The sequence below is a fragment of the Crocuta crocuta genome, unplaced genomic scaffold (genome assembly GCF_008692635.1).
Source record: "Crocuta crocuta isolate KB4526 unplaced genomic scaffold, BGI_CrCroc_1.0 scaffold330, whole genome shotgun sequence".
Lineage (NCBI taxonomy): Eukaryota > Metazoa > Chordata > Mammalia > Carnivora > Hyaenidae > Crocuta > Crocuta crocuta.
The window spans coordinates 75,865-136,812 of NW_027530521.1; the positions used below are offsets into that span (position 1 = coordinate 75,865).

Below are 60,948 nucleotides of genomic sequence, written 5' to 3' on the forward strand. Positions count from 1 at the left end.
TGCTACTGGGAATGTAAATTGACACAGCCATTATGGAAAACATTATGAAGATTCGTCAAAAACATTGAAAAAGAACCGTTTTTTATGCAACAAACTCATTTCTGGGTATAGAACCAAAAGAATTGAAATCAGTAGCTTGAAGAGATATCTGAACCATGTATTTTGAAGCATTATTCATGATGGCCAAGAGATGGAAATAACCTATATGTTTCTTGATGGAGGAATGGATAAAGAAACTGTGATAGATAGATACACACACACACATACATGCACACACGCATGCACGCACACACAATGGATTATATAGTCTTTAAGAAGAAGGAAACTTGCCCCTTGACAACACAGATGAACCAGAAGAGCAATGTGCTAACTGAAATAAGCCAGAGACAGAAAGAGAAATACTACATGATCTAACTTATCCTAGAAATAGTAAAACTTACAGAAGCAGAGAGTAGAATGAGGGTTGCCAGAGGCTGAGGCAGTGGGAAATAGAGAGGTACTGACCAGGAGGAACAAAGTTTCAGTTACGCAAGATGGGTAATTGTACAGCAATATGACTGTAGCTAACAATGCTGTCGTATTGTATATTTGAAATTTCCCAAGAGGGTAGATCTTAAGCATTCACTCCACAAAATACACAAAAATAGTAATTGTGAGTGATAAATATGGTTGTGATAACTGTTTCACACTTATGTCAACATATAAAGCTATACATCTTTTTAAATTTTTATTTATTTTGAGAAAGAGAGAGAGTGGGAAGGGCAGAGAGAGAGGGAAAGAGAATTTCAAACAGACTCCATGCTGTCAGTGCACAGCCCAATGGGGAGCTCGAACCCTTGAAACATGAGATCATGACCTGAGCCAAAATCAAGAGTCAGATGCTTAACTGACCGAGCCTCCTGAGTGCCCCTCAAGTTATAAATCTTAAATACACACAATTTTATGAGTTGATGATATTTCAATAAATCAAAGAAAAACAGCTTTTAGAGCCAAGAACTTTAAAATGGCTTTATGCCCTCACTGCCCTAGCTCTCAAGCAATCAGTAGTGGTATTTCCAATATAGGTTTAATATTGATAAGAAAAGAGAAACTACTAGAGGAAAACTACATCACAGGTCCACTGGAACTATGGCACCTTACTATTCACATGGCATTCAGGTTTCTTAACAGCCCAGGAGAGGGAGAAGACTCGCAGGCTTGGGTTTACAATTTCCCAGGTAAGAATGCAATTGCCCACTTAAAAATGAATGTTTCTTAACATGTCTCCTTAGAATACCTGTTTCTAAGACAAAGCCTTTCCATCAAAGAAGATAATTAATTCCTGGGAGAGAAAGCAAGAGCCACAAGGCAAGGTCCCTGAACCTTGCTGGAAACCTCTTTAAATATCCATATGGGGCAAGGTGAAAATGACTTTTTTGGTGTCATTCACATCCCCAGACAAGATTCATCATGGGCAGAGGGTTCCACTTGATTGTGTTTTCTCCACAGTGTCTGCCTCTTGCCCTGCAGAACCAGAGCCATCTCTGGATCGTTTCTCCATAGTGTTTCAAGTGAGTCCATTCTAAATTCAAAACCAGAGAGCACATTGCAAACGATATTCCTTGAAAACGTTTTGAGGCTTTAGGCTAGATAAAAAGATTGAGACCCATAAGAATACTTTCTTTTATTTTAGTAGGCTCACTGAGGTATGAATGATATATCTCCCAAAATGGTACATGTTCAATTATATAATTTCTTAATGACTGTTGAGCTGAGTGTGAATTGTATGAATAGGCTTTTCCGAAGTGTGACATCTTTTTCATATTGAAAGTTACTTACGGGGCGCCTGGGTGGCTTAGTCGGTTGAGCGTCCGACTTTCGCTTAGGTCATGATCTCGCGATTCATGGGTTCGAGCCCCGCGTCGGGCTCTGTGCTGACTGCCAGCTCAGAGCCTGGAGCCTGTTTCAGTCTGTGACTCCCTCTCTCTCTGACCCTCCCCTGCTCACGCTGTCTCTCTCTCTCCTAGAAATAAATAAAAATTAAAAAAAAAAAAGAAAGTTACTTACTACAAGGGGAGATGAGTTTGAGGATGGAACTATTCCTGAACACCCCCAAATATCATTAAGATCACCTAACACAGATAAGGTAAGTTTTTTAATAGTGCTGATGCTTTATTAAAGATTGTTCCTTTCCACATATACTACTCATTATTTTTCAACCCTTTTAAGACATAGTAACAGATTAGTTTATCCTCATCCCAATGCTTCAAAAGATAATTCATGAATATCATTTGCTAAATTTACAGCTAAAAGATTTTAGTTTCATAGAGATTGAGCAAATGGTAGGACCCAGTTCTCTGACACCAGGCACTATGATTTGGCCATGACACACCTCCTAATGATGAAAAAAGTCATGAAAATGAAACGAAATTTTACTATATTTCAAACACACAACTATGAAAATTAAATGACATTGATCACCAGCTGCTTCATCCAAGCACGGACATGCTATGTTAACTCAGCTGCTACGCATGATGTGAGTCTCCGTTGCTTCTTTGAGAGTAAAATCAGTGATGATCCTTCCTAAGTTCATTATATGGTTAAATGTTTCTCTGTATTATTGCCCAAACTGTAAATTCTTTCTACCTCCTAGGGGTGGTCACCATCACAACATTAAATGAAAGTCCTGTGTGGTCCCAAACAGTGTGGTCAACGTCTCAAACAATTTCCATAATAACCTGTGAGGTGGATATTATTATTCTTGCTTTATAGATAATGAAACAAGGACATAAGGGACTAAAGTAATGTATCCCAGATAAAAATAAATTGCAAGTGGAAGAACAGGGATTCTACGCTGGTCTTTCTGATTTTCAAACCAAAACAATTAACCACTGCAATAATTATTTTCAATAATTTGCAGAAGAGTCTGGGGGTCCATTTTTTGGAAGGGAATACAGTAAGAACACTTAAGTTTAGGGGAGAGGCCAGTGTAAAAAGGGCATTCAATGAAAGCAGTACCACATTTTTCTTAACATTTGCAAGTTCCAATATGTCACTGTGTGCACTGTGTGTGTCTGTGTCTGCTGATGAAACTGCTCCACATAAGCTTTCCTCTAAAGTAGTATTGAAGTAATTATAGGTATCATGGTCATATCAAAAAGAGATTACTAGTTCAACATTGTTTATTATAAAGTAACAATATAGGGCATGGATTAAAAATTGGGGGGGGAACAATTAACAGGGGTAATCTGACCTAATCTTGGCTCCAGCCCTTATTAGCTAATCAGTCTTGGGCAATATCCTTAACTTCTCTATGATTCTATTCCCTAATGTGTAAAATAGGGATAAAAATTATACAAACCTCTTGTAGGTTTGTAGTGAGGATTAAAAACCAAATGTCTATAAAAACACTTAGAATATACTAAGTGTTCAGTAAGCTTTAGTTAATATCACCATCATTGAGATAATCATAAACATTAGTCTCTGAGATTGTTTCCTCATCTTCAGAGAGAATGAAAAATACCAGCCACGCTGGTTATCCTATGAATAGGGACCATGTAGACAAAGCATTTACTACAAACCATGGACATAGCGATCAATCATTCAAAAGTATATATTACTGGCAGGGCGCCTGGGTGGCTCAGTCAGTTAAGCGTCCGACTTTGGCTCAGGTCATAATTTCATAGTTGTGGGTTCGAGCCCACGTCGGGCTCTGTGCTGACAGCTAGCTCAGAGCCTGGAGGCTGTTTCGGACTCTGTGTCTCCCTCTCTCTTTGACCCTCCCTGTTCATGCTATGTCTCTCTCTCTCTCTCTCAGAAATAAATAAAACATTAAAAAATTTTTTAAAAAGTATATATTACTGGCTATGATAAAGTCATTGAACTTAGGAAACATGCATTGTGACTACTTTTAAGTAGCTCTTGTATCCAAATCTTGATATTCCCATAACCAATGCCCTGTTACTCTTTATTCAACTACTATGAGTAGTCTGCTATTGAGATTTTGCGTATTCCTTCTACCTCTTCGCTGAACCTCAGTCCATTTCACCCAAAGCACACAAACATCTTTATGAGAATAATATCCGACATCCCCCCTTCACATTCTTCTTCATCCTCCCACTCATATTCTCAATTACCTCCCATGATGCCCCATTTCCTAGAGATTGAAGGGAAAATTCCAAAGCTTTGCATTTGTAGACTACATCCATCTACTACCACTGTTTCAGGCTTGGCCACCACAATGTGTACAAGTTACTACTTCAACTTAGATTCTCAGTCATTTGGGATGATTAAGTGCGCACATGTGGTCTCCTGCCTGTGTGTTTACAAAATCTCCTCATGTCCACAATCTCAACAAAGACTTCAGCTGGGAGGCAATCTGAATTAATTTTCAGGAACTCCGAATTTTTATTTCCGACATGCATAACCTCAAAAGAACTCACAACTGAATAGAATCCAAAAAGTGTTTTATATTAGAATGAAAAGTTTAATAAATTCAAGGTTGCATTAATAAAAATAGTTTTCTTTTCAGGTAATGTGATTAACTGTCAGGTGAAACACATGGAGAATAGGAACAATGTGACAGAGTTTGTTCTACTGGGACTCACAGAGAATCCAAAGATGCAGAAAATTATATTTGTCGTGTTTTTTGTCATCTACACCATCACTGTGGTAGGTAATATGCTCATTGTGATCACTATCACTGCCAGCCCATTGTTGGGATCTCCCATGTACTTTTTCCTGGCCTATCTCTCCTTCATTGATGCCTGCTATTCCTCTGTTAATACTCCCAAACTGATCATAGATTCTCTTCATGAAAAGAAGACTGCCCCATACAATGGATGCATGACCCAAATATTTGGAGAGCATTTTTTTGGAGGTGCTGAAGGTATCCTGCTTACTGTGATGGCCTATGACCGCTACGTGGCCATCTGCAAGCCACTGCACTACATGACCATCATGAATCGGCGGGTGTGTGGCCTGTTAATGGGAGTGGTGTGGGTGGGAGGCTTTCTTCATGCAATGATACAGATCCTCTTCATCTTCCAATTACCCTTCTGTGGCCCTAACGTCATAGACCACTTTATGTGTGATCTGAACCCTTTGCTCAATCTTGCCTGCACTGATACCCACACTCTAGGGCTCTTCGTTGCTGCTAACAGTGGATTCATCTGTCTGTTAAACTTCCTTCTCTTAATGGTCTCCTATGTGGTCATTCTGCGCTCCCTAAGGAACCACAGCTTGGAGGCAAGGCGCAAAGCCCTCTCCACCTGTGTCTCCCACATCACAGTGGTCGTCTTATTCTTTGTGCCCTGCATATTTGTGTACATGAGACCCGCAGCTACTTTATCTATTGATAAAGCAGTGGCAGTGTTCTACACTATTATAACTCCCATGCTAAACCCCCTAATCTATACCTTGAGAAATGCCCAAATGAAAAATGCCGTTACGAAATTGTGCATCAGGAAAGCTATTTCAGGGGAGAAATAAATGTGCGTGGAGCTCAACAGTGATTCAATGGAAGCAAAGGTCAAATGGACATTTTGGATGACCTCGGCAAAGAATACCTAAGGGATGGAGAAATAAATTACCCACTATGAATCATAAAATCCGCATTGAGGGCAGCCAAAATGGATGCAAGGAAAGAGAGATAATGTAACCCAGGTCCACTTTGAATATTCAGAAAATTTTACCAAATTGGGGTTTAGTTTTACTAGCTTCAACCATATATATGGATTCATAGACTTTTCTTCTAATAATAACTTAAAGAAATAATAGTATTGTTATTGAGCAATAATCTCTATAATGGTCTAAGGAGGTAGGCTATTATCACCATTTTACAGGTAAGGAAACTAATAGAAAGGGGAAGGTACCAAAATGGATATATTGGAAAGCCAGTAATCAGAACTGACTGACTTCCCAGATCATGCCCTTAATTGCTGTTAACTGCCAGGCAATGATGATCAAAATATCAGATAAATATACTAGTTACCATTTACTGAACCAGAGACTATGCTGGACACAATGTATACATTAGATCATTATCTAGAGCACAAAACTAATTTTTAATTAGTAACTACTTATTTTTACATATTGCATGTTGCACATGTTGTCTGTAACATTACGGTATGTAACATTTAGGGCCAGAAAAGCATTGGCCAATTAACCTCTGAGGAGTAGGTAATGAAGATTAGACCATGTTTCCAAGTTTCCTTGTAAGCTTCAGAACAATTTTGTATTGCTCATAACACTCATCTTATACTAATACCCCATCAGAAAGAGCAATGACTTAAAGACCATGTTGATGTTAGAAAGAAATTTCTATTTATTAAATATACAGTCATATTCTATAATGTACTTGCCTACTATATACCAATAGTTTCTACAAGATAGCACAATGTCTAATGCACAACAAATATTGAATGAATGAATAAGAGTATAAAGGAAGATGAATAAATTCAAAAATAAAAAGAAAGTAGTACTAGAGGCTAGGGAATTCTTTCCTGGTTTATCTGATTCAACTCTAAGGAGAATTCTGCTAAACCTCTTGGGGAAACTTCAATTTGTTTTCACTCCTGCTTACACTAAGGATGGGAAAGAAATGGAAACTATAATTCTCAGCATATGAGCAAATAGTTTACTTTGATATTATCCTGCTTTCAGTGACATTTTATTATTTTCTGAATGTGGCCTTCTTATGTTATGTTTCTCTGTTAACCAGTATATTTTTTGGTACCATTTCATTTTTAAAAGCTGTTTTTTAAAATATGTGCCTCCTTCTGCACAAAAATCAATCTCAGGAAAAACATATTCCCTTCATTCTTTTGTCCTACTTCCATTAATCATCAAATATTTTTGAGCCCAAGAGATGTATCAGGCAAGTTGATAGTTGCTGGGACTTCAGTGGTGAATAAAAGGAGATCCAGGTTCCGCCTCCACAGAGCTTAACATCCAGTGAAAGACTCCCAGGAAGAAGCAGAAAATTACAAGTGTTATAAATGGTAAGATAGTGGAATCACCGGGTGCTATGAAACCACAAAGGAAAGACACACAACAAAGACCTTCAGGGTCAGGAGAAGGTTCCTAGATGAAAAAACATACAACTGGAACTCAATGGACAGAAAAGACATAAAACTAGAACCCAGCAGATGGAAAGAAGTCAGTTGATAGAGTGAATAGGCATGGGGTTGGCAGAGTGTCCTAGAAGATAGAATGCATAACAAAGGCCAGGACGTGAAAAAGAACACACAGGAAACCTGATCAATTCAATTGATCATGGCTAATCAATTCAAAAACATTGGAAGTTTTTTTGTAAGCTAGTGAGTGGTGCAGATAGATTTGAGTTTTAGAATAATAACTCTAGCTACAGTGTGAGAAATGGACTGAAGAAGATAAGCCTGGCAACACGAGAGCAGTTAGAGGTTACAGGGATGATTTGGTTATGAAAAGACAGAAGCCTGAACAATGGTGGGGCCAGTGAGGATAAAGATGGAGGACACTACTGTGTCCATCTCCACTCCCCTGCACTGGGCCTATTCACCCATGTCCCTGATGCTGTGTGGTGGGGTTGCTAACAGTTCACAGAGTCTCCATCCCAGGACCACAAGTGCATCCATTCTATTCCAATGAATGATAGGAACAAAGGTTAAAAAAAAAAAAAAAAAAAAAAAAAAAGCTGGTTTCTTTTGACTCAAGGTAATAAATTACAACAAATACCCCAGAGTTCCCATGGCTCCAGGATGAAGCCACGCTCCAGTTGGTACCACATTTTTTCTTTCCCTACTACAGTCAGTTTCCCTCAACCCTTCACCATATAAATCATTTTCATAAAAATCCCCATCTCAGAGTCTGCATCTAGGGAAACCAAACTAACACAGAGAGATAGAAAATGGTTCAAGAAATATTTAATACTATAAACAAAAGAACTTGATTTAGGATGAAGATTTAAGAGAGAAGTCATGGATGACACCCAGTTTCTAGTGTAGATTACCAGATGGATGGAACAGAGAAAAGATGACTGTTTTTTTAATGTGTTGAACGACATTTAGGTAACAATGTACAATTAAATACTATATATGTTTCTGATCCCCAGAGAGATGTATGCCACAGAAAAGTAGCCTACATTGAGCATACAAATGGCAATTAAAGTCATAAAAGTATTAGATATCATCTATGGTGAGTATGACTTGGTCAACTATGGGTGGTCTTCAGGATCTATCAAATAGCCATTTTGATATTCTTAGGAAGAAAACAAAAAAAAATTTGATCCTAAAATAGAACTAATAGTTCTATTAGTGACACTAATAGTGTCAATTGGTTTATAATTGGAAATCCAATAGGATACAAATCTATAAATTAAAAACAGGCTATCAAAGAAATAAAAAAATCAGACTGGCGTTAGAATTTTTGTCAGCAAAACTAGAAATTCAGAGTTAATGAAAAGAATCTTTAATGTTCTCAAAGGAAATAACTGTAACCACTAATTCTGTATCATGAAATATAGAATACAAATATAAAAATAAAAGAAGTGCATTCTCAGTCATGCAAAGACTCATAAATTTTATAGGTCAAGAATTATATCTCAGTAAAATGAATTCAACACATTCCTAAGATTATACACCATGACCAAATGGGATTAACTCCTGGGATGCAAGTTTAGTTTAAAATATGTAAATAAATCAAGGTGATACACCCATTGAAACCCCATGATCATCTCAATAGAGACACAAAATGTATTTATATTCAACATATCTGTCATTATCTTCAATAATCTTTCATGCTAAAAATTTTCAACAAAACAGATTTAGAAGGAAATTTCCTCAATACACACACACACAAAATGGACATTTACAAAAAGCCCACAGCTAATATGATAATCAATGGGGGGAAACTGACAGCTTTTCCTCTAAGCTCCAGTACAAGGCAAGAAAGCCCATGCCACTTCTATTCAACATAGAAGTACTAGCAAGAAGCATCAGACAAAAAAATAAAATAAATAAAATAAAATAAAATAAAAATAAAATAAAATAAAATAAAAGGCATCCAAATTTGAAAGAAAGTAAAATTATCTCTTTGTAAATGACATGATCATAGAGAAAACCTAAAACTTACACACACATACAACTGTTAAAACTAATAAGTGAATTCACTAAAGATGCAAGATACATACAAAAATTATTTATATTTCTTTACACTAACAATAAACTATACAAAAAGGAAATGAAGAAAATAATTCCATTTACAATAGCATCAAAAAGAATAAAATACTTAGGAATAAATGTAATTAATAAGTGAAAAATCTCCATACTGGAAACTATAAGATACTGATGAAAGAAATTGAAAAAGACAGAGGTAAATGGAAAGATATTCCATGTTCATGGATTGGAAAAGGGAACACTAAAATGTTTATTTACCCAAAGTCATCCATAGACTCAATAAATATGCCTATCAAAATTCACATGGCATTTTTCACAGAAACAGAAAAAAAACAATCCTAAAATATACCTGGAATCACCAAAGACCCTGAATAGCCAAAGCAATCCTGAGAAAGAAACAAAGCTAGAGGCATCACACTTCCACTTCCTGATTTCAAACTACTCTATTTCAAATCTGTAGTACTCTAAACAGTATAACACTGGAATAAAAACAGACACCTAGATAAATGGAATAGAATTGAGAACCCAGAAATAAACCCTTATATATATAGCCAACTAATATTTCACAAGGGTATCAAGACTACTCATTAAAGGAGTACCTGGGTGGCTCAGTCAGCTGAGCATCTGACTTTGACTCAGGTCATGACCTCATGGTTCATGATTTCTAGCTTCAGATCATGCTCTGTGCTGGCAGCTCAGAGCTTGGAGCCTACTTCAGATTCTGTGTGTGTCTCTCTCTGCCCCTCCCTGCACTAATGCTCTGTCTCTGTCTCTCAAAAATAAATAACGTTGAAAAAAATATTTTTAAAGACTACTCATTGGGGAAAGGATAGTCTCTTCAAACAATGGTACTAGGAGGGGTGCTTAGGAGGCTCAGTCAGTTAAGCATCCAGCTTCAGCTCAGGTCATGATCTCACAGTTGGTGGGTTCAAGCCCCACATCGGGCTTTGTGCTGATGGCACATAGCCTGCTTTGGCTCTCTGCCCCTCCCCCACTGTGCTCTATTTCAAAAATAAATAAACATTTTTAAAAAGTTTTTACTTTTTAAAGTAAAGTACTGGGAAAACTGGGTATTGACATGCCAAAGAATGAAATTGGGCCTTTATCTTGTACCATACACATAAACCAACTCAAAATGGATTAAAGACTTAAACATAAGACCTGAAACCACAAAACTGCTAGAAGAAGACATAGGGGAAAAGCTTATTGACATTGGTCTGGGTAATGAGTTCTTGGTTATGCTTCTCATCTCATCTTGCTCTGACTATATAGCTTCCAACTGTGTGTGGTTGGGGGAGAGAGCTGGAGAGACAGCTAGTGGTGCTGACACTGCCACCCCCATGGATAGAATCCAAATAAGTTTCGGTGGCACCTCTCCAGGCAGATTCCAGTGAATGTCATAGGCACCCCAGAGATAAGGTTCTCAACTCAGTTGATCTGCACCACAGTGGGGTGTTTTCCACCAGTCTTGGTCCACTTGTACTTTAGAGAGTTGTTTGTTGTTTCCTCCTTGCCAGTCCAGACCACTGTCCCTTGTTCACCTGCCTCAAGCCACATTCCCAGTGGGAGGCTCCAGCTTACTGGGCCCTTTTTCGCCTGTCAGTCTCCAGCTACAATGAACTAGCTCTGGCCCAAGGCAACCTAGTGAACTTCACTCTCCAATGGGGAACAACTAATCCTTCTCCAAAAGACTGGAATCCCAGCCTTGGGGAGGGATTCCACCTTCTAAATGTGTTCCTTCCTAGGATACTCATTTCTCAGTCCCAGGATATTCTTTAGTATACTCTCTAGCCTTTTCCAGCTAATGCCCTAATATAATGAATAATTGTACATAAACTTTCCCTGTTCAAATTACTGTGTGATCTGTCTCCTAATTGGACCCTGAGTGATATAATATGGAAAATACCTAATACAACGCCAGCTTTATAGGCATTTCATAAATAGTATCTCCTTGTACTGTGCAACCGAGATTTAATGAACATGAAAATTCACAAAAGAGTTTATATTGATGCCAAAGTCCAAAGTAAAGGAGTATCATTAAACTTCTTATTTGCAAAAATCAGTAGTAACCAATATCTCAATGTTACATCAGATTATTTTAATGCCAGTCCAATATTTTAGATTCATATCACTTAGCTACCACAGATATTTGAGATTTCCAAGTAATAGGTAAATATTTATGGATTAAGAAACAGTATGTCGTGACGACAAGAGTGTGGGATGGGAGACAGTAAGTCTGGATTCCAGGCCTAGCCTTAGCTCTGTGCTTAAGTGGCTATCTGCAAGTGTTATCCAATTCCTTACTAGAGTTGATGTCTTCATTTATATATCAAGAGGCTTGAATGAGGTTACCTCTATTAATTCTATATGTAATGCTCAAATGTTCTCTTTAATCATTATCTGAAGTCACTTTTTTTCTCCAGAGCTTCCTCATAGCATTTTTTACCTCAGCATTTCTGAGGGTATAGATTAAGGGATTTAACATCGGGACCACCATAGTATAAAAGATAGCAACAGCTTTATCAATAGGCAGAGTGGTCACTGGGCGCAGGTACACAAATACACAGGGCACAAAAAATAAGATAACTACTATAATGTGAGAGACACAGGTGGAAAGGGCTTTGCGCCTCCCTTCCAAGCTATAGTTCTTTAGGGAGCATAGAATGACCACATAGGAGACCACCAAGAGGAGGAAGTTTAAAAGGCAGATGAACCCACTGTTGACAGCAACAAAGAGACCAAGAGTATGAGTGTCCATGCAGATAAGTTTCAATAAAGGGTACAAATCACACATGAAATGATCTATGACATTGGGACCACAGAAGGGCAACCAGACTATAAAGAGTATCTGAATGGTTGCATGGAGAAATCCTCCAGTCCAGGCCACTCCCAGCAGGAGAATGCACAGCTTGTGGCTCATGACAGTCACATAGTGCAGAGGTTTGCAGATGGCCACATAGCGATCATAGGCCATCACCGTCAGCAGGATGATCTCAGTAGCACCAAAAATGTGTTCTGCATAGACTTGAGCCATACACCCATTAAAGGAGATAATTTTCTTCTCGTGAAGGGAGTCCACAATCAGCTTAGGAGCTGAAGAAGAAGAATAAATTGTGTCTATCAAGGAAAGATGAGTCAGGAAGAAATACATGGGGGAGTTCAGAGCTTGGCTGGTGGTAATGGTAACCACAATGAGTAGGTTGCCTGAGACTGTTACCATGTATAGAATCAAAAATCCCAGAAACACTATATTCTGCATCTTGGGGTTCTGTGTAAGACCTATTAAAATAAATTCAGTCACATTCCTTTTATTCTCCATCTATGTGGTGTGGGTGATAAAAACTCCAGGAAGAAATGCTTTACCTTTGGGCAAAAAAGAAAGAAAAGAGGAACCATAAAATCACAAGAATCCAAAACTGACTTTTAGCAGTACTCTGACAATCTCATAGATGATTTCTTCTTTCCAAAACTCTCTAGGAATAGGTACTTCAAAACTTCTTTTGGGGTGCCTGGGTGGCTCAATGGGTTAAACATCTGGGTCTTGATTTTGGCTCAAGTCATCACAGTTCATGAGATCAAGCCCTGTGTTGGGCTCTGCACCAACAGCACGGAGCCTGCTTGGGATTTTCTCTCTGCCTCCCTCTCTGCCTCTTTCTCTCTGCTTCTCTCTCTCTCCTCTCTCTCTTGTGCATGCACATACAGACACACAAACACACACACAATAAATAAATAAACTTAAAAAACTGCTCTCAGTGGACATTCAATTAAACTTCAATATAGTATTTAAAGCTAAGTTTTACTATTATTAATCCTCACTTATTCCTGGACCTGAGATTGCTTTATCCTTTGTATCCCAAAGTTTTCTTAAACCACAAAGGCAGTGAAGGGCAAGATACATTGTCCCTGTTACACACTGGGCAAGGTTCATAATAAGGTATATAGAAAGGACAGCTCTTCCCTCTGATCCCACAAATGCATTCACTAGCCTTAGAGTTCCAAGCCCCAAGATAGTAGTCTCCCTTCTCTGGAAGCCCAATGCACCACAGAATCCTTCCAGGGACAAGAACCCTTGAGAAGAAAGTTGAGTGTACTTCTAATTGCCAACTCTTCTCTAGAGGAGATGGCCTTTGGGAGAACCAAGAACTGACTAATATGGTTTGGTAACTTCCTGAAGGTCTAAGCCAAAAGTTGGGTTTTATGATCAAAATCAGACAGAAAACTCCAAATTTGACTCATTCATTATCATTATTTCACTTACTATTTGTTTCTTGCAAATCTTGAATTTGAGCGTATATTTTAAATGATTCCCTTTTACAATGTTCCTCTGCCCCTTTTTGGCCCATACCATATGGAAATAAATATGCAAACAAAACAACTTGGTTTATGTCAGAATTGACGTGTTTGATGTCCTTTATTAATTGACAGTCTCAAGCACAGGATCCGTTTCCTTTTATGTCCTAGTCCAAAGACCAACAGTATACCTATTTCCACCCAAACCCTCCTCTACCCATATCTTTGGATACATAAGAAATGGAGAGAAGTGTTGACCTAGCAGGATGACCCTGACCTTCCATAGAAGAACCCTCAGACTGCAATTGAAAGTGAGGACCTAAGCAGTCAAACTTCTTCCAAGCACAGAAATCTTTGTTACTTGTTTAAATTCCACATACTCATTCTTTTTTTAAAAAAATTTTTAAATGTTTTATTTCTAGGAGAGAGAGAGACAGCGTGAGCAGGGGAGGGTCAGAGAGAGAGGGAGTGACAGACTCTAAAACAGGCTCCAGGCTCTGAGCTGGCAGTCAGCACAGAGCCCGACGTGGGGCTCGAACCCACGAACCGCGAGATCGTGACCTAAGCGAAAGTCGGACGCTTAACCGACTAAGCCACCCGGGTGCCCCAGCACATACTCAAACATTCTTAAATGGAAACTTTTGTTATAGCTCTGTTCCCCCCCATTCTTAAAAGCATGCAGAGATTTACTTTTCCACTATATCGTTCCTACAATAATAATTTTTTTTTTTTGTGTTGATCATGTGCAGGCACTAAATACTTCACATTCATTATTTCACTTAATCTTCACAACAGTGCTATGACATAGGTACTCTATTATCCATAGTTTAAATAAAAACAAACTCTGCTTAAGGGGAGGTAAATGACTTGTTCAAAGTCATTTAAAAACAAACAAACAAACAAACAAACAGAGGAGACTGTAAACCCAGGATGTCTGTCTCTAGGTCTTTAGCACTAAGTACCTCTCCAGGAAAGATCTGATTTACCTCTGGAAATCAACCAATGTCAGAGTTTGGACAAATGGGTTGGTACCTAAAGTCACCACCTGTGACCTTATAAATTTCATGGCAGTTCTTCTGCTACACTATGAAATGTAGAGTCAGATGTTAATGAGTTCAGGGGTCCATTGGACAAGACCGTAGAATTGTTGTACACTAAAAATGCTCCAGTATCTTGTATTTTGTCAATATATAAAATGAGGGCTCTTTAAGGATGAGGGCACTGAGTCCCAAGAAAATAGCTAATTGATTAGTATCAGACATAAGAAAAAGTCTCCTAATGCCCAAGACAGTGATTTTTTTCCCCCACCATCATATCTTGCCTCCAGTAAGATGCCCTGAGATGAATTTATAAGGAAAAAATCACCATAAAGAGAATTAACTTTCATCTCTTTAGTAAAACCTGTCTTTGGATCTCTAAGAAAATGGGCTAAGTCTGAGTTAGGGATGCAAAAATTCTATCATATTGTTGGGATTACATCCATGATAGCAGAAATAAGGTCTTACTAAGTTAGAACAAAATCCAAGAAAGTTTAACAGAATCAGAAGAACAAGTACCCTTGAGCCTGGAGTTTAGTATAGTTTTCCAACCACAGCAGAAGGTACATCTTTCTTGCAGATCTTACATTATTAATGCATTCTCCATATGGTTCTCAGTTTTAGGGCTTAAGATTTTCTTCAAGAAAGAGAATCCCAATCTCTCTTCCATAGTGACCTATCCTGACCACCACAGTGAAAGTCACACACCCTATCTCAGCTTCACCTTACATCTGCCTTTTTCTTCTCAGTTGCCTCTCGTATCTGCTCCTATTACTACAAGATCCCCCCCGCCCTTTTATCCCTGGAAATTATTAAAATCAGAGCATTGCGTCAAGGAAATGAGTGACTGCACATAATCTCTGACCATCCAAACCACCACACCATGCGCCCTGCCCCTGAAGGAAACCCTCAATGACCATCCAGCTCCCACCTGCTGCCCTACTGTGCTGTCCCCATATTCAAAAGCCTACCAGCTGACTCAGGAATCCATGAAATGTAAATTTATCCCTGGTGTATTATAAATATATCCATATATAGTGAGAACAAATATTTCTGCAAAATATCCTAAAACATCTCAAAGTGATCCCCCACAAAATATCAGAAGGTAATGCTTCAATGATTTTAGATATACACCCTTCAAGAGAAAATGGAAATGTAAGAAATTGGATTAAAATTCAGCAATTCTAGTTAACTTACCGTAGTTTCCCTCTATAGGTAAGGAGAATGCCCAATGTAGTCAGGAAAAAGAAATAACCATTATACATAGCTGTTCAAACATCGTGTTATATAAATGTATATTTTTCAAGTCCCCACTGACTGGACAATGGCATTTGCAAAGCTCCAGTGCCTTAGAAATTCAATCAAAGAAAAATAAAATGCTACATCGAATTTGGAATCCAAAGTCCTTAGGTACTAAAGTGAATCTTCTGATCTTCAGCACCTAGCTCTATGGCTTTGGAATAAAAGACACAAATATTTCTAGCATTTAATATCCTCCTCTTATTCTGTCCTTAAAATAAGAAAACAGCTTCCTCTTGAATCATACTGTTTTGAGATGATGCTAAGAACATCAAAGGAACTCTATTTCCATCTAAGGCTTTGCTCTCTCAGGAATTAATTATCCCTGGTTTTTAAAGATTTCGCCTTAGAAATAGATATTTGGGAGAATTCATCTATGGACAACACATCTTTACTTGAATGGCTCTTTTCCCTGCACTTTAAATTTATGTAATAACAGCCTACATTCCTGGTCTAGAAAATTCTGTGATAAAGGACTCCTCCTCTAAGCCCTTGGGTATCACAAAGTGGAACATGGAGGATGCTAACTGCTGTAAAAATAACACAGGGTTTCATTTGGATTACACATCCCTGAGGAAATCTCCTCCTTGGCTGAGGTCACCACAGGAGGTTGAGATACTGAGTTAATCTCTCAACTGTACCATAAACAAACACATAAGGATATACTGTGTTTTTAAGAACCTTGGGACTTAATATATTTCCAGGCAGAGTGATATATAGAGTTGGAAACCAAATGGAGGTTACAATTATTGTCCAACTTGTCTGATGTAGAAATCTTAAAAAAAAGATTTGTATACCTTTTCAAAGACTTTTTCTAGAAATCTAGAAATTCTGCCAGCCATTTGATAAAAGAAGTCTTACCCAGGAAAACAGATATCTTTAAATTTTCATCACACATAGTATCCCCAGGACAGTGGAGATCGGAACAGCCAAATATATTCTTCCATCTTGCAAACACATACCATAGCAGGTATTCTGAAACCTGAAAGAAAGGGTATTGTTAAAATCACGTATGAGAATTGAAGCTGCCGCTATATTTAAACATACGGCTAAGCAGTAGATGGCAGACTGGGAAAAACAGTGATAGCAGCTGTCATTACTGAGCGCTATGTCCCCTCTTCCCTTACTTTAGTTGTATTACATTGATTGATTTTCATATATTGAACCAACCTGGTATTCCTGGGATAAATCTCCATTGTTCTTGGTATAATCCTTTTTATAGACTACTGGATTCAGTTTTAGTAGTATTTTTGTTGAGGATTTTTGTGTCTATTTACATAAGAGGTATTGGTTATACTTTTCTTGTAATATCATTGTCTAGTATTGATATTAGGGTAATACTAGTATTATAAAATGTGTTTTCTCTTCTCCAATTTTTAAAAAATATTTTTTAATGTTTTATTTATTTTTGAGAGAGAGAGAGACAGCATGAGCAGGGGAGGGTCAGAAAGAGAGGGAGAGACCGAATCTGAAGACAGAACCTGACGTGGGGCTCAAATCCATGAGCTGTGAGATCATGACCGGAGCCAAATTACAACGCTTAACCGACTGAGCCACCCAGGCGCTCCTCTTCTCCAATGTTTGGAAGTTTGTGAAGGACTGGTGTTAACTCTTCCCTAAATGATAAAAATTCACTTCCAAGTGAAGCCATCTTTGCCTGGTTTTTTCTTTGTGGAAAGTTTTTTTAAAAATTATAATCCAATCTCTTTATTTGTTATAAATATATTCAGATTATCTAGTTCACTTGAGTCACTAGTTTTGTCTAAGAATTTGTTCATCTAAATTATATAAATTGTTGGCATACAACTGTTCATAGGATTCCCTCATAATATTTTTTATTTGTGTAAGGTTGATAGTAAAGTCCCTTCTTTCGTTCCTGATTTTAGTTGAGTCTCTCTCTCATTTAAATCAATCTAGCAAAAGGTTTGCTATTTTGGTGATCTTTGCAAAGGACCCACTTTTGGTTTTGTTTGTTTTTCTATTCTCTATCCTTTTCTCTATTTCATTTGTTTCTGCTCTAATCTTTGTTATTTCCTTCTGTTTGCTTTGGCTTTAGTTTGCTTTTCTTTTTCAAGTGTCTTAAGGGTGAAAGTTAGATTACTGATTTGAGACATTTCTTCTTTTTTTAATATATGTATATACAGATATAAATTTTCCACTAATCACTGATTTAGATGTATTCCATAGGTAGCAGTATGTAGTGTTTTCATTTCATTCATCTCAAAGTATTTTCTAATATTTCTCATGATTTCCTCTTTGACCCACTGGTCACTTAGGAGTATGTTGTATAGTTTCCACATGTTTATAAAGTTCCCAAATTTCTTCCTTTTGTGATTTTCAATTTCATTACACTGTGGGCAGAGAATATATTTTGTATGATCAAACTTTTTTAAATTTATCAAGTCTTATTTTATGGGCTCACATATGGCCCAACCTAAAGAATGTTACATGTGAAGTTGAGAAGAATTTATAGTCTGCTGTTGTTGAAGTGCTCTATTAGGTATCTGTTAGGTATAGTTGGTTTATAGCATTAAGTCTTCTGTTTGCTTGTCGAACTTGTGGCAAGCTGACTATCCAATATTGAAAGTGGGATACTGAAGTCTTCTACTATTATTGTTGAATTGTCTATATATTTTCTATTGTGTCATTATTACACATGTGTTCATAAATTCTGGGTCTCTGTTGTTAGCTGCACATAAATCTATAATTATTGTATCCTGATTGACTATTTCATTATTATAAAGTGTCTTTCTTGGTCTCTAGTTATAATTTATATCTCAAAGTCTTATATTAATAGGAGATGAACTATAACCACTTCAGTTCTCATTTGATTACCATTTGCATGGTATACTTTCACTTTCCACTCATTTGTGTCTATGAGTCTAATGTATGTCTCTTCTCAACAAAATATACAGTTGAATCCTTGAACAAAGTCAGATATTAGAGACACTGACCCCCCACATGATCAAAAAAACATGTATAACTTGACTCCCCAAAAACTTAACTACCAAGAGCCTACTGCTGACCAAAAGCCTTATTGACAACATAGTCTATTAACACATATTTTGTATGTTATATGTATTATATATTGTACTCTTACAATAAGGTAAGAAAAGAAAACTTTATTAAGAAAATCATAAGGATGGGAAAATACATTTACATTAATGTACTGTTTTTTAAAAAAAGGCCTATAAGTAGACCTACACACTTCAAACGCATGTTGTTCAATTGTTAACTGTATTTGGGTCATATTTTTCCAACTGTAATGTGAATCTCTTTCTTTAAATTGGAGTTCTAAAATGTATGTTTTATGTAATTACTGATGAGATAGAATTTACTTCTCTTTTGCTTTTTGGTTTTTTTTGTTTTTTGTTTTAATTTTTTTAATGTTTTTTATTTATTTCTAGGAGAGAGAAAGACAGCGTGAGCAGGGAAGGGTCAGAGAGAGAGGGAGTCACAGACTGAAACAGGCTCCAAGCTCTGAGCTGGCAGTCAGCACAGAGCCCGACGCAGGGCTCAAACCCACGAACCGCGAGATCATGACCCAAGCGAAAGTCGGACGCTTAACCGACTAAGCCACCAAGGCGCCCCTGCTTTTTGTTTTCTATTGCCCTATCTTTTTAGTTTTTTTATTCTTCCATTACTGCTTTTTGGGGGCTAACTGGATATTTCACAGTGTTCTATTTTAATTCTCTTATTGCTTCTTTTACTTTTTTTCAGTTATTTTAACTGAACTATTTTTGTAACTAAGTTATTGTGGTTTCTCTGGGATGTATAATTAACATCTTAAGTTATGGCAATAGAGTGTCAGATTAAAATAAGAGTAATTACAATACTGCATAAGAACTTAGCTCCTATGACATGTACCCCAATGTTTGTAGCAGCACTCTCAACAATAGTTAAAACATGGGAAGAGCCTAAGTGTCCATCAACGGACGAATGGATCAAGAAGATGTGGTTTATCTATACAATGGAATACTACATGGCAATGAGACAGAATGAAATCTGGCCACGTGTAGCAACATGGATGGACCTTGAGGGTGTTATGCTGAGCAAAATAAGTCAGGCAGAGAAGGACAAATANTGTTATTGCCATACAAAGTACATCTTTAATATTTACCCATGTAGTTACCTTTACCAGAGCTCTTGATTTCTTAATGTAAATTCAAGTTACTGCCTACTGTCACTTCATTTCAGCCTGAAGGACCTCCTTCAGTATTTCTTCAAAGCACGTCTGTTAGTGATAAAAACCCTTCCACTTCTGTTAATCTGGGAATTTCTTACTTTTCTCCTTCATTTTTGAAGTATACTTTTATTAAATATAAAACTCTTAGCTGACAACTCTTTGAATGTACCATCCTGTTGCTTTCTGACCCCGCCATTTCTGATGAGAAATCAGCTGTTCGTCTCAATGAGAAGTCCCTTGCACATGGAAAATTGCCTCCCTCTTGCTGCTTTCAAGATTTTTCTCACTGTCCTTGGATTCTGGTCCTTTGATTGTGATCTCATATCTCTGACTTTATCCTACTTTGAGTTTAGCGTTATTTTGATTTGTAGATTAGTGTTCTAGGAAGATACAAGCCACTATTTCTTCAAATACCCTTTCTGCTTCTTTCTCTTCTCTCCTTCTGGAACTCCCATCATGCACCTATTGGTACTTTTGTGGGTGTTTCGCAAGTCTCTGAGACTTGGTTCGTTTTTTTTCTTGTTTTTTCTTTCCGCCCAAGTACTGCTATTTGGAGGATTTATAAATATCTACTGTCACATTTTCCCCACATCTGTTGAGATGATTCTATAGATTTTCTCACTTATTCTACTAAGGTGACAAATTATTTTGATTAAATTTTAATACTAAAACAATCTTGGATTCTTGGAGCAAACATAATGTGCTCAATATGTGTTAACTTGTTCACAATCAAGCTCAAGTTTGATTATTTTATCCTCTCCCACCACCAAAATTTAAACTTTATGAAAAGTATTAATATATTTTCAGGCAGAGTGAGATATAGAGCTGGAGACCAAATGGAGGTAAAATCCTTGTCCAAAAGAGAAGAGCATTACCATAACTGCTTTAGACTAATCCAGATTCACACTTATGGCCCAGGGATGACCATAACTTCCCCCCAAACACCTGGCCACCTAATAGCAGAAGAAATGATGAAAGAAGCTGGGAAATGGTCACTATGGGTGAGTGTCTGCCACATCTAGTGTACCTCCACTGACTACTCTCCCTTTCCTCCTGCAACTGTAATCAATCTCTCTCTGCCTCTCCTATCCCCAACCCTCTCTTGCCCTCTCTTAGCTCTTTCCCCTGGCATTTAAACATGATCAAGGTTCTCCAATCCTGAAAAATATTCACCCTTAATCCCATGTCCCCCTCAGCAACTAATTTTATTCCCTTAACAACTTTATGAGATATTATCTCTAATTTGCAGAAGAGGAAACTGAGGCATGGAGAAGGTGAGTAACTTAGCCAAGATCACACAGCTTAGGCACGATTCAATAAATAATAGCCAAAAGTATCATAGTAGTAGAAAACACAAAAATTTCTTTCATTTCAGAAAAATATTTTCCAACTATGCATAGCACACTAGTTGGATGATATTTATATGCAATCTTTCAGTATTCTTGCCAATAATTCCATTTTATTTAAGGCTGTTTTACAGGCTCTAGGAAATGAAGTGGTATAACAAAATCTTGTAATAAATAGAATTAGGTATAATAAATAGAAATAGGTATAATCATGTCTTTGGTGCATTATTTCTCTAGGACCCTACTGTGTCCCATTTGTATAGAGGATGTCCCTGGTCCTAAGTCTGAACATCTGTTTGGTCTTCCTTCTTCTACTCTGCAGGCATAAGGAAATTTCCAGAGATAAACTTCCAAGATAACACCTAGGCAGATCTCCCAGATTGGGGCCAAAGGTAGGAAAGGAAGAAAAAAATTTTCTCCTTTCTCTGTGGCTCTTCTCATGGTCACTACTGCCCAGAGGATCTGAGGAATGTGTCCTGCCTCCCACTAGAACGAGAGCCTCTAAATAACCCACTGTGGTCTGAATCAGCACCCCCTCAGCGCTATCATTCCTAGTACATGAGACACATGACAGAATTAGCACCGAATTGCCACAGTAGCACAATTGTTAGAGCTCAGGCTTAGAATTAGATCCATTTGCATTTAAACCCAAACTCTACCAAATATTAGCTTTTCTGATCTTGACCAAATGAGGCTCATGAGCATCAACTTCCTACACATAAGAGAATTATTAATACCTTCTTCATGGGGATTATGTGAGAATTATATGAAATACCTTAGTTAGCAAAGTGACATAAATTTATTATTTGTCAGTTCTCATTGTAACCATATTCCCTTTACTCCTACAACCTTTTCAAGGACTCCCAACATCACTGTCAGGTTTTTCAGTGACAGCAAGATCAAATAGTCATAGAAAGATTTTGGAATTATAATGACTTATGAATCAGTATTCAATAGTTTAAAACTTCACATCTTTCCTTTCTCTATGGTACCCAGGTTCTAGCAACCGTGTGTGTGTGTGTGTGTGTGTGTGTGTGTGTGTGTGTGTGGAGAGAGAGACAGACAGAGAGACAGACAGACAGAGACAGAAAAATAGAGACAATTCTTGCCAGAAGCCAAATTGGTCACACCGCGAGCTCTGAGGTTCTGTATAGAAAATGACAAAGGACGGTCGTGAGCCTTTGCTGTATGCTGGGCACCATTCCAGCACTTCACATGCACTTTCTTGTAGAACCCCCACAACACTCCTGTGAAAGGTACTATCATCACCCACTTTTTATAGATATGAGAACTCATCTATAAAGAGGCTGAGTAACTTGCCCAAAGTCACACAGTTAGCAAACAGAACAGTCAACAAAACTCTTTCTTTTCAGCATGATTCAGACTTTTATTATTAAGAGCACTTTCTCTAGCCTACATTTGTCTATCCTCCGGGCATTAGCAGTAGAATAGCAGTTTTTCAGCGACTTAGATGTTTTCCTGTGTTATCTTGCTCAATCTCCCCTAGAGCTCTGTGAGGTAGGTGTTACCTAGGCTATTTTATTGACTCTGACTGGCTCATGCACGCGTACCCCTATGACTAGAACATTCTGTACCTTACATCCCAGACCCTAACATCACTTCCTAAACATAGTCACAGAGGGGCTCCTAACCCAACCCAGCTGTCTCACTCCCACCTCCTTGGTCACAGATGCCATGGCCACAAGAGAGAAATGACAAATTGGTCTGGCTGCCATCTTGGTTGAAGCTGCTAATTCTATTCCTCTGGGAACTGAGAAGTCCAAGCCTCCTTACCTCTTTGCACCTGAGTAATACCCATTTAAATACTTCCTTGAAACCACATATGAAAATATTGATATAGATGGACTCAAAAAGATCACATAAAAATAACCAGCCACACATCACAGAAGCTGTTTGGACCCAGACTCCCAGGTACCAAAGCCCTGAGCACAGGCTTACTAAGAGAAAGGCTTAAAAGAATTAGCTGGTTTCAGCTAACTTGCCTGCTACTCCAAAGCATCTTTCATTTATTGCTGATTGTATGGTACTTTCAATCCCTAGTTTTTCTGATTTAACATAGTTTGCTATCTTCAGGGCTTTAAATCCATGCAGATCTCAGAGCAAGTGGCTTTTATAATATACCTCATCTCGTCACCAAAAAATACTGGCAAATGTGTAGTAAGGTGGCTTGGAGAGAGATGACCTCTAATGGTTAGGTTTTTTTCCCCATCAATTTCTTATGTAGCCTAACACTTTGGAAGCTAAGGAAAGAAAATTATTATCTGAACTGGGATGCTTGTGTGTCACACTCAAAGGAAGTATGACCTTAGGAAGCAAAACTAAACCTAGCCCATGAACTCAGAATTATTTAGGATGTCTCTCTTAGCAATACTTTTCAAGTCACTAAGTGAACAAAAGAAACATTATATCTAAGATAAAAATGGATGAACTTGCAAAGCAGCCGCTAGGAATGGGTCAGTGATTGCTACATCCATGCCAAATGTGCTCCCAAATAAGGTACTTGCTCTGGAATGAATCTGTTACTTCTTTCCAACTACATTCAGACAGGTCAGTACAATCAATGATTTCTTTACTAGTATTTTGTTCTCAAGGTGCTATGAGGGTCTCCAATTTAAAGTGACTTAGATTTAAATATGTATATCTCCTGTCACAGATTTTTATGAATAATGACCATATTTAGTTATTAAGAAAAGCAGCCACTTAGGATTTATGACCTGAGATAAGAAAATAATATTTCTTTTACTAATTTATTTCACTAATTATAAAGCTGATCTTTTCTCTTTGCAGAAAACTTCAATCAAAACATTTTTAAAGAATAAAAAATTGTCCTTTACCTGTAATTCAAGTAGGCACTATTAGTCTTTATAGTGTACTTTTTTGAGATACTTTTCTATGTACATATGCCATTTTGGACAATTTAGATCATAGTATGTAAACTGTTTTTATATCTTGTGTTTTCCATTCATCAATATATTGGAAGAATCTTTCCACACTATTTTTTTTCTTTTTTTAAGTTTATTTATTTTAGAGAGAGAGAGAGAAAGAGGGAGGGGCAGAGAGATAGGGAGAGAAAATCCCAAGCAGGCTTTGCACCATCAGCACAAAGCCTGATGTGGGGCTCGAGTTCACAAACTGGGAGATCTTGACCTGAGCTGAAATCAAGAGTAGGATGGTTAACAGACTGAGCCACCCAGGCATCCCTCATTCCAAACTATTAATTCTTTAAATAACTGTCCACCTGATATTTCATAAATAAAATTCATGTAATTGTTCTTTATACATTTAGATTTTTAATTATTATCATAAAAAATTAGGAAATACAACAATATGCATGTTTGTCCATATTTTTAAACTAGAATAGATTCCGAAGCCTAAGGAGGACTGGACCAAGGGACATGACCAGTTATAAAACTCTTATTGCATAAAGTCAAACTTCTTTCCAGAATATTTTATATCAACACACAGCCACCAGCACTGGGTAATTTAGCTGTCATAAATTTTAGCCAGTTAGTTAAAAGTATTTCAGTTTTTAAATATTCCTTTGAAAATGTATTTCTTTGATGACTTGTGAAATAGAGCATTGTTTTAGATGACTAATGTTTTTTTCTTGAGAGTTATCTTTTTATTAGTTTTGCCCTTATTTTTATAATGGTAAGAATAGGCCTTTCTGTAAAAACCATTTCATTATATATTAAAAGTTACTTGTTATACTTGTTGCAGGTATTTTTCCAGTGTGTTCCATCCAGATCTTTATCTAACTGAATCCATTAGTTTTGTCCTGTATCTCATATCATTGCATTTTGCTTAACATGCTCTTCCCCATCCAGAGATTAGATATATATTTGCTTGTTTTTCTGTTTTTGAACAAACCTATATTTTATTTGAAGACTTTAAAACACTCTATTCCTGGGGCGCCTGGGTGGCTTAGTCGGTTAAGCGTCCGACTTTTGCTTAGNTATTTTGAAAAATACTATCCAGTTGTTGAGAAATGTTTTATGAACTATATTCTTTTAAATATTCCTGAAAAATAATGTTCTTTTGCAGTTTGACCATACTTCCTTCTTATTAAGCTTATCCCAACATTAGTTGTATTTGTGGCCAGTTATATTATATTTTTGAAATACTAAAAAACTGTTTCTTTTTTTAAATTTTAATTTTATTTAAATCCAAGTTAGTTAACATATAATGTAATAATGATTTCAGGAGTAGAATTTAGTGATTCTTCACTTACATAGAACATCTAAGGCTCACCCCAACAAGTGCCCTCCTTAATGCCCATTACCCATTTGGCCCATCCCTCCACCCACCCCTCCAGCAGCCCTCATTTTGTTCTCTGTATTTAAGAGACATGGAGCACCTGGGTGGCTCAGTTGGTTAAGTGACCAACTTCAGCTCAGTTCATGATCTTACAGTTCGTGAGTTTGAGCCCTGCATCAGGCTCTGTGCTGACAGCCTAAGCCTGGAGCCTGCTTTGGATTCTATATCTCCCTCTCTCTCTGCCCCTCCCCTGCTTGCACTCTGTCTCTCAAAAATAAACAAACATCAAAAAATTTTTTGAGAGAGAGAGAGAGAGACAGAGAGAAGCAAACCATAAGAGACTCTTTAAAACTTTTTAATGTATTTATCAAGTCTAATATCGTTCTACTAGCTGGTATATTGATTTCTGCATCCAACTATTTTTCTGAATATAATTGGTTATTTGTTTAACTTCTTGAATATTTAATTCATTTTTCTCTTCACTTATGTTCTTTCTTAATATTATAACAATCAAATCTTTCCAGGATAAGAATTATGATATGTGGGATAAGAATAAGGATTCATTTTTATTCTTCTTTCAAGAATCTGGAGTGTGTGGAAAGCCATGTGTTTTACCTTTGAGATAAAACTTTGGCCTATGTAATAATGATATTCTTCAATTCCTTTATGTCATTTGTTATTTTTCCTATTTTATATACAAGAAAGTTTAGATGCCATGAAACTATGGTCTATACACATCATTACATGGCTGTGAAATGAGAATAAAGAACTAGTCTACCTGACCCTAACAAACATACTCTACCCAACAGATTATGGTGTTTTTGCTTCCTCACATTTAAGATATGTTTTCTGAATACATCCAGAGAATTTTTCATGGTCTTCTTTAAACTGGTTTTATATGCAAACTATCCTTGAAAACTAAACATAACAAATTCTCCCCTGAATTCTAAAGTTCCAAATAAATCTGGAGAATTTTGCATTGCATCATGCTAGCTGTTTCATCTCCTTCAGAATATTCTTCCTTTTTCTGGTTTGATGATATTCTTAGAGAATTCAGTTTAAAAGTTATATAAGCTCACAAATCTAACTGCCATAAATGTTACTGATGCCTCATTGACTGAGTTAGTTTTCTCTGAAATGTCATCACATCATTCTTAATTTCAAATGGAATTTTTCTGATGTTTTCTAGTCGACCCCAAACAAGTGAAAAATGCCAAACAGAATCTGTTGCTTAGCCTCATCGGCACAGGTGAGGAGAGAAGAGACACAGGGCAGGACCCTCTCATGAATTCAAGCCTCTACTACTCCTTACAGGCCCTCCTTTCATTCCTGTTTTTCTGTGGGAGAAAATACTGTCAATTGCTCAGAAAATAGTCACCTATGCACAATTACAGGAAGGGGACTTCAGTCATAAAAGCGTATTTGTGACTGTAAGATGAGTGTATACGCCAATGTGTGCGTGCATGTGTCTGTACACGTCTGTGCGTCTGTGTACGGGAGAGGGTAAAGAGGCTGTGTGTTCCTTATGTAACTAGTGATAAGGCCCAACTTAAATCTGAGTTTATGTGCTTGGGGTTTCCATCAGTCGGCTAAAAAACAATCCGGACAGAAGTGATTTGCGGGATCAAAATGTATCCGCCATGAGTACAATCCCTGTGCTATATCCGCAGATAGATCAATTATCCAAATGCCAACGTTGGTTCATGGAGCGAATGAACAACGTGACGGAATTCATCCTGCTCGGCCTGACACAGAACCCAGATGCACAGAAACTCTTGTTCGCTGTGTTTATAGTCATCTACTTCCTCACTGTGGCCGGCAACCTACTCATTGTGGTGACGATCACCACCAGCCGAGCCCTGGGCTCCCCCATGTACTTTTTTCTGTCCTTCTTGTCCTTCATAGACAGCTGCTGCTCTTCCACCATGGTTCCCAAAATGATACTGGACTTACTCGCTGAAAGGAAAACTATCTCCTTCAGCGGGTGCATGACACAGCTCTTTGCAGAGCATTTCTTTGGAGGAGTCGAGATCATCCTGCTTACAGTGATGGCCTACGACCGCTACGTAGCCATCTGCAAGCCCCTGCACTACACGATCACAATGAACAGGCGAGCGTGTGGCCTCCTAGTGGCCATGGCCTGGGCTGGGGGGTTTCTTCATGCTCTGATTCAAATTCTTTTCATAGTCTGGTTGCCCTTCTGTGGCCCCAATGTCATTGACCATTTCATCTGTGACCTCTTCCCTCTGCTAAACCTCTCCTGCACCGACACTCACATCTTTGGACTTCTTGTTGCCGCCAACAGTGGGCTGATGTGTCTGCTCATTTTTTCTCTTCTTATCACCTCCTACGGTCTCATCCTTTACTCCCTGAGAACCCACAGTCCTGAAGGACAGCGTAAGGCTCTCTCCACCTGTGCCTCCCATGTTACTGTAGTCGTCCTGTTCTTTGTACCCTGTATATTTGTGTACCTTCGACCCATGATCACCTTCCCCATTGACAAAACAGTGGCTGTGTTTTATACTATGATAACACCCATGTTAAACCCTTTAATCTACACCCTCAGAAACTCAGAGGTGAAAAACGCCATGAGGAAGCTCTGGAGTCACACAGTAATCTTGGGTAACAATTCATGTGACTAGAGAAGGAAAAAAAATATTCAAATATTAAGAACAAGTATGACTAACAGAAAGGATAATTGTCTTGAAGTCAAAATAGGTGAACTTAAGTATATTTTGCTCTCCTTGTTTTCTGTAATCTTTAATGATTCCTCTTTCATAAAATAGCAGTATTTAATTAAATGATGACTAAATTCTCTTCCAACTAGAAACCTCTCGCATTAACAAATTATTGATCCAAGGGCCACTGCTAAACAACATAAAAATGTTACAATGTATAGAAAATCTCTGATTGTATGTATTCGGTGGAACAATTCTCTGTAAAGCTTTGGGTATAGATTATATAACCAATAGGACAATTAAAATATTTAAACAAAAAGCCAATGGCTAAGTATTCTGCTGAAAATGCATAGTTTCAATCCCAACTGCATAGACAACATAGATTTATTATTGTGAGAAAGATTAACCAGAAATGAATGGGTTTTGAGGAACAAGAGAATTAGCAAGGTAGGACTCATCCCAAAATTAATGCTGTCTTATTGTGCAATTCCAGGGGAACCATTTACATTGTGATCTGGGCTCTTCCTAGAATAAATTATTTTCTCTGCCTAAAGCCAAAAAGGGATACAAAATTCTGCAACATACAGCCATAGAGCAATTTTGCACATGATTCTCAGGCAGAAAGTAATTGATAGAGCTTTTTTTTTCTGTCAAAGACATACTAGACACCACTTTACTTCTGAAGTAGCTGTTATTATATGAATTTATGGTTTAGATAATAGGAACAAAAGTATCTGGTACGAAAGAGGTTATAATAACTGAGTAATTGGTTTAAGACCGATAGTCGGCACACTGAAATTTGAATGGCATCCTTCAGACAAAGTGCAGATCAATGCAGTGGGAAGTAATTTGAGATACAGACACAGTGCCATTCTAAGAAAACAAACCCAAAGAAAGGGAGATCCCAATCTGGCCCGGGACAGAAGCCCCAAGAGAAAAAGAGAAAATCATTACAGCATCACTACCAAAAGAAAAAAAAAAAAAAAATCAACAAAATACAAAGGAAGGTAGTAAAAAAGATAAAGTGAGAAAGAACTATAAGAGAGACAGGGAACAGAATGGCAAGAATAAGTCCTTACCTATAAATACTTTATGTTTAAATGGGTTAAACTCCCCAATCAAAAGACATAGAGTGATTAGATGGATTTTTTAAATCCAGCTATATGCTGTCTACAAGATACCCACTTAAGATTTAAGGACCACATAGGCTCAAAGTGATGGAAAAAGATATTCCATACAAATGACAACCAAAAGAAGGCAGGTACTATACTGATGTCAGACAAAAAAAGATTTTAAAACAAAAACAGTCACAAGAAAGTACCTTATACAATGACAAAGGGTCAATTTACCAGAAAGATATAATAATTAGAAATATATATTTCTATATCAATTCACCCAACATCAGAATACCTAAATATAGTAAGCAAATATCAACAGATCTGAAGGCAGAAACAGACAACACAATAATAGTAAGAGACTTCAATATCCACTTTCAATGATGGATGGAACAGATAGACAGAAAATCAATAAGAACATAGTGGATATGAACAACACTATTAACCAAAGAAACCTAACTGGCATATATAGAACATTGCATCCAATAGCAGTGGAAAATACATTCTTCTCAAGTGCACATGGAAGATTATGCAGCATGGATCATAGAGTACGTCACAAAACAAGTCTTGAAAAACTTAAGACTGAAATATATAAAGTATCTTTTCTGAACACAATGAAGTGAAACTAGAAATCAACAGCAGAAGGAAAACTGGCAAATTCACAAATACATGGAAATTAAACAACATATTTATGTACAACCTATGGGTCAAAGAAGAAGCTAAAAGAGGATTTAGAAACATTTCAAAACACACAGAAATGTTAAACTACACACCAAACTTATGGGATGCAGCAAAAGCAACACTAAAAGGGAACTTTATAGCAATGAACACCTACGTTTAAAAAGAAAATCTCATGGGGCGCCTGGGTGGCTTAGTTGGTTAAGCGTCCGACTTTCGCTTAGGTCATGATCTTGTGGTTCGTGGGTTCAAGCCCCGCGTCGGGCTCTGTGCTGACTGCCAGCTCAGAGCCTGGAGGCTGTTTCAGAGTCTGTCACTCCCTCTCTCTCTGACCCTCCCCTGCTCATGCTGTCTCTCTCTCTCTCTCTCTCCTAGAAATAAATAAAAATATGAAAAAAATAAAATAAAATAAAAAGAAGATCTCAAATAAACAATCTAACACTACACCTCAAGAAATGAGAAAAAGAACAACGAAGCCCAAAGTTAGCAAAGAAAGGAATAAGTGAGATTACAGCAGAAATAAATGAAATAAATACCAGAAAAACAATAGAAAAATCAGTGAAACTAAGATTGTTTTTTTTAAACAAAACAAAATTGACAAACTTTAGCTAGACTGAGAAAAATTTCAAATAAATAAAATCTGAAATGAAAGTGGGGACATTATAACTCATGCCACAGAAGTAAAAGAATTATAAAAGACTAATACAAATAGTTATACACTAATAAATTGGATAACCTAGAAGAAATATATAAATTCTGGGAACATACAATTTACCAAATCTAAAGCATAAAGAAATAGATAAATTGAGCAGACCAATAAAGAGCAAGGAAAATGACTCAATAATTAGAAACCTCCCAAGGGAAAAAAAAAACCCAAAGCAGAGGGTTTCACTGGTGAAATCTATAAACAACATATAAAGAAGAATAAATGCTAATCCTTAAACACTTCCAAAAATTTGAAAAGGAAAAAATACTTCTAATTTTTTTAAGTTTATTTATTTCTTGAGAGAGAGAGAGAGAGAGAGAGAGAGCAAGCAGGGGAGGGGCAGAGAGAGGATCTCAAACCCACAAATCATGATCATGACCTGAGCGAAATTAAGAGTCAGACACTTAACTGACTGAGCCACCCAGGTACCCCAAAAACACCTCTAAACTTGTTTTATAAGGCCACAATTGCTCTGTTACCAAAGCCAAAGATACCACAAGAAAAGTACAGGCCAATATCCCTGATGAACATAAATGCAAACAAACAAAGTACTAGCAAACTAAATTCAACAGCACATTAAAGGAATCATATACTATAACCAAATAGGATTTATTCCTGGAATGCAAAGATGATTCAACATGCAAGAATCATCAATGGCATACACCACATTAACAGAATGAAGGATAAAAATCAGATGATCATGTTAATAGATGCAAAAAAAGCATCTGACATAATCCCCTTTTATTATAAAACTCTCAACAAACTAAGAATAAAAAGAAATGATCTCAACGTAATAAAGACTATATATGACAAGCCCACAGGAAACATACTCAACAGGTTAACAACTGCTTTCTTCAACAAGTGAACAACTAAAAGATTTTCCTCTAAGACTGGGAACAAAAAAGGATTCCCTCTCACCATTTCTATTCAACAAAGTCCTGAAAGTCCTGACCAGAGCACTTAGGCAAGAAAAAGAGATAGAAGGTATCTAAATTGGAAGGAAGAAATAAAATTTCTAATTTTAGATGACATGATCTTATATGTAGAAACCCCTAAATATGCCATATGCACACACATACTCAAAAACTGTTAGAAATAATTAACAAACTCAGTAAGTCTCAGGACAAAAAATCAAAATACAAAAGTCGTTGTGTTTCTATAAACGAAGAATGAATTCTCCAAAAAGAAAGTTAAGAAAACAGTTCCATTTACAAAAGTATCAAAAAGAATAAAGTACTTAGGAATAAACTTAACTAAGAAGATTAAAATTTGTAAACTGACGGGGCGCCTGGGTGGCTCAGTCGGTTGAGCATCCGACTTCAGCTCAGGTCATGATCTCGCGGTTCGTGGGTTCGAGCCCTGCGTCGGGCTCTGTGCGGACTGCTCAGAGCTCAGAGCCTGGAGCCTGCTTCAGATTCTGTGTCTCCCTCTCTCTCGGACCTTCCCCTGTTCATGCTGTCTCCATCTCTCTCTCTCAGAAATAAATAAAACATTAAAAAAAATTTTTTTTAAATTTATAAACTGAAAACCATAAAATATTTATGAAAGAAAGTAACAACAAAAAAAGGCAAATAAATGGAAAGACATCCTGTGTTCATGGATTATAAGATTCAGTGTCATCAAAATTCCCATACTACCCAAGGCAATCTAGAGTTGGTGCAATCCTTATCAAAATCCCAATAGAATTTTTCACAGAAATAGAAAAATCAACCCTAGAATTCATATGGAACCACAATAGACAAAAAAGGAAGAAGAACGAAGCTGGAAGCACACCACTTCCTGATTTCAAACTATATCACAAAGCTATAGTAATTAAAATAGTGTGGTACTGGCATAAACACAGATATATAGAGCAAAGGAATAGAATCGAGAACCCACAAATAGACCCATGCATATACACATGGTCAACTGATCTTTCACACAGGTGCCAAGGATACACAATGGGGAAAGAATAGATTTTAATAAATGGTGCTCAGAAAACTGCATATCCAGTTGCAAAAGAATGACATTGAACTCTTATACCTTCACAAAAATCAGCTCAAAACAGACTTAAAACATAAGGCCTGAAACTGTCAAAGTCTTAGAAGAAAACACAGCAGAAAATCTTCATAGCATTGGAATGGGCAATGATTTCTTGGGTATGACATGAAAAGAACAGACAACAAAAGCAAAAAAATAGACAAATGGGACTACAGCAGACTAAAAATCTTCTATACAACAAAGAAAACAGTTAAAAGAACAAAAAGGCAACCTATAGAATGGGAAAAATATTTACAAACCATATGTTTAATAAGGGGTTAATATTCAAAATATACCAAGAATTTGTACAACTCAATAGCAAAAACATCCCAGTTTAAAAATAGGCAAAGAACTTGAATATACATTACCACCAAAAAAAATTGGTACAAATGGCCGAACAAGGAAATGAAAAGATGCTCAACATTACTAATCATCAGGGAAAAGCAAATCAAAATCACAATGATATTTCACACCTGGTAAAATGGCTATTGTCAAACAGACAAGAGATAAGAAGTATTTACAAGGATATGGAGAAAGGGAACCTCTGTTCACTGACAGTAGGGATATAAATTGCTAGAGTCACTATGGAAAACAGTATGGAGGTTCCTCAAAAAACTAAAAATAGAATACCATATAATCCAGCAATCCTACCTCTGGGTATTTATCCAAAAATAATGAAATCAGAATCTCAAGAAATTATTTGCACCCCAGTGTTCATTTCAGAATTGTTCACAATAGCTAAGATGTGGAAACAACCTAATGTCCATCAACAGAGGCACTGCTTAAAAATAAAAAAAGAAATGTAGAATAGATATACTACATAGAATACTTTTCAGCCTTAAAAAGGAAGGAAATCCTGCCATTTGTGACAACATGAATAAAACTTTAGGTTATTTTTCTAAGTAAAATAAGCCAGTGACAGAAGAACACTGCATAGATCCACTTATATGAAATATCTAAAAGAGTTCAACTCATAGAAGCAGAAAGCAAACCGTGTTTTGCCAGGGGCTGGAGGAAGGAAGAAATGAGCAGTGATTGATCAATGGATATGGATTTTTAGTATAGGAAGATGAAAAAGCTCTGGAGATAGTTGATGGTGATGTTTGCACAACAGTGTGAGTGTTCTTAATGCCACCAAACTGTACATTAAAAATGGCAACTTTTATACTATGTATATTTTACTACAAATAAAAAAAACAAGGGAGAAGGAAAGACTGAGTGAGATTAGCAGGAAACAGAGGAGCAAAATTAACTGCTGAAGACAGAGCTGAAGGCATTATTTCCCTGTCTGGTTCTGGACTTGAGGAGTATATCAGCTTGCTTTAAAGGTAAAGACTGGTTTTTAGTGGACTCTCCTTTCTATAGTGTTTCTATCCTTTACTTCTGACTATATTTATAATGTTTGGCTGAGCGTGATTTTCTCAATGGCTACCACGTGGAAGAGAAAAGATATATCCCCCTGAACACATCATGAGAATCTTTGCCCAATATTTGGTAGCTGAGAATTTAAAATGTCACAGTTTCCCAGGGTAACACAGCACATAACCTTGAAAATTGGTATTTCCATTGTTAGAATAACCATATGAGATCAACAGTCATGTTCTCAGAGAGAAATCCATTCTCTGAACTTTGACCTATGCCTAAAACCATCCATGTGCTTTGCCAGGCTCACCAATATAAAAATGTACAACAAAGTTTTATCATGAAGCTTTCCAAAATACCTTCCCAGTCTCGTCCTAAACTACAGCCAGAAACACGATGTTTATGGCAGCATTATCAACAATAGCAAAGCTATGGATAGAGCCCAAATGTCTATCGACTGCTGAATGGATAAAGAAGATATGGTATACGGTATACTCCATTACATATGTATTTACATATAAGTTTATATATATAAATGGAGTATTACTCAACCATCAAAAAAAATGAAACCTTGCCATTTGCCATGATGTAGAGGGAGCTACAGTGTATTATGCTAAGCAAAATTAGTAAGTCAGAGAAAGAAAAATACCATATGATTTCACTCATATGTGGAATTTAAGAAACAGATGAACATATGGGGGGTGAGAGAGAAACAAACCATGACAGACCCTTAAAGAGAACAAACAGTTGATGGAGGGAGGTGAGTGGGGGATGGGCTTGATGGGTGATGCATATTAAGGAGGGCATTTGTTATGATGAGCACTGTTATAAGTAAGTGATGAATCACTGAATTCCATTCCTGAAACCAATATTGCACTGTATGTTAACTAACTAGAATTTAAATAAAAATTTGGAGAAAAAGAAAATAAAAGAAGAATATAAAAATAAACTGGCCTCTAATGATCCTGTGGATGCTTTGCTTTCAGCAAAGATTCCAACAGGACCAATTACTAATCCTCTGAGGGCTTGAGAGGTCAATGCATTACCAGATCCTGCCCTTTGTGAAAGTCTATTTAAATATTTCTCTAGAGTCTGTGAAGAATTACAGGACATTTAAGTAAATGACAGCAGTTGAGCTCGTTAACTAATAGGCTTAAGGTTTATATGGAGACACTATTCCCACACTTAGGGTTAAAAGGAGAGCTCAAATCAGGAATAAAAAGAATTCTCTCCATACTGCTCATGGACTTCTTGGGAAACAGAAATTTGGCAGGACTTGAAAAAAAATACCCAATCAACGGGATCTGATGCACTATTCCATTTTATAGTTCTATATACTCGCTTTTTCTGACTTGAAGAACTTTTCATTGTTCCCACTGTTTTTAGTTTAGGTTGAATATAGTTCTGAGATCTGAAAAATTTGCATATTTTGAAGATGTGTTTGTACTTTCATAGAAGGCCAAGGAAGTGAGTAGAAATTAAATCTAGAGCCCTTGCAGCTTCCTAACTTAAAATAGCTCGTTTTCTGAGTAAATTCAGATTGATAATGGGAACCAAAATAAATGAAAATGTCCAAGACTGAGAGAGTTGTCCAGAGAGAGAGTTCCAGTGTCCTGTCTGCTAGTTTATAGAGTATATTTGCAGCTGTGCGGCTATGCCCCCAGGGGAAGAAAACAATGACTGAGTTCAATCTAAAAACAGTGGAGTCCACGATCAACTGGATCCAGGTCAGTGATAACTAAATCTTTTCCCCCAAACTTTAAGCAATTAACTTAACTGAATTCTTTTCACTGAATAGTTTTTACAGTTATATTCTATGAATTGACAGTAATCTTATTCTCTAAAATTGAATTTGAGCAAGATGACATGAAAATATCAGTGGAAAACATGATCTGTAATGCTGCCAGACAGGCTGCTTTTCAGAATTACCAAGGTCACTTTCACAACATTGTGGTTAACGTGTATGTAGAAATGGATTGCTGTGGTAGGTTTCTATATGTGATTATTTGAAATAGTTTCCTGTTTTGTGACTTCCATGTCGCCACACTGAAGCTAGAATTTGTGAATTGAATCTATTAAGAATGACCAAGCACATAGTTACCACCTATAAGAGCCACGGATAAAGAAACAACTAAACAGACTGAGCTTTCTGGAAAACTAAAAAGATATCTTTGCTCACCTTTACTGAAGCTGAGAGGTCATGATGCTGACTTGTGTGTCCAGAAAGTTTTGAGGAAAAAAATTTGGTTATGTTTTTGGCAGGGATTGGAGAAAGGAGAAAAAGAGGGGGAGAAGGAATCAAATATCCTGTGATCTTTTGTAACATGTACTCACTGTTGAAAATTCATGTATAGACCATTCAAAACAAGAACATATTTTTGTATGTATTCCATTTTCCGCCAATTAGCAATGAAAACTTCCAGTTCACCTTAATTGATTAAACTTATGCCAAAAGAAAAACACTATTATCTTAGATGACCTTGACATTTCTGTCTCATCAGATCCAGGGAATCTTCATGACTCATTTAATTCCATTTGTAAAATGTGAGTAGGATTATATATCTAATCCAGATCATTATTTTATATGTAATGAAAGACCAATTACACAGAAAATCCACTTGAGAAATATTGAGAACTTTTAAGGGAACTTTGTATCACTTGTATATCTGTATCCAAAGATGTGGGAAGAGGGACTATGTAATAGTCATTTTGAGCCAGACACAACATCCAAGGCTACTGAGGAAATGCTGCACAATAAGCTGTTATAAAGATAGTTCTTGGCATTTTGAAGAGGAAAAACTCCATCTGCAGCTCTATCTCTGTGTGTATGTGTATTCATTTGACAGAAAGGAATCAAAGCTCAAAAAAAAAAACCTGCTGGCATAGATACAGTAAAGCTTGGTACTTTTCTATTTGATATACAGTTGAGTTTTTAAAGAATATTCTGTTAATATACCTATAAATATTCATGCCAATAGGCAAATATAACTTCAAAATAATTATTATTGATGAAATTTGTCCCAAAAACAGTGAAAAAAAGTCATCTGTGAGGTTTGAAAGCCAGAAACAGAGTTTGGAAGCCAACTATAAGTCAACATACATAACACTTCGCTTTTATTCTGGTGTTTGTAACATACTGTCACTATTCAATTTATATGTTTAAGAGAATTTTAACCTCTTTCTAATCTTCTTTATACTATGTCCAAAGTGGTAGAAGTGAGTGGAAGCTGTGGTTCCTTCAATCCCAGACGCCAGGACTAAAGAGGTAATGGAAACTTTTAGTGTTGAATTAAAAATATTACTCAGAAAATTTGCGATCTCTCCAGATGGACCAGGTGCTCACAACCCAAGCTGAATCCATGGACAAGATGAGCAATGTAACAGAATTCATTTTGCTGGGCTTGACCCAGAATCCAGAACTGCAGAAATTCTTCTTTGCTGTGTTTTTAATCACCTACTTGATCACACTGGCAGGTAACCTGCTCATCTCTGTCACCATCTTCATCAGCCCGGCCCTGGGTTCTCCCATGTACTTTTTCCTGTCCTACTTGTCCATTATAGATGGTTTCTACTCTTCTTCCATAGCACCCAAAATGATCTATGACCTGATCTCTGAGAAGAACACCATCTCCTTCAATGGCTGCATGACTCAGATCTTTGCAGAACATTTCTTTGCTGGAGCTGAGATCATCTTGTTAATTGCCATGGCCTATGACCGCTATGTAGCCATCTGTAAGCCCTTGCATTACATGACCATCATGAGCCGACCTGTCTGTGGTTTCTTGGTGGGAATGGCTGGGATTTTAGGTTTTCTTCACGGAGGAATCCAGATTTTGTTCATGGTGCAGTTACCATTCTGTGGCTCCAATGTCATTGACCATTTTATGTGTGATTTAATACCTCTCCTGGAGCTAGCCTGTACAGACACTCGCACCTTGGGGCCCCTGATCGCTGCCAACAGTGGATCACTGTGTTTCCTCATTTTTTCTATGCTGGTTGCTTCTTATGTTGTCATCCTGCACTCTCTGAGGACGCATAGCTCTGAAGGGCGTCGCAAAGCCCTGTCTACCTGTGTCTCTCATGTCACTGTTGTCATCTTATTCTTTGTACCTTGTTCATTCCTGTACCTTAGACCCATGACCTCCTTCCCCAGTGACAAAGCTGTGACTGTGTTTTGTACGATAGTAACTCCCATGCTGAACCCTTTAATCTACACCCTCAGAAATGCGGAAGTGAAAAATGTCATGAAGAAACTCTGGAGGCAAATAATGAAAAGGGGTGATAAATGAACTTTGTGATTAGAGTTTTTACCTAAAAACAGCTAGGGATAATTTATAGAGATTTATTTCTCTTCTTAAATAGAGATTTATCCTCCTGATTAAAACTGGGACAGTCAATTATCCTGTCTGGATCAGTTTTCTTCAGCAGCATGTATATTGTGGGCAGGGTCGACATACCCAGTAAGACACAGTAGGCATGGTGAGTAGGGCCCACAAGAATTTTAGGAGCCCTTGAAATGCTTTAATTTCTTTTAAAATAAGAATAAAATGAATGTAATCCAAATCCAACTTGGAGTATAGTCATCTTTACAACAATGCAGTCATAAAATACAATTTTCGATATTTTTAATAGAGGGGGAGAATTCATGAAGACAAAATTACTAACGGGCCACGGAAGTCATCATGTTGCCCTGATCGTGGGTGTGAAACATAGCAGCAGCAATAGTCCTGAACACTCTTTACATCCAGCACTACAGCTAGAATGAAGTTTTGTTTTCAAAGATGAAAAGCAACTATNTAGTAAATTTAAGAGGTTAATGATGTTCTCTCCCCACAACAATAAAAAGCTCTTTGCTTATCACAATCCCAAGAAGAGAATACTGACACACAAAGGTACTTTTTCAAAAATTACACTGCCACCATTTTCTATAATATACAATTGTCTGCAGAAAAAAAAAATGGAGACAAAATGGCTGGTGCCAAGTAAATATAATTGATCAAGTCCGTAGAATTAAGGTAGAAATTACCCATATGTTAAAGTCATGTTTTATTTTTTTTAATGTTTATTTATTTTTTGAGAGGGAGCACAAGTGGGAGGCGGGTAAAAAGAGAAGGAGACACAGAATCTGAAGCTGATCCAGGCTCTGAGCTGTCAGCACAGAGTCCAATGAGGGTCTGGAACCCATGCTCTGAGATCATGACTTGAGCCAAAGCAAGATACTTAACTGACTGAGCCACCCAGGCACCCCCAAGGTTGTGAACAAAGGAAAAGAAGACTTTGAACAGCTGTGGCAGGAAATTACCAGTGATACATGAACCAAGGTCGTGTAACGAAACCGAACAACGATGACCACGGATCTGGATTATAGAAAAGAATTCATAACATGTACATAATGAAATTCTAAGAGAGATTCAGAAATAGATGCTCTGAAGTCAAAGATTAAGAGCTTAAATCCAATAGGCTTGATTTGTCATCTTGTCTCCTGCATTAATTAGCCTTGTAAATGTAAGCAAGTTGCTTCATCTCCCTACTGACTTTTATTTGTAAAATGGAAAAAAAAAATTACATACTTTCTTAAACTGTAGACATTAAATGATTTAAGTTGAAAAAAAAAAGGAGTCAGCTGAAAATTAGCAAAATTGCTGAGACATGGTTACAGCCTTCAGAGATATCACCAGCACAGAAAGTGTGCGAGGGACTACAGTTCCTCACAAGAGGAGCCCAAGAACACCGCCACTGTCATTCACCAACTACGATCTCAGGAGCACCAAACATCTGTCCCAGCCTCACTTGACTTCAAAATAAGTCATAAATGGCATCCACTTTTGAGCAGGGACAGCATAATGGTGAGTTACTATCTGAGCAAGGAACCTAATGGGACCTGTGAGCAGATCTCTGGACACTAAAAGCTAGCCCACCACCAACTCCCTATTTTGGAATAAAAATGCCTTTAACATCTCTGCAGTTACAAATGGGGGAGCTGGTTGGAGGACTATGAGGTGCCTGAGCAGAACTTATTTCAAATGCTCTCACTAAGGATAGATTCCGTTCTGGTGCTCTGCAAACAGGAAGAGAAGGGATTGCCTCTCTCCCTCTCCCCCACTATTAGAGAGGCAAACCATGAGAGACTCTTGAATGCTGAGAACAAACTGAGGACTGATGGGTGTGGGGAGGGGGGAGATGGGCGTGGAGGAGGGCACTTGTGGGGATGAACACTGGGTGTTATATGGAAACCAACCTGACAATAAACTATTTGTAAAATAAATAAATAATAAATAAATAAATAAAATAAATTTTAATAAGAAAGAAAAAAGGAGAAGGGAAAGCCCAGCACCAGAGACCAACAGACCTATCTCTGTACAGAGCTTGCGATTCCTGAGGAAGGGCTCAGAAACTTGACCTCAGAAGGTGATTTCACAACCGGGGATTCGATTATCCTGTGATGCTGACATGTCTTATGTTCTCAGGACTTTATGTCAGGTCAGATCTCACTCTACCTGCAGGCCTTTAAAAGTGTTTTTCCAAAACAAACAAGCAGACTCTTTTTCTTATTTATTTTTGAGAGAGAGAGAGCATTGCGTGAGTGAGGGAGGGGCAGAGAGCGAGAGAGGGCAACAGGGAATCCCAAGCAGGCTCCACACTGTCAGTGCAGAGTTTGACACGGGGCTCAAACTCACAAACTGTGAGATCATGACCTCAGCCCAAATCAAGAGTCAGACACTTAACCAACTGAGCCACCCAAGCACCCCAAAACAAGCAGACTCTCAAGTAAGAAAACAAAGTGGTGGTTGCCAGAGGGAGATGGGTGGGGGGAAGGGTGAAATAGGTAAAGGGGGTTAAAAGGTACAAACTTCCAGTTATAAATAAGTCAAGGAGATGAAAAGTACAGCATAGGGAATATATTCAATAATCCTGCAATACTGCTGTATGGTGACAGATGGTCCCCATCACGCTTACTGTGGTGAGCACTGAGTAATGTACAGAAGTGCTGAATCACTGTTGAACACCTGAAACTAATATAACCCTGTATTTCCATTATTCTTCAATAGTAAATTCTAGAAAAAAAGATGTTTTGCTGTAGTGTGAGTGATGTGATGCTGTGAGTGACCATCTTGCAAATATGTGCCAGCAACAGATATGTTTAAAACGTCAAACTTCTCTTTTAAAGATCTAGCTGTCGTTCCCAAGAAAGATGGGAATGGAACAGGATAAGGTAAAAATAAGGATGATGCTCAAGAGATGATGGTGATGACAGCTTATGTTTGTTGAGCACCTTCTGTGAATAACATCCTGACCTAAGGACTCATTTTATATGTTGTGGAGGCAGTAAATGTCTGCCACTCTTTCTTTCTTTCATTATTTTAGTCCTCAAACTGTGGAACTTACCTCTGTTTAAAACATTTCATCACTTGAACACAATGGTGACCCTACCCCCAGGATGGTATGAGCATCAATAAAACAATGCTAGCATAAATAATTTGACGGCTTTTTCCATTTGCCTGCTTATGAGGTCCAAGTGTTGTGTATTCACATTTTGTTATTCAATTCCCACTCCAGCCCAGTAACACAAAGATACTGATTTCCCCATTTCATGAATTAGGAAACAATGGGTTGGAGAAGTTAATTATACAGCTCAGATCAATTAGCTAAAATTTGCTTCAATAAGAATTCAAATCTAAGCCTGTCTGACCCACAGCCTTTGTGTGTTACCAAACCCATTTTGTATCTCCTTAATATATCCAGACAACAAACTAAAATTTTTCTTCTCATCTTTGGAATTTTCTTCTTGAAGCCATGGTCACCATGGTTTGAACTCATTGGAAGGTGGACTTGCCTTCATAGACAGGACAGGCTGAAAATGTACGAGTGCACAAAGAACCAGCTAGTGACCGGTCAATAATTTGTAACTGCATGAATGTTTTGATTCCCACATAACAGGAATTTCCTTGCAATTATTTTCTCCCCCATCTTCAACAGTTTGTACATAAAGGAGTGGCCTGTGGCTTATATAGTAGTACTTTCCTCTAATGAATAACAAATAGCAAATATGTTTGATCTGAATATCAAACTCATATATCAAACTCATATCAAATGTCAAAATCAAACTCATCCCGCTGTCATCCATCAAAAAAGAAAAAGAAAAACTTCACTGAGAGAAGAAAGTTCAAGATGTGAAAAACTATTTTTAAAATTAATTTTATCTGTTTCTTCTTACTTTTTATTATGATTGTTATTTTTATTTTATTTTGAGAGAGAGAAAGCATGCAAGAGCAGGGGAGGGGAGAGAGAGAGAGGGTGAAAGAGAATCCCAAGCAGGATCCATACTGTCAGTGCAGAACCGGATGTGGAGCTTGAACTCACAACCCGTGAGACCATGACCTGAGCTTTAATCAAGAGTGAACGCTCAACCAACTGAGCCACCCAAGGACCCCCAAAATAGTACTTTTTAAAGTAGCTTCCCAGTAGTAACAATAAGTTGTGGAATATAAATCTCAAATGCAGTTCTTCTGTTTTGACTCCACATGGATATTTTCAACAGTACTAAAAAATTTGGAAGCTTATACTAGTTCCAGCCTTTCTTCTTCTGCTGCCCACTGGAGGGGCACCAACATTTATTAGACGCCTATCAACCTGTCAGATGCTGTGCTCTTGGTGCACATTGTCCTTTCACAGACATACACTGAGGATTAAAATGCTTATTTTTGGACATGGAAACCAAGGATCAGAAAAGTTTAAGATGCCTTGTAAGTGGAACAGAGAAATAATTTAGCTCCAGGGAGTACCTTTTAGGATGGCAGAGGCTTACCCAAGTTAATAGAAGAAATGGAGGGAGGAGATGGAGGAGGAGATGGGAAAATAGGAAAAGATGACAACCAGGATATCTATCAAAACACTAATGGCAACTCTCTCTGGGTAATGTCTTATAGGTGGATTTACACGTGCACACATGTGTGTGTGTGTGTGTGTGTGTGTGTGTAGTACCCACCTTTGTTTTCCTACATTCTGAATTTTAAAATAAATATGTATTTGGGGAGAAAGATGTTGTACCATAGACTCCAAAATGGAGTCAAGATTAGTAATAATTTTGGAGTCATATAGAAAACTTCAGCAAATTTAGTAATGTCAACAAGATTATTAATACTTTTGAAATCATATAGAAAATTTCTGGTGATATTTACTCACATATTTATTCTAGCAAGTTGAAATTTTTTTCAAAAATAAGCAGCGTTTGTAAGTTGGTTGGACCATAGTTAATCATGATTCAGGCAATAAAAAACAAGGGACTAAAAAAAGATGGGGAGCACTTGGATCAGTCCATTATGCTAGTTGGTATTTTAACTGTACGAAAAGGTGCTTATCAAATTTCAACTAAAGTATGCTTTTCTAGAAAGTCTCCTGAGATAAAATTGTGGCAAATTGGAGAAAATATAGGCTGTTTTTAGTGAGCCTCACCATGGTTTCATACTTAGTAGCTGATTGGAATACTGGCTCAATCATACTTTTATTATCTAACAGCAGAAATGAATGGTATAGAATCCAAGGTCTCATTATACCTAGTTTTTTAACGAGACTATCAGAATGTGACAAAATGAAAGAAGACAATATTTATTTTTCTTTAGAACTTAGCAACTGTTATTTTTGTGAGGCATAGAGGTTTGGGGGTAAAGCAATAACTATTTCCTACTGAGCTCCTGAATATTGGTCCTTGGTAACTAATTGTGAATACTTGTAGTAGACAAACTGTTTTTCATATTAACTTCTAGTTTGTTTTTTGTTGCAAGTATAAAAAGTGGAGATGTTGCAACATGGTGCTTTACAGATTGTGAAACAAAAGAAAAGTTTTTTAGAAATCATGAGAGCCTACACTCTTAAAGAACGAAGCCTGAGAAAGGATCTCATCAGAGTTCATAAAGCCAGGAAAAGAACAGAGCAAACACGGATGCACATTTCAGATTTCAGAACCCCAGCATCCCTTGGAATCCGAAACAAGGAGCTGGCAAAAATAATCACTGGCCAAAACTAAGCCATCTACTCTAAGCACAGCATTTTTTTTCACCCCCAGTAGAGATAGAAAAAGGAAGGAAGGCAGCCTCTGTATGGAAGATTAGGAAAAGGTTGAGGAACACATATAAAATAAAATCTGTTGTGGGTCTACATTCCAGAAACTGTATTCTGAACTTGACATAGATTTTTAAATTTAATTCTCACAGTAACACTTTAATTCTCACACTATTATCTGTATCTTTATTTTAAAGGCAGGCATCAGAGGCTGATAGATGTTTAGTTACTTACTCAAGGTCATGCCATGAGTAAGTGTGGGAAATAGGACAGAAATTCAGGTTGATTTGTCTCCAGATCCAAGGTCTTCTAGAACAGTAGCTATGCTATCACTCGTAAAGTGATGAGAAGGAAGAGAAGCTAGATGCACACAGACTGCTACACACAGCAAAGCAAGAAGTTGTTTGCCTTAAGTTGCATTTTGCCTCACATTTCTGCAAGTCCATTATCACATAGCCTGGAATGCGAAAACATGGATTGCTAGTGAAAGATCTGAATGATGGACCAAAAACAACTGATTTTTTTAAAACTTTTTTTAATGTTTTATTTATTTTTGAGAGAGAGATAGAGACAGCGTGAGCAGAGGAGGGTCACAGAGGGAGAGAATCACAGAATCCGAAGACAGGCCTCAGGCTCTGAGCTAGCTGTCAGCACAGAGCCTGACACAGAGCCTGAATCCACAAACCGTGAGATCATGACCTGAGCCCAAGTTGGACGCTTACCCAACTGAGCCACCCAGGCACCCCTAAAAACAACTGATTTTGAGTGTTGGCTTAGGTTCTTCACAGCCAGATAACCTTGATTAATCAGCCACATCGGGAGACAAAGTTTCCTCATTTCTAAATCAGGGATAATAATGATTCATGCCACATCTGTCTCATACCGTTGTTTTATAACCAAATTACACAATTCAAGATAAAGACTAAACCATAAAAGTCTATGAAGATGAACAGACAGACATAATGAAATAAGGTGATATTCAGTAGTAAAAACAAGTTTTGCTTTGTTATGCTTACAGAAATAAAGTCATTTCTACTTCGTGCTTTACCACCCATTATATACCTGTTCTTTTTTACTGAATGAAGAGCTTCCTCATAGCATTTTTTACCTCTTCATTTCTCAGGGTGTAAATGAGTGGATTCAACATAGGTGTCAGAATGCCGTAAAATACTGCCATGTTTTTGTCTATGGACAAAGTAGACGACAGCCGCATATAAGTAAATATACACGGCACAAAGAACAGGGCAACTACAGTGAAGTGGGCCCCACAGGTCGAGAGGGCTTTGCGTCTCCCCTCGGCGCCATGGTGCCTCAAGGAGCACAGGATGACAACGTAGGAGGCAGCCAGCATGAGGAAGTTCAGCAGGCAGATCACACCGCTGTTGGCCACCACCAGCACACCAATGACGTATGTGTTGGTGCAGGCGAGTTCCAGCAAGGGGTACAGGTCACAGACAAAGTGATTAATCACATTAGGCCCACAGAAGGGCAGCTGAAAGACCAGGAGGAGCTGGACCAGTGAATGCAGGAAGCCCCCGAGCCAAGCCACCCCCACCAGCAGGGCACAGAGATGCCTGGTCATGATGGTCGTGTAGTGCAGGGGCTTGCAGATGGCCACGTAGCGGTCATAGGCCATGACCGTGAGCAGAATAATCTCAACACCTCCCAAGAAATGGGCTCCAAAGAGCTGAGCCATGCAACCCTCAAAAGAGATGACTCCCCTCGCACAAGGAGTCCGCAATGAGTTTAGGGGCCATAGAGGAAGAATAGCAGGTATCAATGAAGGACAAATTGGCCAAGAAAAAATACATGGGGGAAGCCAGGGTGGGATTGGAAGTAATGGTGACCACAATGAGGACATTGACACACATGGTAACCACATAGATGATCAAAAAAAACACAAAGAGGACTCTCTGTATCTCTGGCTTCTGTGAGAGTCCCAGCATGAAAAACTGTGATATTGTGTGGCATTTCCATAGAGTCCAAGGACAGTGAGGATGCAGATTCAGTATTGTCTAGGTCAAGAGAGAAAGATAATTGTAACAGAACTAATTGCAGGGTGGGGACGGTGCTACAATATTTTCTTTAGACACACTCACTCCCTTTTGACCCTCTTAACACTTTCCGTTCCAATATTTTGTACCAATTCACTTTGTTAACCTCAAAGTGTGAATGTATATCTATTGTTGACTTTCGCATCATTGGGCAGTAGATGTCTAACTTCTTACGTGAAAACAAACTAAATATTAATTAGTTTTGTTGCTGCTGAAACCGAACATGTGGCAGACCTTGATTTTCTAATGCAACTAGAGTACATCTCTGACAATTTTCAGGATGATTCCACATAGATGCAATGGCACCTGAGGAAACCATGAATATTTAGGATCTCCGGAAATCTCTACATGTATAGTCCATATCCTTTGAACTCAGTCTTCTTAAACTTTTCAACAAGATTTGCTACTTTCAGTCAGCAGTTTTGATGGTAACAAACTGAATTAAAATGAACAGATGCAAATCTGAGAGAAGCTGATTGAAGCAAATCTGAGAGAAGCTGAGGTCTGCAACTGAAGACCTCCCCAACTTTCTGGTTCTCCCCCTGCTCACTCCTTCCCACTGAGAACCCATGTTGTGGGCAGCATCACATCCAGGAAGCCAAACTTAAGTTACTCTTGCCCCCTTGCTTTACACATTTTATATGCTTCTGGTTTTGCTTTTTCTGGGCTCAGTGAAATCCTTCTAGTTAAAAGTTACTAGTCTTTCTGCATCTGTAGGAAGGACTCAAAGTAAAAGTTTGGTGAGCATCCGTGGAAGATTCTATTAAATGATGAGTATCTACCTTTTCATTAAAGGAAGCTCCAGAGGCAGGGAGAGCAGATGCTCCCTCTTAACCAGCTATAAATTCATCTGGCAGAATATTCCTACTCACCCATTTCTTCTCCTAGTGATAGTAAGAAAATGCCTGTGCCTTTCCTGGTTTTAAACAAAACCCTGGGGTAGCTGGGTGGCTCAGTCAGTTAATTGTCTGACTTTGGCTTAGGTAATGGTCTTGCAGTTCATGGGCTTGAGCCCCACATTGGGATCTATGCTGACAGCTCAGAGCCTGGAGCCTGCTTTGGATTCTGTCTCCCTCTCTCCCTCTGTCCCTCCCCTCACCCTGTGTCACCCCCTACTCACGCTCTCACTCACTCTCTCTAGCTCTCTCTCTCTAGAAAATCAATAAATATTTTTTTAAAATTTTAAGCAAAAAACTGACACTAAACCTACCCACTAGCCACCTATTACTTTCCTGGAAACATAGGCCTCCTTACAATAGCTAAATTATCCAACTTGCTGGAGATCTGATGTTCAGTATGATAAGAATTAAGGGAGAATGTTTAAGTGTCAGAGGAAGAGACACCCAGATATAAGAAATACTGGGGAGAAGACTCCTCTATTGATCAGGAAGTTGCCCTCCTTTTTTTCTCTTTCAGTTTTAGTGCAAAAAGGCAAAAGTTGCTTCTGTGAGTGACAAGTCCGATGGGGACCTTTTCAGAGTAAAACATGATGGTCAAGAGCACAGACAGGGGTGTCGGTGAACAACTTCTCAAAGCCTGAATGTTCTTATATATAAAATGAAAATAAAAGAACTGCTAAACCTTGAGGTTGCAGAGCGCAGTAAATGATAACGGGGCATGCCAGGTGTTTGTACAAAGCCTGGATGTGATACACATTCAATAAGTGGCATCTCTAGAATCACCATCATTGACACCATGGACAACAAACTCTTTATGTGGCTTAAAGAACCAAGGACCTAAGTGGATATATTCAAAACGAAATTGGTTATATTGAATATAACTAATTATATTCAAAACTATAATATTATAAACATTTTTTAAATGATCTAATGCTGATCTTCATACAGAACACAATAGAGAAAATTCAAATCTATGTGAATAGCACAGGATTTAGCCCAAAAATAAAAATGTAAGGCTGATTCATCTCTGTGTCTTGTGGAAATACAAAAATTTTTTTTTTAATTTTTAATGTTTTATTTATTTCTGAGAGAGAGAAAGAGAGAGAAAGAGAGAGAGAGAGAGCAGGGGAGGGTCAGAGAGAGAGAGAGAGGGAGATACAGAATCTGCAGCAGGCTCTAGGCTCTGAGCTAGCTGTCAGCACAGAGCCCGACATGGGGCTCGAACCCACCAACCGTGAGATCATGACCTGAGCCAAAGTTGGATGCTTAACCAACTGAGCCACCCACGCGGCCCAAAAATTATTTTTTAAAAGCCAGCCAGAAAAACTAAGTCTCCTGTTTAATTATTCCACAAGTTTTGAGTTGCATTTTTCTTTAGTTTTAAAAAAAGATTACAGAAACTTACATTGACTGGATCTGAGGACAACAGGTCTCCAGGTGTTGTGCTGTGCTTTGTATTTACCACCTAATATCATGGAAAGGTGGATCTGGAAGAGTTCTTAAAGGATCATCCAGACCAGCTCCAACATATCTCCCAAATTTCGCTGTTTCATGTGATTAAACTTCTGGATGAGATTAGAATGGTTTCATCCATTGAGGCAAAGCACAGATGAGGCAGGTGCTGTCAATTACGAAAAATCATCTAAACTGACAGTTTCTTTTTACTTAATGTTTATGTATTTTTGAGAGAGGGGATGGGGAAGGGCTGAGGATCTGAGGCAGGCTCTGAGATGACAGCAGAGAGCTGGATTTGGGGCTTGAACTCACAAGCTGTGAGGTCATGACTTGAACCAAAATCAGACGCTCAACCAACTGAGCCACCCAGATGCCCCTGAAGGTTTCTTAGAATAGTACAAACTGAAAAGACAAAAGATGGCCATCCATTTACAAGCAGCTGGGAATTTGTTCTGTCATCCATTTCCCTGAACAACCTGATGGCATTTAAAATCATTGTTTCCAACGGTCTATTTTAAAGATGGTGAATTTCAGACTCAGAGAGATTAGATGCACAGAGCCAAGGTCACATGGGTGACCCATGACAGAGGTGTGGCTGGAACCCAGGTCACACATCACCCCGTCTATGCCCTTTCCAATTCAACCATGGCTTTCCATGGTCTGCCTTCTTCGGAAAGAGGAGCTGGTTTATTAGCTCTGCTTTCTGCTAAGGACAGTCACCAGCAGAATCTCCAAGAGAAGCTTTCTCCTTCCACTGGACAGAGTTTCTATAAGGGGACCGGGAGTGACAGCACAGGGACTGTGCTCTCTGCTTCTCTACGGGAGGCTAAATCTCCCTCACAGGACCTCCACTGGAGTTTGAGCCTCATTCACAGGTCACAACAACATTGATGCCATCATTTAATTAGTCCCCTGACTACAATTTTGGTCTCACAAGGAAGTGACTTCTATTTTGCCTCTTACAAGTGCCCAGTATCCTTCTAGTGTCTCAAGAGGGAAACTATAAATTGTCAGGAAGAAAGGGGAGTTAGGATATTTTAGGAACGGACACTGGAGGGTCAGCATCTTTAAAGAAATCATTGACTGAACAACATCAACAGAAATGAACAGTTTTTATTGAGCATCTTCTTGCTCAGAGGGGGAGGCCTTTCATCTCCTCCCTTAAAGCTGAGAGAAGAGTATCACTGTCCTTTATCCATGCCTCTCCTATGTGGTGTGCCAAGGTGTGCCGAAAGATCAAAATGACATGAATCAGAATTGTACATCCACCATTTCAATCATTCAATAAGGATGTTTTACCGGGCCCACCTGGTTAAAGATAGTACTTTGCTAACTGTCAGGAATCCATGGGGAGAGAGACAGACACCGTATTCGACAGCGTGGAGCTTAGATTCTACATGGAGCAGTAGCCACCTCCAAAACCAAGCAGGGGCGTAAACAAACAGAAGCACCAAATCAAAATCTAATAAATGGAACTGTGGGGTTCATCTTATATATTTTTAATGCTGATACATACTGACAGAGGTGAACGTGTAGGATACTTACTGATGTATGCGGCAAAGTTTCCTCCATAACATCTGTAACCTTGTACCCGCCCAGCACTCTTGCAGGCTCGGCATGAAGTCAGCATTGCCCAGGACTGAATGAATCCTATTCTAAGCCGTCCCTCAACCAGTTTCCCGAAAGCTTCTATCAAGGGTCACAAAACAGGGAGAATTTAGTCCACTATAAATCCATGTCACCACCTTTGAAAGGCTCATGAACACATTTTCCCAGTTTTCCTCAAGGACCATTTAAAACCTTCACTTTTGGGGCACCTGGGTGGCTCACTCAGTTAAGTATCTGACTCTTGATCTCAGCTCAGGTCATGATCTCACAGTTCATGAGTTCAAGCCATGCAACGAGCTCAATCCTGATAGTGTGGAGGCTGCTTGGGATTCTCTCTCTCCCTCTCCCCCTGCTCATGCACAGGTGTGGGGAGGGGGGGGTGGGGAGGGCATGCATGCACACACACACACACACACTCTCTCTCTCTCTCTCAAAATAAATAAATGTAAATTATTATAAGTAAATAAAATAAATAAATAAAGGGGTGTCTGGGTGGCTCAGTCAGTTAAGTGTCGGACTTCCACTTAGGTCATGATCTCACGGTTCATGGGTTTGTGCCCCGCCCCGCCTCTGTGCTTACAGCTCTGAGCCTGGAGCCTGCTTTGAATTCTGTGTCTCCTTCTCTCTCTCCCCTTCCCTAACTCATGCACTGTCTCTCTCAAAAATAAACTTTAAAGAATTTTAATAAAAATAAAACCTTCACTTCACTTTTTCAAAACTCCCTTCCCCCGCTCCCAGTCTCTAGTCCTGCTTTAGGTCAACAACTCCATGGGTCTTGTTTTCCAGAACTACATCGGAGTCCATGAGGTTCTTTCCTTCCTTTCCTCTGCTCTCCTTCACAGCAGCAGGAGCTGTATAATTCTGGATGGCCCCTCCCACCTTCCCTCAGCAGGGTTTCACCCAGTAAATCTCTTGCACTTCAACTCTGTCTTAGCTTCTGATTCTTAGAGAACTAGGACTGATGTAGAAAATATAAAGAACTCTTACAAATCAATAAGATAAAAACAGTCACATGAGACTGGAAGAGTACTTCCACAAAGAAGTATCCAATGGCCAGTAAACATCTTAGGGAGTAGGGTTCCCCTCTTGTATCATCTGAGAAATAGGATATAGAACCACAGGGGCGCCTGGGTGGCTCAGTTGATTAAGCGTCCGACTTCGGCTCAGGTCAGATCTCATGGATCATGGGTTCGAGCCCCACATCAGGCTCTGTGCTGACAACTCAGAGCCTGGAGCCTGTTTCAGATTCTGTGTCTTCCTCTCTCTCTGCCCTCCTCCACTCATGCTCTGTCTCTCTCTGTCTCAAAAATAAATAAACTATTAAAAAAATAAAAAAAAGAACCACAATAAAATACCACTGCAATGTTCTCCCTACATACCTAAAATTAAAAGGACAGTCAATATGGAGTGTGTGTTGTCAATATGGAGGAACGGTACCTCTCATATGCTACTGGCAGACATGTATAACAATTTTCCAAAGTATACACTGGATATGCATAAATATACACATAACTTATGACCCAGAATCCCTATTCCTAGGTATAAACCTAAGAGAAAGTTATGTAGCAGTGTGCTGGAAGATACATCACCAAGAAGGTTAATAGAGCTATTTGTTAACAGCATAAAACTGTTAACAACTTAAATGTCCATAATTAACAATGTATTTTTAAAATGTTGGTATATTTATACAGTGGACTAACAGAAGGAAAATAAGTGGCAATTTTGTAAGTTTATCAAAATGGGAGGGGGCACATGGATGGCTCAGTGAAGCATCTTGATTTCAGCTCAGGTCATGATCACAGAGCTCCTGGGTTTGAGCACAGAACCTGCTTGGGATCCTCTGTCTCCCCTCTCTCTCTGCCCCTCCCCCACTCACACTCTATCTTTCTCTCTCTCAAAATAAATATATTTTAAAATGGCAGAGGGGCGCCTGGGTGGCTTAGTCGGTTAAGCGTCCGACTTTCGCTTAGGTCATGATCTCGCGGTTCGTGGGTTCGAGCCCCGCGTCGGGCTCTGTGCTGACTGCCAGCTCAGAGGCTGGAGCCTGTTTCAGTCTGTGACTCCCTCTCTCTCTGGCCCTCCCCTGCTCACGCTGTCTCCTCTCTCCTCTAGAAATAAATAAAACATTTAAAAAAAATGGCAGAATGTTTTTAAATGGAATAAAATCACATTAAACTATATTTCAGTAAAATTTCAAAACAAATTGTTGATAGAATCAGGTGTAGGTGAACCATCAGTAACTATTCTGGTCAACATTCTCATGTGCAGAGTTGGAGGACCAGGTTAGGAATATTTCAACAGGAGGTTCTACTCATCACAGACTCTTAGTACCCCAGGCTGATGAAGCCTCCATTTCAGACCAAGGTGAGGGAGAGATGGTGTTTGCATGTCCTGCAATGCAGTGTAAACTGTTAAAAAGAAATTGAAGTTGTGTGTAATAACTTGTCTGGCCAGAGTCATAGGACATGGTTAGATTAGATATAATTTCAAACATTCAAATCCATTTTACTCTGAAATTTTTTAATAGTCTCTCAGCTCTTGTCATGAAAATATGAATTTTTGCTGAGAATGACTAGTTATTTCTTTCCTTACTGTACCTGTATCCTCTATCCACAATTGCTCATTTTTTCCATAGATTTTTCATGGCATTTTTCACCTCTGCATTTCTCAGTGTATAAATCAGGGGATTGAACATGGGTGTCAAAATACAATAAAACACAGCCACTATTTTATCTATGGACAAAGTAGATGATGGCCGCATGTAAATAAATATACAAGGCACAAAGAACAGGGCAACTACAGTGAAGTGGGCCCCACAGGTGGAGAGGGCTTTGCGTCTCCCCTCGGCGCCATGGTGCCTCAAGGAGCACAGGATGACAACGTAGGAGGCAGCCAGCATGAGGAAGTTCAGCAGGCAGATCACACCGCTGTTGGCCACCACCAGCACACCAATGACGTATGTGTTGGTGCAGGCGAGTTCCAGCAAGGGGTACAGGTCACAGACAAAGTGATTAATCACATTAGGCCCACAGAAGGGCAGCTGAAAGACCAGGAGGAGCTGGACCAGTGAATGCAGGAAGCCCCCGAGCCAAGCCACCCCCACCAGCAGGGCACAGAGATGCCTGGTCATGATGGTCGTGTAGTGCAGGGGCTTGCAGATGGCCACGTAGCGGTCATAGGCCATGACCGTGAGCAGGATGATTTCAGTTCCTCCCAATAAATGGGCAACAAAGAATTGAATCAGACATCCTTCAAAAGAGATGGCTCTCCCCTCATACAAGGAGTCCGCAATGAGCTTGGGGGTCATACACGAGGAATAGCAAGTATCAATAAAGGACAAACATGAAAGGAAAAAGTACATAGGAGAGTCCAAGGTGGGACTGAAGATAACGGTGATCATGATAAGTAGGTTTCCCCCAACAGAGACAAGGTAGACAATCAGAAAGAACACAAATAAAACTCTCTGTACGTCGGAGTTTTGCGAGAGTCCCAGCATGAAAAATTCCGTGATGTTTCGTGGACTATCCATGAATCCATGAGCTACAGCAAGGACTTGGGTGAGAAGAGATTTACCAAGAAAAACTTATTACTACCACTTTCAAGACATTTTTTTTAAGTTGGGGGAAATCAGTGTTTGTGGAATAGCATTATCCCAAACCCTGAATCCCAAAGAAAGAACCTGCTAATGATGCAAATCATTTTCTAGTTAATAGTTTTGACAGAGTACAAAGTTAAATAGCAGATACAATAAACAACTCCCAAAATATTACCTCTCTTGCATTTTAACCAATAAGAATGAATTCTGTTTTGAAAATATATTCATGGAATTTTTTTGTAATAAAAATTATTATATTAATTTTAGTTCACTAAAAATAACCACTTGTGGGATAATAATTTCTCTAATTTTTTTTTTTACAGTTGCTTTTTCAGAGCTACTCTTTCAACTCCCATTTGTACTTCTCAATGCACATGGACAGCTCCTCAAAAACTGATTTCCTCATCTCAAGCCCAACTCAATTCTTGATCGTCCTTCTGTATTTCTTCCACCACCCACCACAAACATGGAAGTCAAGCATCCTTGACTTCTTCCTTTACTAGTCTACCTCATAAATGCAAAATTAGTCACCACACCTTATCAAGTCTTATTCCTTAATGTAGGGAATAAGTTTAGGAATTTCCTGAGCTCACACCAATGGGTTAACAAGTTTTAGGATGAAAGCATCCAAGATTAGGTAAACAGGGCAGAAGTGCCCCCAACATAGTACAAAAGCAGAAAGGTGCTTTAAAGGAGGGAAGGAGCAGTATAGGTAAACAGGTAAACAGGGCTACAGACCACAGCAGGAGAGTGGAGCTAGTTAGCAAAAGAAAGGTGCCTTGCTGACCCTGAGATAGCATGCTCTTCTGTCTTATCCCCTAGGCAAGATAAGATAAACATAGGTAGTGCCTGGTGCCCGAGTTAAACAGCCATCTGCCCAGTGCTGGGATTTTGTTTTGTACTGACCCACAACCCTGACACCAGATATCTTCGAAACCTCCTTTCTCTCACACACATGAGTTAATGTTCATGGATTCATTGTCTCTTTCTGTATGTCCATCATGCTTGTAAGCCTTCTGATACTAATAAAAACAGAGCAAGGACACTTATTGGGGCTCGGGTCTCCTCCGGACATTAGCCTCTCTTGCAATTAATTCTGTGTGTGCTCTCTTGTTGGGCAAGAGAGAACTCCAGACTCAGAGTCTGTGACACCTTAACTTTCATCCATCCATCCATTTATTTATTCCAAAAACATTTTGAGCACCTACCATGCCCCAACCACAGTTCTCAGCACTAGCCTGAGATCAATTCGCAAAACAATCTGGTGGTTGCTCCAGCAACATCATCTCTCTCCTGCCCAATCATCTCACGACACCTGCTCAATCAACACTGCATCCAGTATTGTATACAAAATCCATTCATTCAATCATATCCTCCAAAGGCTCCTCTTTACCTCTAGGATAAAATCTAAGCATTTTAGTCTCATTACAAGTCCCTGGATCTTATTAACCTATCATGTTATCCATCCTTGTCCACTACCATGTGCTTTATCCATATGAAACTATTCTAAATTCTCTGATCAAGTCATAGTCACTAACACCTCATTGTCATCCACATGCTATTCCTCCAGTCTTTCCTAATCCCACTGGCTTAGTCCCATACATCCTCCAAAAATAGGCTCAGATATTATCTCCACAAGGAAGATGGTCTCTTCCCCCAACCCAGGCTAGACTATCAGGGCTTTCACTGTATTCCTACAGCACCCAGATTGCATCTCTATCCTAGCTCTCTGCACACACTATATTGTATTGGTCTCCCTCCACTACATTGTATTGTATTGTATTCCCACCCTACACTTAGAGTATCTTGAAAGAAGATTCTTTGGGTTTAATATCATTATTGCCAGACCTAGAACAGTTGTCAATGACTATGCGCTGAATGAATAAAAAAAAAAAAAACACCTCAAATAGTATAGGAAACTTACAATACCTGGCTCTAAAGAGATTGATAGCTTCTTATCAGAGTTAATTACATTCTAACATGGTAACTTAATAGAGCCAATAGTATTCTTATAACATGTCATCTGGTCCATCCTTCTGCATCATCTGGTCCTCCTTCCACTGCTTTGAATGATGCATATATTGAATTCCTGGATAAAGTTAAAGAAAGTTCCTGCAGGGGAAAAAAATGTTTAATAATGTCTTCTCTGATTTGGAAACTTCCCCCAATCCTAAGTGACCTGAGTTCAAAAGCCAAATAAGGATTTTATCCATTTATGGACTATAGAGTACTTTTTTTTTTTTTTTTTTGCTAAAAAGCCATTAAGGATTGGGTGTTTTTGTATGATAAACTGGTACAAACATTTTTGGCTTTCAGATGCCAACATTTTGATCTAGAGGTATTAAAGAGCAAACCCAACTCACAGAAGTTAGGTTGTGGGAGACTGAACACAAATCCCATGTCGTCTAACTCCCCAGTCTGTCCCTCTCTCATCGTGTGCTCTTCAGAACCCAGATTACTCACTCATGGAGTGGACAAAAGAAACAGAAGGAAAGACAAAGTTGCTAGCTCCAAATTTTTGTCTAGGCTTGGTATCAGCAGATCATTTTAGGAAAAGGAGGGGAAAGTAATTGCAAACATAACCTATGGTGATGAGACACAGTTTAGAAAATATTTAGAGGAGAAAAAATTACTGAGTACTACCATCCAAAAAGAAAAACTTACCAACTTTCTATTTTTCTTTTATTCTTCCTTCCATCTACAGATTTTGTTCACTTTTCATTGATATCTTTGAAATCACACCATATGTTTAATATATTATCCTGATTGAATAACTTAAATATTTCCCATATCATTATAAAGCACTGTTTTTAATGATTGACTATTATTCTGTTCAAGTAGATGTATCTAATAATAAGTCCATTTTTTTTTTCTAATACCACAGAAAGCTTCATCATGCATTACATCATTTCTAGGCCCCTAGGATAATTTCTCAGATGTACATACTAAACAGAGAGGTATAGATATTATAAAGACTTTGGATATCTCTCACCAAAAAGTCCCCAATTTACATAACTAACACCAAAATGTAGGTTACCACTTTTACCCTAGCCAGTAATGGATATCAGGATTTATTTTTTGCTAAATTTCATCTCACTTTTAAAAATTTATATTAGTTTGACCACTGCTAATGTTGAACAACCTCCTATGTTTTACTACCCAGTATACTTCTCCCTTTCAGAAGTTGTTAAATGGAACTGAGAAGTCACTTATGGATGATCAGTGTTTCTCAATCTCAGTCTCTTAGATGCCAGCTGTTGAGGGTTCTTGTCAAAGAAGTTGTTGGAACTGGTAGAGGAAATTGTATATCCATATAATTGGTCCCTTTGTATATATAACTTCAGTGCTTTACTATGTCCCATGCTGTTTCATCATTACATGAGACAGAAAAATATCTTCTCAGGTGATAAATTAAATATCATTGAATTTTCTTCTACATACTATCCCAGGGCTGTAAGTGGTAGGACAGAATGTCAGAAGATAAAATTAAATATCAATGAATTTTTTTTCTCCTACACACTATCCTAGGGCTGTAGGTGATAGAATAGAAGTTGACCACAGCCACGTCTGACATCAAACTTGCATACTGTCCATTGCACCATTCTATGAATGTTAGTCAAACTGCCTGAGAGTTTCTAGCTTCTTTCTTTCCTAAGTAGCCCAACAAGAGTCAAGAAGTCTGGGTCCTAGTGCCGACTCTTCCATGACGTAACTGAGATTTTGGAAGTTCACATCATCTTCCTGAGCCATAGTCTTCTCCCCTGTCAGATGACGAGAGCTGGAGGTGAGGAACGGTGCTATCAGCTGTAACTGGCTGAGCCTATTAGCAAATGGAACCACCCTAAGTTCCCACAATGGTACCTGCAGTTCCCTCACACCCCACACTGTCAGGCTCACACGGCACAGATAAGCTTAACATTCACCGGGGAACCTTGTCGCCAGCACCTCATAGCCCTGTGCTGGTAGCACTCAGGCCTCCCCACCGTCTGCCCATCCTGCTCCACCACTGATATCCCTCTGCTCCACTACTTTCCCCACCCCAGCCCAGCCCTCCTGACCTTGGATCCCCTGTATTTCAAGTGTGGCAATGCCCTTCAGTATATCTAGGCTCTAGCCCTGATCTCCAAATCGTTGATTAGGGCTTGTAAATTTCAATGCACTGGCCAGTGCTGATGCTTCCAGTCCCCAACCATAACTGTGAGATTTCTAAGCAGAGAAAGTCAAATGAAATCAAAAGAGTTACTTCTGCAGAATGCTGCAGAATCTCAAAAGAAGGTGCCGTGCAACTGCCGGGTAAACCCATTGATCCTCACAGATAAGGGGTGGCTGAAAATATATTTTTTATTGAAAAGGAGCTGAGTCTTTTTAGGAAAGAGCTTGATAATACCCCATGTTATCAGTCTTATAGTCTTATGAAATAAATAGGGTTGGGAAAAGACAGGTGAAGAAATCATATAAAAAATTTATCGGGAAAGGGGAAAATGGGTGATGGACATTGAGGAGGGCACTTGTTGGAATGAGCACTGCAGTTGTGTGTAAGCCAATTTGACAGATTATATTAAAAATTTTCATCACAATTCTAAATGGGTGGGAGACTCACGGCATGAGATTGAGACATTCTAGGTCTGGATCTGATTGCATGTTCTTAACTGCTACTGGATTCTAAGAGTCTGAAACGGCCATCAAACCATGGAGGTCTCAGCTCCTCCATTCAGCCACATTAAGCCACATTGAGCCTCAGCTTCTTCATTTGTAAAATAAAATAGTGATGACAATACTCTATCTGAAGGCTGTTGAGAAGTCAGATAAGAAAGTAAATGAACAGACTGTGGACACTATAAAGCTCTAAAGAAAAAATGTAAGTTGTCTTTATTATTTGCATTTTTTCTCAATTCAGACCCAAATACCTAGAATAAGAGAGGATTTTGGAAGTTTAATCAAAATTCAGAAAAGAGAAAGATGAAATTAGGATCATTACCAAAAATCAAGTGGGTTACTTCATTGTCTTTTTACATAGAAAGCAATAGAAAATTTGAACTTATCAGAAAAGGTATCGACACTGAGAGAAAACTTACTTGTACAGCCAAGTTGAAATACTTGAATAATGTACTATTTATTCTTTTGCTTGGACATTTCCTCTAGAAAAATCAGGAGGATTCAAAATTTCTGAAATGCTAGTTGAAATTTTGGATTCCAGCTATAGGAGCAGATCCCATCATGCCACATTTTGCAACCACCAGAGCACTGAACTCACCTAAAGTTGGTCCTAAGACTCTGCTGGCTCTCTGGGGTCAGAGTGGGCAGGAGGGTGCCAGGAAGAGATGGCTCCTCCATCCCCTAGATGTCACCTAGATGTCAGGTGTCGGATGAAATCACAAACTATATGACCCAACCAGATTGGGAACACATAAATCCTATTCTCCGTCTTGCCCTGAAAACTGGAACAAGTTGAAAGTGACTTGCCTGAGTGTCTGAGCTGGAGAGTCAGCTCCTGAACGAGACCAACTCTTCTCTCCCAGCCAACTGGCAGTAGCTGGCACCGGACCAGGAATTTAAACCCCATCGTCCTGTGAGACCCTGTCTCAGAGGCTACCAAGTCTACTGACGTGGCCCAGAGCCAAGATGTGGAAACACAGAGAAGTGAACAAAGTCTGTCACAAGGGTTGAAAACTATGGCCCCAGATTTTCCAGCCTTCCAAGGATATACTTGATTACCACAGGTAACCGAGGACAAACAGGTTACCACACTATCTTGGGTGCCAGCAGGAAGTCACCCCCCTCAAGGTCTCTGCCTCGGGTTTTTCCCCTTGAGAAAATTACTTACCCTTAAATCTTCTCTACCTCAGTTTTCTCATCTGTAAAATCGAGCTGATAATAGTGTCTAGCTGGATATGCAACGTACAGCATGGTGACTATGATTAACAATACTGTATGATATAAAGTTGTCAAGAGAGTAAGTCTTAAGTGTTATCATCATACACACAAAAAAATGGTAATTATGTGAGGGCATAGAGGTGTTAACTAATCTTACTATGGTAATCACTTCTCGACATATACATATATCAAATCATCACATATTGTACATGGTACACCTAAAACTTACATGTTATATGTCAATAATCTCTTGGTAAAGCTGGAAAAACAGAGTGCCTACATCATAAGGTCACTATGAGGATAAAATGAGATCATTTCTGTAAAATGCTTAGAACAATGCCTGGCACATAGTATGTAAGCATTTCCTGTGTAGGTATTGGCGTCACTGCTACTGTTATTGACACCATCATTATCACCACCAATGTCACTATTCCCTAACCATGTGCTTCTAGCCACCTCATCACCACTTCTGTGCTACTGAAGTGTCACCCTTCCTTCTCTTCTGCATCTGGACACTTGGCTCAATTACAGAACCTGAGGATGTCATAAAGGAAGTACAGTTATAAAGAAAATCCTAAATTTTGGGGCGCACGGGTGGCTTAGTCGGTTAAGCGTCAGACTTTCGCTTAGGTCATGATCTCACAGTTCGTGGGTTCAAGCCCCGCGTCGGGCTCTGTGCTGACTGCCAGCTCAGAGCCTGGAGCCTGTTTCAGAGTCTGTGACTCTCTCTCTCTGACCCTCCCCTGCTCACGCTGTCTCTCTCTCTCCTAGAAATAAAAAAAAAAAAATTTAAAAAATTAAAAAAAAAAAGAAAATCCTAAATTTTAATATCAGGCACCCGTGCTCCCAGTGGCCACTGACTTAAACCACCTGACTCTGGACCATCTTGCCTCCATCTCCTGGGGTCCTGCCTCCACTCAGGTCATCCACTTGCCAGGTTTTCTCTTCCCCTCTACTCAGGGCCCCAGATGTCTGCCCCAAGCCCACCGGAGAGAGCAAAACTCAGTTAGCATCACTACAACTTTTTCACTCATGAGAGTCAAGTTTTTTACTATTTTATATTCATTTATATTACTAAGTAAAACCACTTAGTTCTCTCTATCTAAATCTTCTCCTCTCCAGAATCTCAGAACCTTGCCTTTATAAAAATCAATTAGGAAAATGTTTTTCTTAAGAAGCCTAACATGAATTCTGCCATTGTTCTCAGTTTGTTGAAAGACTCGGGTGTCATTTTTTTAGTGAGATTCCAAAAATCTAAAATATTCCCTTCACGTAC

At 38.5% G+C, this 60,948-nt stretch overlaps 6 protein-coding genes across 6 annotated transcripts; 3 read left to right on the plus strand and 3 right to left on the minus strand.

Annotated features, from left to right (window-relative positions):
- The first annotated feature begins 4,536 nt into the window (after positions 1–4,536).
- LOC144234208 (olfactory receptor 4C46) lies at positions 4,537–5,469 on the plus strand. The gene has a single exon (XM_077767486.1). It carries the CDS (start codon positions 4,540–4,542, stop codon positions 5,467–5,469), a length of 930 nt encoding a protein of 309 aa, XP_077623612.1. The 5' UTR covers positions 4,537–4,539.
- Positions 5,470–11,523: 6,054 nt separating this feature from the next.
- On the minus strand, positions 11,524–12,453 carry LOC144234209 (olfactory receptor 4C12). The gene has a single exon (XM_077767487.1). The coding sequence runs from the start codon at positions 12,451–12,453 to the stop codon at positions 11,524–11,526; it is 930 nt and encodes a 309-aa protein (XP_077623613.1).
- Positions 12,454–27,273: 14,820 nt separating this feature from the next.
- LOC144234210 (olfactory receptor 4C5-like) lies at positions 27,274–28,212 on the plus strand. Its single transcript, XM_077767488.1, has one exon. The coding sequence runs from the start codon at positions 27,274–27,276 to the stop codon at positions 28,210–28,212; it is 939 nt and encodes a 312-aa protein (XP_077623614.1).
- A 9,242-nt stretch (positions 28,213–37,454) lies between these two features.
- On the plus strand, positions 37,455–38,417 carry LOC144234211 (olfactory receptor 4C45-like). Its single transcript, XM_077767489.1, has one exon. The coding sequence runs from the start codon at positions 37,455–37,457 to the stop codon at positions 38,415–38,417; it is 963 nt and encodes a 320-aa protein (XP_077623615.1).
- A 6,842-nt stretch (positions 38,418–45,259) lies between these two features.
- LOC144234212 (olfactory receptor 4C3-like) lies at positions 45,260–46,164 on the minus strand. Its single transcript, XM_077767490.1, is given in 3 exon segments — positions 45,260–45,905; positions 45,907–46,140; positions 46,142–46,164. Coding segments are annotated over 3 exon segments (903 nt in total).
- Positions 46,165–52,823: 6,659 nt separating this feature from the next.
- Positions 52,824–53,732, minus strand: LOC144234214 (olfactory receptor 4C3D). The gene has a single exon (XM_077767492.1). The coding sequence runs from the start codon at positions 53,730–53,732 to the stop codon at positions 52,824–52,826; it is 909 nt and encodes a 302-aa protein (XP_077623618.1).
- Positions 53,733–60,948: the final 7,216 nt, after the last annotated feature.

What these genes read in the sequence shown, in the direction of transcription:
- LOC144234208 (XM_077767486.1), top strand. Translation starts at nt 4,540, where the DNA reads ATGGAGAATAGGAACAATGTGACAGAGTTTGTTCTACTGGGACTCACA.
- LOC144234209 (XM_077767487.1), bottom strand. Translation starts at nt 12,453, where the DNA reads ATGGAGAATAAAAGGAATGTGACTGAATTTATTTTAATAGGTCTTACA.
- LOC144234210 (XM_077767488.1), top strand. Translation starts at nt 27,274, where the DNA reads ATGGAGCGAATGAACAACGTGACGGAATTCATCCTGCTCGGCCTGACA.
- LOC144234211 (XM_077767489.1), top strand. Translation starts at nt 37,455, where the DNA reads ATGGACCAGGTGCTCACAACCCAAGCTGAATCCATGGACAAGATGAGC.
- LOC144234214 (XM_077767492.1), bottom strand. Translation starts at nt 53,732, where the DNA reads ATGGATAGTCCACGAAACATCACGGAATTTTTCATGCTGGGACTCTCG.